Genomic DNA, 72,089 nt, shown 5'->3' with positions numbered 1-72,089 from the left:
ATTCTTGGATTTTTAGAACCCATATTAATCAAATTTAGGGAGATTTGGTCTATTATATCTTCAAATAAGATATTTCCCCTTTTTTCTCTCTTCTAATTCTGGGATTCTATAATGCATATATTAGTCTCCTTGGTGGTGTCTCACAAGTGAATTTGGTCTTATTCACCTATCCTCATTCTTGTTTCTTTCTGCTCATCAGACTTGATAATTTCAATTTTTCTTTCTTAAAGTTTGATGATTCTATATTCTTTATGTTCACATCTGCTATTGAACTCCTCTAGAGAATTTTTTAAACTAGTCATTGCACTTTTCAGTTCCCAGGTTTTTGTTTGATTTCTTTTTATAATTTCTCTGCTGATATTCTCAGTTTGTTCATATATCATCTTTTTAATTCCATTTCTCTTTTTTCCATGTTTTCCTCTAATAATGAATATGGTTTAGACATTTGTTTAAACTTTTTGTGTAGTAAGTCCAATGAGTATTTTTTCTTAAGGATGGTTTCTGAAAATTAATTTTCTGGCTTTGAATGGGCCATGCATTAGGTTTCCTTGTATGCCTTCTTAAATGTTTGCTTAAAATTGGGCAATTGAAGAGACATCCACCCCTCCATGTCTCTGCTGACTCTCTGTGATGGATCAATTTTTCCCTGACATGCTGGACTTTCTGTGAGTTTATGGACTGCCTATGTTGAAAGTTGAAGTTTTCTTTTTTATGACTTAAAAAATTATAAAGCAGAATTGCAGAGAAAGAGAGAAAGACAGAGAGAGAGAGATAGAAAGAGAGAGAGAGAGAGAATCTTCCATCCAGTGGTTCATTATGCACATGGTCACAGCAGCTGGGGCTGGGCCAGGGCAAAGCCAGGAGCCAGGAGCTTCTTCCAGGTCTCCCACATGGGTGACAGGAGTCCAAATACTTGGGCCATCTTCCACTGCTTTTCCCAGGCCATTAGCATGGAGTTGGATCAAAGTGGATCAGCCCATACACAAACCAGTGTACAGCCCATATAGGATGCTGGCATCTTAGGTGGAGGCTTTACCCACTACACCACAACACTGGCCCCATCTTGTTGTTATTGTTTTATTGATTTGACAGTGCTTTTTCTTGACTATTATATGTTCACTTGGTTGCTGTATATTTTTATTTCTTCCTGGCTCTTCTGTAATTTTAGTTTGACAAATTTTTATTTTTGTTATGTTTCCATGGGAAAATGAAGGCTTGGAGCTTCCTTTTCTATCATATTGTTCATTTTGAAAGAATATATACTGAAAGAGAGAGGGAAAATTTTTGTTATAATATTTGAATTTTTAATATTTTGCTTTGCTATTAACAATCTGTGATCACTCTTTCATTTGGGTAATATGTTAGGGGTCTCATAGCCAGCCCTATGTTAAAGGTTCATTGTAAAGACTCAGAGAGATCAGAAGCAGTTTTTCTGATGTATATAATTTATTAAAACAATCACCAAAGAGAAAGATAAAGTATTTGGAGACTGAATATAACCAGAGGAATATAATCAGAGGAGGGCACATTTTATTCTGATTCTTATTCCAACAAAAAAATGCGGTAATATATGTCTGATATTTGAGTCCAGGGTATCCCATTAAAGATTCAAGCTCAAGGATTTTAATAGAGGCTAGACATGGAGACACTTTAGGCCAACTACAATTACCAAAATTTCAGACTCCTGAAAGTAAACCAAGTGGTTAGTGCTCCAGGCAGGCAAAACAACATTATCAATATAGAGAATTTTCTGGCAGCCAAATTACCAGATGATAGCCAAAGGAAAGCCCTATAAGTAAGCTCTTTAAAAGACCAACCCCGCTATTTTAATACATACTTGTACAATTAACAGCCCCCCTCTTCAGGCATTTGTACTGTACGTTCTTAACTTCAGAACTATTGTCAGCAAGATTCCATATGGTAGGAATGGGCCAATCTGCAGTTTCACATCAGTCATGCTCTCTAATCATCTTGAATTTATCCAGTTAAAACATTCTTACTAATATTACAGTCTTTCATAAATTCTTCTGGTTTTGCTGAGATTTTTTTTGCCCTATTCCATATTTCCTTCTGGTACCACTCTTTTAATGATTACTGTTATTAATATAAAAATACAGAGTCAATATAGCAGCATGTAAAATTAGTCCACATTTTCAATTTCCCCTGGTCCATGCAAGAAGCTATTTTTTGAATACAAATGGGACCTAGTACTACTCTTGTCTACAACCTCGTGGCATAATGCCTCGGTCAATATGAAATTACTTGGATTATGGGTTAGCAACTTGTAAATCAGTTTTAGTTGTGCCTTTGGGTAATCAAAAAAAATGATCATGGATAAGAAAAGGTAAGAAGTCAAATATTACCCTGAATTAAGCTTCTTACTTTATTTTATTTTATCCTTTCAGGCATCCCTAATAGAAAGATTCAGTAAAATTGCAAATGACCCCAATTACGTAAAAATCAAGAGGAATGTTGTTTTAAGGAACTGATTTTTAGCTACACTGCTACTGAGGAAAACTGCATGTCTAAATGTATCTCTTTATCCTATCAGTTACTGAAATGTTTCACACAAAGCATAATTGGATGAAATAAATTGTGACCTTTAGGATATAGATATAGTCACCATGTTGTACAAGAGATCTCTGCAATTTATTCCTCCTATCTAACTGACATCTTGTATCCTTTGACTATCTCTACATTTCTTTTTTTTTCTATCTCTACATTTCACCCACAGCTCCAAATACCTACCACTCTACCATATCTCTAAGATTCTAACATTTTTGGATTTCATAGGTAAGTGAGATAATGTTGTATATGTCTTTCTGTCCCTGACTTATTTTACATAAAATCATGTCCTCTAGGTTCATCTAAGTCATAAGAAATGACAGGATTTCTTTTTTCTAAGGCTAAATAATGGTTCTTTGTGTATATGCTTTCTTTATCCATTCACAAGTTGATTCCATATTTTGGCCATTGTGAATAACAATTCAATGAACATAGAGATGCACATAGCTTTTTAACATACTCAAGTCAGTATTGTAGTCCTGAAAATTGTTAAGAGTAGATTTTAAGGGTTCTCTCTACAAAAAAATTATTAAGAATTTATGTGTGATGTAATACATGTGTTAATTAGCTCACTTCAGCCATTCAAGAATATATGCATATTTCAAAATATATTTTAGAAGATAAATATATGCAGACTTTATTTTTCAATTTAAAAATAGTTAACTAAAACAAGGAAAACAAGGAAGAAAAGAAGTAAAATAGGAAAACAGCAAAAGGAAACATAATCATATAAATAATTACATTCAGTACAATCAACTAAATCCTCCAAAAAAAAAAAAAACAGGGATTTTTCAACTAAATATTGAAAAAAGCTGTATTTTGTGATTGTATTAACATTACATATGCAGCAAAGGCTACTTTATAGAGACAGAAAGCAGTCTGATTGGAGCTGGAGTGGGTAGTAATGATGGAGAGTAAATGGGCAAAGGGGAAACATTCAAAATGATGCAAATGTTCTAAAAGTTGTATGTGGGCATTTGGACACAACTCACAAAATCACTTAAGAATTATTGAGTTGTACATTTAAAGTTTTATGAATTTAAATTATAGCCAATAGAACTATACAAAAGGTATATTTCATTAATATTCTACATATACTAATCAAAGAATATCTCTAAAACTTAAGAGGACAATTTTAACATTGTTTCGCATTATACTTTCTTTTAATTGGCAAGCTCATCATCCAGGGGTAGGGAACGTCTGACCTGCGGGCCATATAAAGCCTGCAAATCATTTGGTCTGACCCTGCCAAGGCAACCCTAGGCAGTACTTAAAATTCAATTAATCTATAGCAAGCTAATGTTTAAGTTGATAATTTTTCATGATGTTATAAATATCCAAATGGCCCTTGGCAGAAAAAAAAAAGGTTCCCCATCCCTGATATTACATAGTATTTTCATGCAATTCATTATATTACCAATTACTAAATTATTATTTAATTGAAAGCTCACTTCAGTTATACATGCAACATGATATTGCCAATAAAATACATGAATACGCACGCACACACACACACACACAAATGCACTGTAGTGGATGTACTCCTTGTAAGGCCACCACAAAACACACCAAACTCCAGAATTAAAGGAAAGTTTTCATTGTTGGCTGGGGGAAACCCGAGAGGCTGGAGAGAGAGGGTGAAAAGGGAGAGGGGTCGAGAGAGAGGGGTCAAGAGAGTACATGTGTGGGAAACAGGTCCTGTTATACCCTTGCAGGGTGTAGGGAAGTTTGAGTGACAAATTCCATTAGGATGGGAGTGTAGCTGACACTTGTGGTTGGGCCATTTGGTCACCTCTAGTGAGCCAGGCTGGGCTTAGGACTGAAGCTTACTGTGCAAGATGGCGACAGGGGCCAGAGCCTGATATGGCACCCGGGGCTTAAGGTGGCACCACAGATAAGATGGCACCATTGTACTAACACTCCTGCAGTTACTATAATACAATTGTTTCAATATAGAACTCTGTTCATTTGTACATAAATGATTGTGCTATGGGATGAATGTTTCCACAAAACTTCATAAGATGAAACTTGATAACGAATGAGATAATCTTAACAGGTGAAGCCTTTAAGTTGCTATTAAGTCCTCACCACAAAAATGCATTATCTTGGAACCAGAATCAAAAACAGCCAGTGCCTTGATCTTAGACTTTCAGATCTCAGAACTGTGAGAAATAAATATATGCTTTTTATGGATTACCAAATGTTGGATATTTTGCAGTAACGAGATTATAGGTTAAAATTAGGCCAGGGCCGGACATCACTGAAAATCAGTACTCAAGAGTTGATGCGAGGGAACAGATTTGTTGAAGAAGCTAGCATTCGACAGACTTCTTTAGTCCCAAATATGCTCTTCTCCAAATAGAAACCACAAAAGGATTTTTGAAAGTAGCAGAGAGGGATGCTAAAGGGCAGTCAGGAACAAGGGGAAGAAAGGATAGGGACAGCTGCACGCTGGCCCCTGGCCAGGAGATAAGGGGCTGATTGAAATCACAGTGTGCTTTCATCCTGCAGTCATAAATCCAGTCCTCTGGTCATGCTCATCACGGAGAGCCAGATTACTTGGCTGCTTCAGCTAGCTATCTCAAGCCCAGTTTCTGGAATTCTCAAGCAAGTATTATTCATCTGCTGAACTGAACAGACACAGGTTAATCACAAGTTCAGTACTTAGCTTTTGTTCATCAGAACATAAGAAGGAAAAGACGGACTCAGTATGGTTATAGGAATGCAAATGGTATAAGATAAGTTCCCATGTACGAACTCTAATAAAAACATCACTTGAATATAAATATATAAATATTTTCCAAACAGTGTTAGAAAAAGATTGTGAAACAATTTCCCCCAACTGTGCCAGAAGGCTATGTTTCAAAATTGTATTTTCATCGTAAATCAATTATCCAGGCATAATTGTATTAGTTACCAACAAGTCTAGTAGATAACTAGTTAATTAACTTAAATTGTATAGTTTCATCACTTGTGAAACCATCAAAACATTCCATTCATTTCTGATATAAGCTTATATAAGCTTAGTTTAGTAAATAATCACAAGTTTTGAGAGCTAAGTTAAAATCCATGTTTCTATAACCCACTTCGAATTATAACCGTAGAGTATTGAACTATGTTAATCTCATTTATAAGCAGTTTATTTAATCATTACAACTTATACCTATAAAGGTACAAGATGGTCTTGAAAAATTCATTAATACTGCTGCTGTGCTACTGTCACTACCGTTACATTACCACTGTTGATATTACTGTGTAATGTTTGTTTTGCTCTTATTTACATAGCACCCATTGGGCTAGGTGGCTTATGTTACTTTATTTAATCCCTATAAGAATTCATTTATATAAAAATTTATTTTGTCTCCTGCGCCATGGCTTAACAGGCTAATCCTCCACCTAGCGGCGCCGGCACACCAGGTTCTAGTCCTGGTCGGGGCGCCGGATTCTGTCCCGGTTGCCCCAATTCCAGGCCAGCTCTCTGCTGTGGCCCCAGGAGTGCAGTGGAGGATGGCCCAAGTGCTTGGGCCCTGCACCCCATGGGAGACCAGGAGAAGCACCTGGCTCCTGCCATCGGATCAGCACGGTGCACCGGAGCAGTGCACCGGCCACAGTGGCCATTGGAGGTTGAACCAACGGTAAAGGAAGACCTTTCTCTTTGTCTCTCTCTCTCTCTCTCACTGTCCACTCTGCCTGTCAAAAATAAAAAAAAAAAATCTTATTTTGTCATTTCATAAATAAACTGAAGCTTAAAGTGAAAACACCACTTAGTCATATGCATAAAAGCCAGATTTGATCTGTCTCAATACAGGATACACAGTTTTAAGCACTTTGATACACTACCTCTCTATAATACTACATGAGGCCCAAGTACGCTAGACAGGGTCTAGAACAAAGGACAGAGTCATTATTAGAGGAGCTAAGAAAGGTGCAGTCTAAGCTACAATTAAGTTTTCTGATTGAGAGGCAAATAGAACCTGATAGAAGGGGCTTGATAATAATCTGGTGGGCTTTAGGCCTTGTAAGTTAAGAGGCCCAGACCTATCTATCTCTTCACATGGGGTATATCCTAAGGGAGGTGTGAACCTCCTAGGGGAAGGCACTCTGTTGACTTTCATGACTTGGCTGGGCTGGGAGGAGAGCTGGCCAGGTAAAGGCAGGGGGCATCTCTAACAAGAAATTTACAGTTCTGCCTGCAATGTTGCTGACCCTACTTGACCACACCCTCAGCTGCAGTGGTCACTTTGGAAGCTGGGCTGAGTGAAGGGCTTTTCAGCTTAGAGCCAATCAGATCTGTGGCTCTGACCTGGGCATCCTTTGACTCCAGGGCAGGTCCATTTCCAGTGATCCAACTCTTGGCAGAGCTGCCAGGGCTCTTCACAAGCTGACTTCTGCTGAAGCCCAGGCTTACCACATTGAAAGCCACTGCAGTGGACTGGCCTGTTGGGTCTCCTTGAGGGCAGATCACTGTACAGATCAGCCATTAATAGGCCTGCCACCCATTGCTTCTGATGCCTAGCTTTCTTTTCCTCCTGGTTTGTGTTAAAGCAGACCAGAGGATGCAAGTCAAGGGAGTCCCCGTGTCCCATCTCTAATCTTCGGTGGCCTGAACTACAAGTCTATAGTCACAGGCATGTTCTGTAGTAGTTTTTCTAAGGTAGACAATGCCCATGAGGAAAATTATAATCTTTAGACCTTATAAAAGAGATGGCTAACATTTTTCTGTAATAGCATAGCCAAAATAAGAACTTAAATAATAATCTCATAGCTAGATTCACTTCGCCATCAGCAAAGTATACAGTAAGTAGAAAAAACCTCCCTTTCAGACCAAAGGGCAAGCCCAGTGTTTTTATCTGAATTTAGGAAAAACATAAATAAATCACAAGATTCCATGAAACTTGTCAACTGGGGAGATGCTATCCTGATGGTTATCCTAGCAATATAGTTCCTTCTTTTTCTTTCTAGCTGTAGAGTCTGGGGTGATTTTAAAATTTCGGCTTCAGTTTCATTAGCAGTAAAATGTAGATTACAATATTGACCCCAAATACTTCTGAAGATTAAGTGATAGGATGCAGCAAAAAGAGATAACAACTTGCTTGACACACAATAAGTATTCAGTTGATGTTAGCTCTGCCAGTTCTTCACACTCTTTATTTAAATTCTCCACCCTTATTTTGACTTGGTGTATGTAGTAACATATGAGGGACTTTCAAAAAGTTCATAGAACAATGTGTATTATAGAAAAATTGTGCATGGATGTGAAATTTTTGTATCTACATAAATATTTCTTTTAGTTACATTTTTCCACACACTTGAAGTGTCCTTGTAGTCTAATCATTGTGTGTTGTTTGTTGGTTAACATTTAAATACTATACACTGGTTTTTAGTTATTAAATATAACATATGAACATTGAGGAAAAACTTGAAAACTACAAAAAACAAGAAACTAGAATTCAACTGGAACTGCACTATTAGGAGATAATCAATATAGATATTTTAGAGTACTTGTCTATGAATATCATACTTACTTTATTCTGAACGCACCTACTGCAAATTCTCCAAAGTAATTTTCAGGGGAAAATCACAGAAGGATTATGAAGTTATTTGGGGAAAAAATAGATGCAATGCTAATGACAAAATCCATGAAAAAATTTATGTAAATTCTCTACCATATTTTGACTTGATGTATGACTTATGTATGAGGGATGTTGAGAAAGTTCATATACGGCATGTATTATAGAAAAGCTATGCATGAACTTGAAATTTTTGGACTCAACCATGTTTAATCTCTTAATTCTGTTTTCCATACCCTTTTTTAAAAAAGATTTATTTTATTTACTTGAAAGACAGAGTTACACAGAGAGGTAGAGACAGAGAGAGAGGGATGTCTTCCATCAGCTAATTCACTCCCCCAAATGGCCGCAAAGGCCGGAGCTGCACCAATCCAAAGCCAGGAGCCAGGAGCTTCTTCTGGGTCTCCCATGGGTGCAGGGGCCCAAGGACTTGGGCCATCTTCTACTGCTTTGCCAGGTCACAGCAGAGAGCTGGATCGGAAGTGGAGTAGCTGAACTCAAACTGGCGCCCAAATGATTTGCCAATGCTGCAAGCTAGGGCTTTAATCTGCTGGACCATTGCACTGGTCCCCACACACTTCTGAAATATCCTTGTATTCTCGCTATCGTGTGTGGTTTCTTGCTTTAATTAAAATTAAAACTCACTGCATTTTTTAAAGAAATTTTAATATATTCACTTATTTGAAAGTCAATTACAGAGAGAGAGGCAGAGACAGAAACAGAGATTTTCCATCCACTGGTTCACTCACTAGTTGATTGCAAGGGCCAGGGCTGGGCCATGCCAAAAGCAGGAGCTTGGATCTCAATCTCCGTCTTCCACACGAATTCAGGGGCCCAAGCACTTGGGCCATCTTCCACTTCTTTCCCCAGACCATTAGAAGAGAGCTGGATGAGAAGTGGAGCAGCTGGGACTAGAACCAGCACCCAAATGAGATGCTGGCATTACAGGTGACAGCTTAACCTGCTCTGTCACAATGCCAGCCCCCAAATTTGCTGCTTTATGAAAGACACTGTCAAGAGAATGAAAATATACAGACTGGAGAAAATACTTGCAAGAGACAACTGATAAAGGACTGTTTTCCAAAATGTATAAAGAACTCTTTAAAAATCTACTATAAGCAGGGGCGGAGCCAAGATGGTGGATAGTGAGGACGTGCGCCTTAGTTTGGGAAAATAAAATTTCATAAAAGTGGAATTACTGTAGCCTCAGGAAAAGACTCAAGAAAAAAACTGCAGAGGAAACGCTTCCGGATCTTGTGGATGTGACACAGAGGACTTACAGGGAGCCCATCGCGTGGAAAACCAACCGAGAGGAGCCGAGCGGCGGGAGACGAGCCAGAGCCACAGAATCTTGCCAGCGAGCCAGAGCCACAGAATCTTGCCAGCGCAAGAACGGAGGAGGGTAAGACAAAGACCTCAGAAACCCGAGACATTGGGGGGGGGGGGGAACAGAGGCCTCTCCCTTCACTCACCAAGCAAAACAAAGAGCACCGTGATTTTACATATGTAAAGCGCAGCCAAACTCAGTAACTTTAGTGAAACTGGAGAACACATTGAGGGCTGCATAAACTCTGTGTGTGGTCCCAGGGGTAGATCAAACGAATACTCACAGAGGCCAGATTTCAACTACCCTCAACTCCACTCCCAACTGAGTCAAAAAAAAAAAAAAAAAAGAGAAAGCGAGCCAGCAAGGAGCAAGTGAGTGAGCAATCTGGGACGCTCTTTGCACAGCCTTAAACCTGAAGAATCAAGCAGAGCTCTCTGGCCACACCCATCACAGCCCCTAAGGCTCCAACAAAGCAGACAGCCCACTTAGAGGCATAGTATAACGAGAAAAAAAACACCACAGCAAAAAAAAAAAAATCTACTATAAGCAAACAACTCCAATTTTTAAAAATGAGCCTAACACCTTAAAAGACAATCACTGAGGCTGGCACTGTGTTGTTGCAGGTAAAGCCTCAAACTGTGGATCCGGCATCCTGTATGGGTGCCGGTTCAAGTCCCTGATGCTCCACTTCCAATCCAGCTCCCTGCTAATGCACCTGGGAAAATAGCAGAGGATGGCCCAAGTGCTTGGGCCCCTGTTCCCACGTGGGAGACCCGGAAAAAGCTCCTGGCTTCTGGCTTCAGATTAGCAAGCTCCAGCCATTGCAGCTATCTGGGGAGTGAACCAACAGTTGGAAGATTCTCTCTCTCTCTCTCTCAGTCTCTGTCTCTCTGATTCTGATTTTCAAATAAATAAAAAAATAAATCATTTTTAAAGAAAGAGACATCATCAAAGAAGATATATAGATGCAAAATAAGCATATCAAAATTTGCTCCATATCATATATCATCAGGGAAATTCAAATTAAAACACAGTGAGATACCACTATAAATCTATTACAGTAGTTAAATCCCAAACCCCAAATGTTGACTAAGATATAGAGCGACAAGAACACTCATTCATTGCTGATTGGAATGTAAAATGGCACAGCTACTTTGGAAAATAGTTGGGCATTTCATACAATGCTTGGTATACTCTTACCACATAAACCAGCATTCATGTTCGTTGTTATAGGACTCTTTGTAGTTGAATGTCTATCTCCATACAAAAATCTGCACTTAGATGGTTATGACAGTTTTATTCCTAACTGCCAAAACTTGGAAGCAAGAAAGGTGTCCTTCAGGAAGTTAATGGATAAATGCATTGTGATAGATCCAGGCAGCAGAATATTATTCAGCACTAAGTGGAAACAAGATAAGAAACCCTGAAGGACGTAGCAGACACCTTAAATTCACACTACAAAGGGAAGCAAAGCCAATCTGAAAAGGCTACATGCTGTAGAGTTCCAATTATACGCCTTCTGGAAAAGACAAAACTATGGAGACAATAAAATGGTTTGACGGGAAGGAGAAACGCATGGACAGAGCACAGAGATTCTTAGGACAGCTAAACTAATAAGTATGATGCCATAAAATATACTTCATTACACACTGGTTCAGCCAAGAGCTAACTATATAAACTATGAACTCTGGATAATACGTATGTATCATTTTAGGCTCATCCATTGTAATACACCACTCAGAAGTATATACAAAATCTCTTTACTTTTTGTTCAGTTTTGGTGTAAACCTAGAATTGCTCTAAAATTGTGTATTAAAAATAAAAATGTGTGAGGCCAGTGTTGTGGCATAACTGCCAAAGCTGCTAACACTGACACCAGCATCCCATATGGAAGCCAGTTCGTGTCCCAGCTGCTCCACTTCCTATCCATCTCCCTGCTATTGGCTTGGGAAAAGCAGCAGAAAATGGCCCAAGTTCTTGGGCCCCTGCCACTAACATGGGAGAACTGGAAGAAGCTCCTGGCTCCTGGCTTTGGCCTGGCCCTGCCCCAGCAATTCAGGCCATCTGGGAAGTGAACAATCAGATGGGAGATCTCTCTCTATTTCTCTCTCTCTCTCTCTGTAACTCTGACTTTCAAATAAACAAATAGATCTTTAATAAATAAGTGAAGAGAGCCAATACTTTTGAAAAACGTTGATTAATGAGGGATGACTAATTCTATGAAATTATAAAAATATAAACTCTCTTTGATCATTTATTTTTTTGCCACATTCCACATTCAACACATCAGGAATCATATCAATTCTCCATTGAAAATGTATTTAGAGGCAGGCGCGGCGGCTCACTAGGCTAATCCTCCGCCTGCGGTGCCAGTACCCCAGGTTCTAGTCCCGGTCGGGGTGCCGGATTCTGTCCCTGTTGCCCCTCTTCCAGGCCAGCTCTCTGTTGTGGCCTGGGAGGGCAGTGGAGAATGGCCCAGGTGCTTGGGTCCTGCACCCACATGGGAGACCAGGAGGAAGCACCTGGCTCCTGGCTTCGGATTGGTGCAGCACCGGCCATAGCAGCCATCTGGGGGGTGAACCAACAGAAGGAAGACCTTTCTCTCTGTCTCTCTCTCATGGTCTAACTCTGCCTGTCACAAAAAAAATGTATTTATACTGAATCTGTTTTTACATGTCAAACTCTCCCCTTTAATACAAAATATCATAATCTCTTACCTGAATTACTGTGATAGTTTCTTAGACTCTTGATTCAACTTCTGAAAATATCCCTTCTGTAATCAGGAGTCATAGGAATTTTCCTATAACAGACATCACAACTTGAAATTGCCCATCCTCAAAACCTTCAGTGGCTTCCAGCTGCTCTCAGAAAAAAAATTCAAGGTTCCTTACTATCTGATCATAGTGGTTGTGGTTCAAATGTTGCCACCAAAATGTATGTTGGAATTTAACACTCATTATAATATACTAATCCAAGACCCAGAGGAAGCTCTTGGATCCTGGCTTCACATTGGTGCAGCTCCGGCCATTTCTGCCATCTGGAGAGTGAATCAGTGGATGGAAAACCTCTCTCTCACTCTACCTCTCTCTGTAACTTTGTCTTTCAAATAAATAAAATAAATCTTTAAAAAATTAATCCAAGTGTAGTATGTTAGTGTGGAACATTTAGCAGATGAATTGAGTGACTTGGGTTGAAGAGAACTAATCCAAGTGTAACTTTATAAAATAGGAAGGAGAGACTCAAGTTAGCAAGCTTGTTCTATCTTGCCTTGTGAAGAATTGTATTTAGTTGAGACTCTGCAGTTAATCCCCCAAAGGCAGGAAGGATCTTGAATACTTCAATCTTAAGAATCATGAACTGATTTATAGATTCAATGCGATACCAATCAAAATACCAAAGACATTCTTCTCCGATCTGGAAAAAATGATGCTTAAATTCATATGGAGACACAGGAGACCTCGAATAGCCAAAGCAATCTTGTACAACAAAAACAAAGCTGGAGCCATCACAATACCAGATTTCAGGACATACTACAGGGCAGTTGTAATCAAATCAGCCTGGTACTGGTACAGAAGCAGATGGGTAGACCAATGGAACAGAATAGAAACACCAGATATCAATCCAAACATCTACAGCCAACTTATATTTGATCAAGGATCTAAAACCAATTTCTGGAACAAAGAGTGTCCATTCAATAAATGGTGCTGGGAAAACTGGATTTCCATGTGCAGAAGCATGAAGCAAGACCCCTACCTTACACTTTACACAAAAATCCACTCAACATGGATTAAAAATCTAAATCGATGACCCAACACCATCAAATTATTAGAGAACATTGGAGAAACCCTGCAAGATATAGGTACAGGCAAAGACTTCTTGGAAAAGACCCCGGAGACACGGGCAGTCAAAGCCAAAATTAACAATTGGGATTGCATCAAATTGAGAAGTTTCTGTACTTCAAAAGAAACAGTCAGGAAAGTGAAGAGGAAACTGACAGAATGGGAAAAAATATTTGCAAACTATGCTACAGATAAAGGATTAATAACCAGAATCTACAAAGAGATCAAGAAACTCCACAACAACAAAACAAACAACCCACTTAAGAGATGGGCCAATATCCTCAATAGAAACTTTTCAAAAGAGGAAATCCAAATGGCCAACAGACACATGAAAAAATGTTCAAGATCACTAGCAATCAGGGAAATGCAAATCAAAACCACAATGAGGTTTCACCTCACCCCGGTGAGAATGGCTCACATTCAGAAATCTACCAACAATAGATGCTGGCGAGGATGTGGGGAAAGGGACACTAGCCCACTATTGGTGGGAATGCAAACTGGTAAAGCCACTATGGAAGTCAGCCTGGAGATTCCTCAGAAACCTGAATATAACCCTACCATTCAACCCAGCCATCCCACTCCTTGGAATTTACCCAAAGGAAATTAAACTGGCAAACAAAAAAGCGGTCTGCACATTAATGTTTATTGCAGCTCAATTCACAATAGCTAAGACCTGGAACCAACCCATCAACAGTAGACTGGATAAAGAAATTATGGGACATGTACTCTATAGAATACTAAACAGCAGTAAAAAACAATGAAATCTGGTCATTTACAACAAAATGGAGGAATCTGGAAAACATCATGCTGAGTGAATTAAGCCAGTCCCAAATGGACAAATACCATATGTTCTCCCTGATCGGTGACAACTAACTGAGCACCAAAAAGGAAACCTGTTGAAGTGAAATGGACACTATGAGAAACAGTGACTTGATCAGCCCTTGTCCTGACTGTTGATGAACAAATTAATACTTTATCTCTTTTAGTATTTTTTGTTCTAGTTAATATTATTTGTTGAACTCTTTAATTAACACAGAATTATTCTTAGGTGTTTAAATTTAGCTGAAAAGTGATCCCTGTTAAATATGAGAGTGGGAATATGAGAGGGAGGCAATGTACAATTTGGCACATGCTCAATCTGACTTGCCCCAAATGGTAGAGTTAGAAATACCTTTCAAATAAAAACTAAATAAATTAATCAATTTTTTAAAAATCCTATCAATATTCAGATGTTATATTACATTATTTGCTACTCATCTAATTCCAAGTATTTTTTTCCTAATTGAACCTAAAGAAAACTCATTATGTAATGTGACCTTGACAACTCAAAACCCTGGGCAATGAAAATCTTAAAATGTCATATTTCTAAATAAATTTTATCATTGACATCAAGAGGCATATACTTGAAAGACTATTTAGCCCCCTTCATGATCTACAAATTGTGTGGCAATTTGTTAGAAAAGCAATAGAATTTTTTTAATAAAAATATTTATTTATTTATTTGAAAATCAGAGTTACACATAGAGAGGGAGAGACAGAGAGAGAGAGAGAGAGGTCTTCCATCCACTGGTTCACTCCTCAGATGGTCGCAATGGCCGGAGCTGCACCGATCCGAAGCTAGGAGCCAGGAGCTTCTTCTGGTCTCGCATACAGATGCAGGGGCCCAAGGACTTGGGCCATCTTCTACTTCTTTCCCTGGCCATAGCAAAGAGCTGGATTGGAAGTGGCACAGCCGGGATCTGAACTGGTACCTATATGGGATACCAGCCTTGCAGGTGGTGGCCCTACGCACTACACCACAGTACAGGCCTCTTAGTTTTTACTTTCTTTATTTTTTTATTAAACTTTTATTTAATGAATATAAATTTCCAAAGTACAGCTTATGGGTTACAATGGCTTCCCCCTCCCAAAACTTCCCTCCCACCCACAACCCTCCCCTTTCCCACTCCCTTTCCCCTTCCAATCACATCATGATTCATTTTCAATTCTCTTTATATTCAGAAGATCAGTTTAGTATATATTAGGTAACGATTTCAACAGTTTGCCCCCATATAGCAAAACAAAGTGAAAAAAAATACTGTTGGAGTACTAGTTATCGCATTAAATAAGAGTGTACAGCACATTAAAGACAGAGATCCTACATAATATTTTTTTAAAAATTAATTAATTTTCTATGCCATTTCCAATTTAACACCAGTTTTTTTTTTCATTTCCAATTATCTTTATATACAGAAGATCGATTCAGTATATAATTAGTAAAGATCTCATCAGTTTGTACCCACGCAGAAACACAAAGTGTAAAAATACTGTTTCAGTACTAGTTATAGCATCACTGCACATTAGACAACACATTAAGGACAGATCCCACATGGGATGTAAGTACACAGTGACTCCTGTTGCTGACTTAACAATTTGACACTCCTGTTCATGGCGTCAGTAATCTCCCTAGGCTCTAGTCATGAGTTGCCAGGGCTATGGAAGCCTTTAGAGTTCGCTGACTTTGATCTTATTCCGATAGGGTCATAGTCAAAGTGGAAGTTCTCTCCTCCCTTCAGAGAAAGGTACCTCCTTCTTTGATGGCCCCGTTCTTTCCACTGGGATCTCACTCACAGAGATCTTTCATTTAGGTCTTTTTTTTTCTTTTCCATGGTATCTTGGCTTTCCATGCCTACAATACTCTCATGGGCTCTTCAGCCAGATCCAAATGCCTTAAGGGTTGATTCTGAGGCCAGAGTGTTGTTTAGGACGTCTGCCATTCTATGAGTCTGCTGTGTATCCCACTTCCCATGTTGGATCTTTCTCTCCCTTTTTGATTCTATCAGTTAGTATTAGCAGACACTTGTCTTGTTTGTGTGATCCCTTTGATTCTTAGACCTATCAGAGCCATCGATTGTGAACTGAAATTGATCACTTGGACTAGTGAGATGGCATTGGCACATGCCACCTTGATGGGATTGTGTTGGAATCCCCTGGCACATTTCTAACTCCACCGTTTGGGGAAAGTCCGATTGAGCATGTCCCAAATTGTACATCTCCTCCCTCTCTTTTTCCTCTCTTAAATTTAACAGGGATCACTTTTCAGTTAAAATTTAAACACCTAAGGATAATTGTGCATTAATTACAGAGTTCAACCACTAGCACTAGGACAACAACAACACCACCAACAACAAAATATACTAAAAAGGATAAAGTATTACATTGTACATCTAGAGTCAGGAGAAGAGCTGATCAGGTCATTGTTTCTTATAGTGCCCATTTCACTTCAACAGGTTTCCCCTTTGGTGCTCAGTTGTCGCCGATCAGGGAAAACAAATGATATTTGTCTCTTTGGGACTGGCTTAATTCACTCAGCATTTACTTTCAATTAATGAAGTTTAACTTAGCTATTTGATGTCTGAATGTTTCGAGAGACAATGGAAAGAGCATGGGCTACAAGGTCATATATAACTCAAATTTGCTTTTGGATTGAACATTTTACAAATTACTTTCTTTTCAAAAAAAAGAAGGTTACAAATTCTTTTAATTCTGATACTCAGTTTCTTTACCAAAAACGTGGAGAAATTATACTTAAATCTCATATTGTGAAAATAAAATGAAAGTGGGTGCAACAACACTCAGGAAGCCAATATTTAATATTTTATCATTCCCAGACATTTTGAAGTTGAGAGTGTTGATTGCTACTTCTTTAGATTCTATTTAGATAGTTGTTTCTCATTTGCTCAACTTTACATAGTGCCTCCAAGAGAAGATTCTTGCTGGAAGTTTAGTCTCTGCCAATGTGAAAGCAAAGCCTCTATTACTTTAGACTTCACTTGATTATGATTCTGATTTGAAAGTGCTTTAATGGAAAGTAATTGGTTTTCATGTATATTTTTATGTCAGAAAGCTAGTAAATAATTTTTAAAATCTATAAAAATATTTAGCTTTCTCTTGTGAAGAGAGAAGTAGTGTCAGAGTAAAGTAACTCTAATATTTCCTGTACCTTTCCATTGTTATCCAGGACATAAAAAGAAAGAAGCAAAAGTTAGTTCATTGTAGGTCACCAAGAAAGCAAACATATCTATAAAATGGATGTCTGTTTACTTTAAACACTCTTTGTTCTGAATTATGAAATTATGAAATCCTGTCAATAATTTAAAAGAATGGAGATATTATCAATTTAATTTAATTTTTATTATCTATAAAATTAAAATCTCATTCCATTTTAACTATATACTACTTAATATTCTGATAATTCAGTAGGTCAAATTATTATCACTTATTATGTGTCATTTTAATTTGGTTTCTTTTATACTGCAAAACTTCATGAGACTCAATTTTGTTATTTTCATAATCTAATTTTAGTATTTTATGACAGAGAAAAACCTGTCTCTTCAGAAACTAATTAACGTTTCTATTCCTGAAGTCATGTGTACATATCTTATTCAATAAAAGTGAGATGATTAATTAGACTGAACTGTTAATGGTTTCTCTAGATAGAGAAATGTTACGTTTTACTTGCTATTCTGTCTTGAAAGGAAGAATGAGGATGCTACATATATCTCATTTTGCATTAAAATATCTCTTGTGATTTTCAATTTTCTATAACATTTGATTTGTATATGTTATCCATATACATCTATGTCTTTGAAGGTTTTCTTGTGGCTTTTGTTCTCTCTTCAGTGAATACAGTAATTCCATGTTTGGAGACACAATAGTAGAAGAAATATTTCAATAATGCACAAATAAAAAATTAACATTCAGCATCTTTTTTTCCCCCCACTGGCAAGTATATATCATGGAGTCATGCTGCAGAAAATCGCAGTTCTTTGTTTGCTGGATAAACTGTAGTCTCAAAAAATTTTGTTTCTTTTCTTAATAAGGAAAGTAGACCACAGTGTGTGTATAACTTAATACCTTTCAAAATTATTGTAATAGACTAACTGTAGGCAATCTTCTGGATTATTAAATCCAGTTTTAAATAACAATATTTATTTGATGCATTGTATCTTATAGTTTGGCTTTAAAAGAGTTTATTATGAATCTTTAATTGTAGCTCTTTTGATCATTGTATATAGCACTGTGATAAAAATTTGAGAAATAGGGGTGGGTGTAGTGGCACAGCAGGTTAGATCTCCAATTGCAACACCTACAACTTGTATTGGAGAACCTGTTCCAGTCCCAGCTACTCCAATTCCAATCCAGCTTCCAGCTAATGTATCCTGAGAAACAGGAGATGATGGCTCAAGTGCCTGGGGCCCTGCCATCCATGTGGGAGACATATAGGGAGTTCTCCTACTCTCTTTCCAGCCTCCCCCAGGCTCCCATCACTCTGCCTTTCAAGTCGATGTAAATAAGTAAACATCTTTAAAAAGTGGTTTGGTTAGGGGACAGCACTGTGGCGCAGCAAGTTAATGCCCTGGCCTGAAGTGCTGGCATCCCATTTGGGCACTGGTTCGAGACCCGGATGTTCCACTTCCAATCCAGCTCTCTGCTATGGCCTGGGAAAGCAGTAGTGGATGGCTCAAGTCCTTGGGCCCTTGCACCCGTGTGGGAGACCTGAAGGAAGCTCCTGGCTCCTGGTTTCAGATCGGCGCAGCTCTGGTGGCCGTTACGGCCAACTGGGGAGTGAACCATCAGATGGAAAACCTTTTTCTCTCTCTCTCTCTCTGACTCTCCTCTCTGTATGTAACTCTGACTTTTGAATAAATAAATAAATCTTTTAAAAAAAGTGGTTTGGTTTCTTTTAAGGCTGAACTTCAATAAGACTGGAGGTCAACTAAATGTGTGCTTTAAAAAATATTTGTTTATTTCCAGATTCCTCCATCTTGTTGCAAATGACTGGGTTTCATTGTTCCTTACTGCTGTATAGTATTCTATGGAGTACATGTCCCATAATTTCTTTATCCAGTCTACTGTTGATGGGCATTTGGGTTGGTTCCAGGTCTTAGCTATTGTGAATTGAGCTGCAATAAACATTAATGTGCAGACCGCTTTTTTGTTTGCCAGTTTAATTTCCTTTGGGTAAATTCCAAGGAGTGGGATGGCTGGGTTGAATGGTAGGGTTATGTTCAGGTTTCTGAGGAATCTCCAGGCTGACTTCCATAGTGGCTTTACCAGTTTGCATTCCCACCAATAGTGGGCTAGTGTCCCTTTCCCCACATCCTCTCCAGCATCTATTGTTGGTAGATTTCTGAATGTGAGCCATTCTCACCGGGGTGAGGTGAAACCTCATTGTGGTTTTGATTTGCATTTCTCTGATGGCTAGTGATCTTGAACATTTTTTTATGTGTCTGTTGGCCATTTGGATTTCCTCTTTCGAAAAATGTCTATTGAGGTCCTTGGCCCATCTCTTAAATGGGTTGTTGGTTCTGTTGTTGTGGATTTTCTTGATTTCTTTGTAGATTCTGGTTATCAACCCTTTATCTGTAGTATAGTTTGCAAATATTTTTTCCCATTCTGTCGGTTGCCTCTTCACTTTCCTGACTGTTTCTTTTGAAGTACAGAAACTTCTCAATTTGATGCAATCCCAAATGTTAATTTTGGTTTTGACTGCCTGTGCTCCTGGGGTCTTTTCCAAGAAGAAGTCTTTGCCCGTACCTATATGTTGCAGGGTTTCTCCAATGCTCTCTAATAATTTGATGGTTTCGGGTCGTAGATTTAAGTCTTTAATCCATGTTGAGTGAATTTTTGTGTAAGGTGATAGGTATGGGTCTTGCTTCAAGCTTCTGCACGTGAAAATCCAATGTTTATTTCAAAGGTGGAGAGAGAGAGAGGGAGAGAGGGAGGAAGAGAGAGAAGGAGAGGGGGAGGGAGGGAGAGAACAAGAGAGCAAGTGCTATTTATGCACTACTTCACTCCCCCATTGCCCCTGACAAGTGGGGCTGGATCAAGCTCAAGTCAGGAGCCAGGAACTCCATCTTGGTTTCTAACATGGGTGGCAGGAACTCATGTAATATGGCCATCATCTTTGGCTTCCTGTGATGTGCATTAGCAGGAAGCTGGATTGGAAAGAGTTGGAACTCAGTCCCAGACACTGTGATACGGGTGTGGGCATCCCAAGCATCTGCTTAAGCTGCTGCACCACAACACCTTCCCATAAATATGTATTTAATATTACTAGACCTTTCCAACTTACTTTCTGAAATGAGTCTGGAGATACACTTTCCAACCAATACTACATGAAAGAATATGTTCTCAAAATATTAATCATTGCCAGGTCTTACTTTTCTTTAAAATGTCTTATAATTTTTGTGGAAAAAAAACAGTATATTAATGCTTTATATAATTGTTTAATCTCAGTAACAGTATGCTCTATTACAAGTGGCAAATATCAAGTTCAAATGGCCTGAAGAAAATAATGAGAATTGACTTTATAATTTAAAAGTCCAGGGGGCAGATACTGAAGCAAGAGCGCATTTGGGCCGGCGCCGCGGCTCACTAGGCTAATCCTCCGCCTTGCGGCGCTGGCACACCGGGTTCTAGTCCCGGTCGGGGCACCGATCCTGTCCCGGTTGCCCCTCTTCCAGGCCAGCTCTCTGCTGTGGCCAGGGAGTGCAGTGGAGGATGGCCCAAGTCCTTGGGTCCTGCACCCCATGGGAGACCAGGATAAGTACCTGGCTCCTGCCATCGGATCGGCGCAGTGCGCCGGCCGCAGCGCGCCTACCGCGGCGGCCATTGGAGGGTGAACCAACGGCAAGTGGAAGACCTTTCTCTCTGTCTCTCCCTCTCACTGTCCACTCTGCCTGTCAAAAAAAAAAAAAAAAAAAGAGCCCATTTGGAGGATGTAATAATATGACAAGAATTTGGCTTCTTTCCTGTTTTATGAGTTGATTTCCATCTCATGCATGTTTTAAAATTATACTTTACAGAGTGCATTAACTCGCAAAGATAATTAATTGTATGTTAACATATTTTATATTCAGACTTTCAATACTTCAGATCATTCTATATTTTACTATCCTTAGCTTCCACTGCCTGTCATTTTAGAGCCTGACTGTGTCATTGTTGATCTGCTGGTTTTGTTGCATTCTTATTTTAGTTCCAATATGTTTCCAAGAACCATGTTTCTAGACTATGTGATGGGCACCATCCTTTCTGAAGTCTTGTATATCTGAGGATGCCCTCTTGTTTGGTATGGCTACCTGACTCATCAGAACTGTTATATTGTTACATCACTCCCTAGCATTTCTCATTTCACAGCAAAGAGCTGAACTGCTATTCAATTTCTTTGTAGGTGACAAAAATTTATGGCATAAATGTGTGTGATACGCTTCTTTTATCGTTAAAGGTTCAGCATGTTTACCCCTGTCCTTGCTGTTGATATTGCTTAATAGAGAGCTCTTCCTAATAATTTTCTCTGGAAAGAGATTATCGCTCAGTGAAACAAATACCTTTTCAACTAAAGATGTTATCATACTATGCCTTTTTGATTAACTCTTCTTCCTTTTGTTCTGATCTTTTCTTATGTCATATCACATATTTGTAAGAAAGCTAGCTTGCTTCTGACCCCCCTTATCTCTTATCTTCTCCAGCATTATTTTCATTATCTCTGTCATAATTTTCATTTCTTGATCCTTTTTTTCCTCTGAATTTAGAGAGTGTTCCTACATATCCTCTAAAATATTAACTCAATCTGTATGATGATTTGTGGACGTTCATTCTGCTGTTACATGTTTTTCTTTTATTCCTTCGTTATCATGCCCTATTGCTTTTATCTCAACTTTTACAATTTTTGTGCTCTACTTGCAAAGTCTATTTTCCTTTATATTATTTGAAAAGTGATCATATTTTTCCTGAAATTTTCTTTTGGATTCTACATAAAAGTGATTTAAGTTATGCATTTATTCATAATATTAAATATCTTTTCTTATCTCATGTTGGCATTTTGTTTTCTTATGCATATACAGGATCGTTCTAGGTTGAAATTTTGTAATAGAAAGTGTGGGTAACCCTCAAGTGGGTTCCCTCTCTTACTGTTATAAGCAAACCTTATTTGTGTATCTACTGCTGTGAATCAAGTTTACAGGTAGAATTCTCAAATTCCTAGTATAAATGTACAACACACTTCTCTTATATTTGAACTCTGAAAATGTTTAACTCAAAAAATGTAATGGTAGCAAAGAGATTCTTTTTCCCCCTTTGTACAAGAGTATTAATGTTATTGTATCAAGAATTACCACTAATTTGGCACCTAATTTACTGCTATATATAGGTTCTGGGTCCCTAATTTAAGGAATAGAGAGGTTATCACTAAGTAGCTTACTAATTACATTCAACTTGTTTCATTGCCAGAAAAAGATTATCCTTGGTCTATATTGTATTACCTGCATTTGCTCTCTCACTCTCGCTCACTCTCTCACTTAAAATGTTTTTTGCTACTTATCTTTTTCGTTGGGAAAAATATATATTTTTTTGAATTTTCCAAAATTCTCAGTTTTTTATTTTGTAAGTTTTTAGCTTCCCTGGGTCTTCATAGCAATTTTATTTGAAAAAAAAAAAAGACACTGAAGAGAAGATTATTCTTTTGTCTCATGAAACTTGTATGCCATTCAGATAATGTCAAACAAAATTAATTATAGTCATGAAAAAATTTTTTGAAATACACCTTTCTGGTAAATTAAATTAACAAACATTCCCTATAAATGGTTGTTGGCATTCAATTTGGGGGGTAAAAAGGTGAGAATTTAAACTCAGTACACATAACTCATTGGAAACTGCATATAGGAAACAATCTATCTGTAAAAATCAAATTGTGTTCATAGCAAGCATCTTGGAATAGTATCAAAAGCATGGTGAAAATTAAATTATTTATATTTAAGCATATGACAATATTTTGAAAAATATGTGGTGCTTGCATTGAATAATTTAAATGTCTGCAGCATTTAAAAGTATAATTGTTCCATTTTGTATTTAATTGGCATATTAAGTTATTTTGATTCTGAACTCCTGTACCAGATGTTCGTTACAAAAGTGTAATATATTTTGATGAATATATTGTCAAAACCCTTCAACAATTCATGTGTATTAGCTGCATAGGACTATGCTGACATTTCCCCAGGGTACATTGGTGAGGTTAAGCAGGATAAATGTCACAGTTAGTAATGCTGTTAAGACAAAGCTCTTGTAGTGAAACTACATATTAGTTCCTTGCTTTATGGCCCTTAACAGTAACTTTAGAAATTGGTTTCTGTTTTAAATGATGCATTGTATCTATAAGAATAAAATAAAGGGGCAAAACTGTGACTCTTACATGAACTCAACCACTGTGGAATATAAATATTTGAAAGGAATAGTAATAATAGATACAAAGTCAAATGATAAATATTTACACTATGCTTTTAGGAAAGAGAAAAAAGCATATATCATGGACATCGGATGTTGTCTAGTCTAGGCAAAGTAAATATTAGAAGGAAGATAATTTGGACATTTGAAATGTTCATTTCCTAAATTTTTTTCTGATAGTCTACCTTTTAGTACATGCGAAAGGCTCTTATACTATAGCATGCAGTATCCTTGCCCTTTGCCAAATCTAAATGTGAAAAAAATGTGTCAATATTGTATTGTTTTATTAAGTGAATTAACACTTTAAAAACACAAGTGTTAAGAATAATTTTTTGCTTATTACTAGAACCATAGTCTAGAACTGAGGTCAATATATCAGAGTCACATTAGAACATACGAATAGGTTAACTCTATTGATAAAAAAAATGAAATCAATTTAGAATAATTCAATTCAGCTATTTTATTTTGAATTTGTAAACCATAAGAATAAATGTAATATGTACAATTTTGAAACAATTTCAAGTTATGTGATATTTTGATTAGCTATATTTTTCTTTTTTAAAAGATTTTTATTTATTTATTTGACAGAGTTACAGACAGTGAGAGAGAGAGACAGAGAGAAAGGTCTTCCTTCCATTGGTTCACTCCCCAAATGCCCTCCACGGCCGGCAGGAGCTACGCCTATCTGAAACCAGGAGCCAGGAGCTTCTTTCCTGGTCTCCCATGCAGGTGCAGGGCCCAAGCACTTGGGCCATCCTCCACTGCCCTACTGGGCCTCAACAGAGAGCTGAACTGGAAGAGGAGCATCCAGGGCTAGAACCCAGCACCCATATGGGATGCTGGGGCGGCAGGCAGAGGATTAACCTAGTGCGCCATCGCGCAGGCCCTGCTTAGCTATATTTTTCATCCTGGTCTACTTAATAATAAAAAGGCAAAGAAACATGTTTTTCTATATACGTGGCCCTCAGCACATACAGAAATGTCCGAGGTCTTTAAATATTTCATGGACAATGCATATTATGAAAAGTTCTATGCGGAATTTCAACATTTTTATACCAAAATAGAAGTATCTCTTAGTTCTATTGTTATAAGAACTTTTAGAAGTACTCTCATATACACACATTTTCTTTTAAAATAACACCTAGAAGTAAAAACTCTTTGGATTAACTCAAAAACACTAGTGAAGAACTAAGCAACCTTTTTCCTTGGGAGTACAGCTAAAATTTGAAGTTAAAGATGCCCATGTAAGTTTACCAAGATTAAAGGAAAGGACAAAAGGACAAAGAGTTGGGTAAAGATAGTCAATTGTGACTTTGTCCTACCAAGTCAGCCACCTGTGCGGATGAGATTTTCAGCATTCATCCCACATTCTGTGATACCTGCGTTTACTGGCCAGGCTACATAACTGCATTTTTCATACTTACTTGTAACTAGATTCTGTAAGTATTTTGGGCTTTACCAGCCAGAGGTATGTGAACTAGAAGGTAAAAATCCAGTGGAGGTATGCAGCTTTTATTGTTCTGGTTTTCTTGACAGTTACCCTTATGAAGACAATGAGCTTTCTTCACAAGTCTTGGAGGCAATCCCAGAGTCCTTTCACAAATTTTGGGATATATAGAACAAACAGAGAATAGACACACACACACACACACACGCATACACACACACATATACATCTAGCAATTTTACTCATGCCTTTTAAGGCAGTAGTCCAGGTGACTGATTTCTGATCACTGAATCAAGGCTCAGGTAACCAATAGTCGCACTAACTGCTTTGTGATTTGCGACTTCTTGAACCAGGCAGAAATGGCAGCATTCTTGATGGATGTACTCCATGGTGACATGGTGACATTCTCTAAATCACAGAGAGCTGGCTTACAGCATGCTCCCAAACCCATATATATATGTTTATGCTCCCAAACCCTACATATATATCTGTTTAAAATGGCAGGGATTGGCAGCAGATGGTAGTCCAAGTAGCTGAGTCCCTGCCACTCATTTGGGAGATCTAGAATGAGTTCCAGGTCCTGGCTCCTGGCCAGACCTAGCTATCCTAGGCATTTGGAAAACGAATTGCTGAATAGAAGGTATTTCCTCTCTCTCTCTCTCTCTCTCTCTCTCTCTCTCTCTCTCTCTCTCTCTTTCTCCCTCCCTCCCTTTCAGCCGGCACACTGCACTGATCCGAAGCCAGGAGCCAGGTGTTTCTTCGGCTATCCTCCACTGCACTCCCGGGCCATAGCAGAGAGCTGCCCTGGAAGAAGGGCAACCGGGACAGAATCCGGCGCCCCGACCAGGACTAGAACCCAGTGTGCCGGTGTTGCAGGCGGAGGATTAGCCTATTGAGCTGCAGCCTATAATTATTTTTTTCTGGTTGGAATTGTTTCTCCGATCTACAGCTGAATCCTGGTATATCTTTCAACTCCATCAACTTTACTTTAAAATGTACCATTGTCACTGACTCATGAGTTCTTAGTTCTTTGAGAAAATGTGCCATTCTTTCTGCCATTTATAGGAAACAAATGTGGATGAGGAGCAACTTAAAAAATTTTAAGAGGATATGCTCATAACATAACCATTTTATTAAGTAGCAATTTCGTTTGTTGTTAATCACTAACATCTTTAAATATCTTCATATTGTAGAAATAACTTACCATTTGAATCTAGTAGAGTCCATGTAAAGTAGTTCTACTCTTCATCTTCTTTTGATGCATCTTTTTCAATCTTTAAGAACAGTTTTACAGTCTCAGCATTCTTATTTCATGGTTATAATACATAAATCCGTTTTTTGTCATTTACAATATTTGAACACGTCTTTTTTATAATTCTGGAAAATGGTCCTCCTCTCTTTTAATATCATCTAATATGGCAGTCCTTCCATTTGCTTGATAATTCTTCCCTAATTATTCTTCTCAAGGCTCAGAAGTCATGGTTTTATCTTCTATTTTAAATATGGAATGAGCAGTGTCTGTTCAAGGTTGAACACATATTTTCAGTGTTAAGCCAGATAGCCTTCCTAATGATATATTCTGTAAACGTTTTTAATGATGACAATATATTGAGACTGATGTCTTTAAGAGAATTGTATATCATGGGTACTAGATCCCTAATTTCTCAAAAGCTCCTGATCACATAGGGAGAGTTAGTATTTTTTCTCTGTGTAATTCATTGCTTGATAAATTTTCACTCATTTCCAATCGGAAGGACTTTCAAGAACAAACCTTGGGTAAAGACAAAGTAAAATAATAAGAAACCTAAAGTCAAATAAAATTTTCCATGAATTACTGTGGAACTCCAGGTGATTTGATGTTCTTTAGTAAATGAAAGCTGCAAGCTAAAAATATTTTTCCAAGAGAAACTATTTGTGTAATTGGTCTCTGACCTCCTTTTTACTACAATATATAAAGTGAAGCAATGTGAATGGAAGTTAAATTAAACTCAAAGATCAAACTTCTCAGTGATTAACAAAGAAAATATTGCCTTTCTGGCCACAAGTTAATGAAAACATTTAGGTACTATTATCCTATACAAGTATTGTTATAGATTTCAATAGCAAATATTTCTGAAGCATATTCACTGTGTATGTGTTTCTGTGTTTGTGTGTGTGAAAGAGATTCATAGAGAGAGAGAGAGGTGAAGTATAAGCTTTACTATAGTGTAATGTAATAACTGAAGGTTAAGGAAAGGAGTAAAATTGTTAACATATCTGTGACAGGGAGAGAAATTAACACATAGATAAAGGTGATTTCACTTTGAGTTATATAATACTGAAGATAATTATCATTCATTAGCAGCAAATTCAGAGGAGTGTGTTTGCTTGGTATTAGTAGGGAGATGAAAGAGAGAAAATCTCAGACACTCACAAGCCAGGTGCTAGCTACTCTACCATTGGATCTATATGTTTTAGCCTCCAGTCACCTCTCACCTTTCACGTCTCTACATGTTGGTCATCTTGCCTTTCTTGTCATTATATTGGCTAGAAAACCACTTTTGATAAATTCAGTTCCACCTGTACTTTTGCATTGGGAAGGGCTACATAATTATATTAAGAGATGTGTACATAGGATATGGTGAAAAATTATGACTATTTTTCCAAATATCACATGCTGTCCTGTTTCATAACTTTAAGTAATATACTGATGATCTTAAAATGTATTTACTTTGTACAGACTCATAAATCCAATTGCTTGCTTGATGTATTCACATGAATGAATATCTATCAAAGTCAGCATGTCCAAAACTGAAAAAAAAAATCATATGACAGTGTTTTGCCATCTAACTCCTCCATGCGGTGAGTAAAACACCCTGAAGTTATTGTGCCTTCTTTTTGTCAAAAACCCATGTTTAAATCAATCAGCCAATCATATCGACACAGCCTTCAACTATGTCATGAAACAATCGCTTTTTACCACCCCTACTGCTACCATACTTGTCCACACTTTGTCATTTATCACCTGAATTATTGTAGCAGCCTCATAAAGGATGAGCCTGCTTTGGTCCTTGACATTTAGAGTAGGTTCTGTGTTAATCATCAGAGTTGCCTTTTCAAACAGAAAACAAGTTCAGAAGTCTGAGAACATTCACTAAAATATCATGCCTTTGAGGAATAGAATTATTACTAGATATATTTTTAAAATTGTGATTTTTCCTTGTCTCTTTTTTCTAACTTTCTTCCAATAAGTGTATATTACTTTTACTTAAAAAGGCAAAAATAATTAAATAAAACCTGTATGGACTATTGTTTAACTTGAGAATCCATGTAATTACATGGTTGGGGTTAATAGTAGATTATAGAGTCAGAATACTTAGTTTTAAAGCCTAGGTATGTCATTTACTAGCTATGTGACCTTGAACAAATTACTTAATACAGTCTACTTCAGCTTTCTTACTCATATAAAGTTTATACTCATAATCCTGGCCTCCTAGAGTCTCATTATATACGGATTAAATGATATAATATTGATGAAGTAGGTAAAAGAGTGACCAGCATATGGTAAATGCTGTTTATATTCAATGAGAAATTAAGATCCTATCATATGAGCAAAAAGTTTTGTATGTTTTGTTTTTGTGAATTAAGACAGTACCTGGCATGTTTAATGAATTTCTGTTGAATTACTGAACTAAACACTATTCATCCTAGGTTAGCCAGACTTATTTCTAGAAATTGCAGTCCCTAAATCTAGATAAATGGAAGTTCATTTTAGAATTTAAATTTTGCTTAAATAATTCAACACATAATCTTCCTAGAAATTTACAGACTATGCAGGAAAAGCAATGAAAGAAGTATACATAAATATTTTGATCAATATGTTTTAGGATGTTATGGTAAATTACTCATAAAAAAGGTTTTTTTATTCTTTTCTAAGAAAATGGTTTCTTATTTTATTTATTTGCTGTATAAAAGAGAGCAGGGAAAATGAGCATTGTGCTTTATAAGTGTATCGTGTAAATTCTTGGTTGTGTATTCTGGCCTGATTTGCTTCACATTATACCATTTTCCCCCCAGAATCAACGAATGTGTGCTAATAGAGTTAAGGGCAGAGGATAAAATGAGATGGGAAGCATGAAAAGAGCTCTTAGTATATAAATCTAAGTTAATTACATTTCTAATTTAAGATTTTTCAGAAGCTTCAAAAATGATCTCTTTTAAATGAAAGTGACACAATGGATAAAACATTTGGCTGAGGAAAAGTGTTGAAACTGAGTAGAATATGAAATAGACTTCACTTATATTCTGCTTAAAAGCAGTTTATTAAACAAATATCAGTTTCAGTAATTATGTAGTCTCCAGTTTCCTTGTCTTACCACTCTTTAATGAACAATCATTTGTATTTCAGATAATGTTTCTATTAAAAGCTTATAAAATTGAGATTGGAGGGTGAATTTTATAAAACAATCTGACATTTAAAACATATTTCATAAAGAAAACTTGGAAAAATGTAATATCATATGGAAGAAAATATATGTGTATGTGTATATTTCTTTTTATCCTTTAATTCAAAAATCTAGATATAAACTTCAGAAACATTTGTGTTTACAGCCCTATTCTTTTTTTTATAAAACCTGATAATATGGGCCGGTGCCGCGGCTCACTAGGCTAATCCTCCGCCTTGCGGCGCCGGCACACCGGGTTCTAGTCCCAGTCGGGGCACCGATCCTGTCCCGGTTGCCCCTCTTCCAGGCCAGCTCTCTGCTGTGGCCAGGGAGTGCAGTGGAGGATGGCCCAACTGCTTGGGCCCTGCACCCCATGGGAGACCAGGAGAAGCATCTGGCTCCTGCCATCGGATCAGCGTGGTGCGCCGGCCACAGCGCACCTACCGCGGCGGCCATTGGAGGGTGAACCAACGGCAAAAAGGAAGACCTTTCTCTCTGTCTCTCTCTCACTGTCCACTCTGCCTGTCAAAAATAAAAAAAATAAAATAAATTAAAAAAAAACCTGATAATAACAAGCAAAAGAACATAGTATTAATAACAAGAACCTAGAAATCCAGGCTACCAAAGTTAGTATCCCAGCACTGTCAATGACCAGCATGACTCTGGGCAAGATACTTCGTCTCTGAGTGTTCCCATCTGTAAAATGGGGCTACAAATGTGCATACCTAGTTATGAGGTTATGAAGATTTAATGAAATACTGCATGTAAAGCACTTAGGATAGAGTCTGAAACTTTTTTTTAAGATTTATTTATTTGAAAGGCACAGCTACAAAGAGAGAGAGAGAGAAACAGAGACATAGAGAGAGATCTTCCATTTCCACCCACCAGTTTAACTTCCCAAATGACCACTATGGCAAGGGCTGGCTCAGGCCTAAACCAGGAGCCTGGAACTCCATCCTAGTCCCCCATGTGAGGTGAGGGGGCCCAATTATTTGGGCCATTTTACTGGCAGTCACATGGGATGCTCATGTTGTAGGCTACAGCTTTACCCTACTGGGCAAAGACACCACCCCAGAGCCTGAAACAAATCCAAATACTCAAGTAACATTTGCTATTATAACTATACCCAGCAAAACAGATTTCAGTTATAAAGGCATTGGAAACATTTTTATAGCTTGCTTTTTGTGCTTTAATTTAAAACTTTTTTTTCTGATTTTAATTTAAAGAAAGATGATATATTTGGTTTTAAGTAGTATTTCCCCCCCCAAAAAAAAAGTTTTATTTAAGGAATACAAACTTCATGCATTTCATAAGTACAACTTTAGGAATATAGTGATTCTTTTCACCATACCCGCACTCCCACCCCATTCTCAGTACCATTAAGATCCAGTTTCAATTAACTTTATACACAGAAGACTAACTCTATACTAAGTAAAAAAGTTCAACAATTTGCACACACACACACACACAAACTGTTCCTCAATATTTGAGACAAGGGCTGTTCAAAGTCACTGCATCTCAAAGTTAATTTCAGTTCTTTTTTTTTTAGAAACTTAATTAACTTTAAAGAAGCACCCAAGAATGATACATCTTTTGTGGGCACTTAGACATAACTATAATTATGAGACATAAGAATATCCTTTACTTAACACATTAAAAGAAAGTGAGTGCTTGAGAATGAGTTTTATCATTAATTAAGGAAGCACCTAAGAAAATAAGCAATGGAGTTGGGCACTTAGACATAACTAAAACTTATGAGACATAAGAATATCCTCCACTTAATACACTAAAACAAAATAAATCTTTGAGAACAAGTTTTACTGCTAACTCTCACAATACAGCTCTTTGGAGACAGAAGTCCTACATGGGAAGTTAGTGCACAGTGACTCCTATTGTAACAATTAACAATCTTATATATGATGTCAGTGATCACCCGCAGCTCTTGACATGAGCTGCCTAGGCTATGGAAGCCTTTTGAATCCACAAACTCCATCAGTATTTAGACAAGGCCATAAGCAAAGTGGAAGTTCTCTCCTCCCTTCAGAGAAAATACCTTGTTCTTTGATGACCACTTCTTTCCACTGGGGTCTTATCCACAGAGGTCCTTAATGCAGGACAGTTTTTGCCACAATGTCTGGGCTTTCCATGCCTTAAATGCTCTCTTAGGCTTTTCAGCCAGACCAGAATGCCTTAAGGGCTGATTCTGAGGTCAGAGTGCTACTTAAAGTGATAGTCATTCTGTGAGCCTGCTATGTGGATTGCTTCCCATGTTGAAGTATTCACTCCTTTTTAATTCTATTATTATTACCAGACACTTAATCCCATCTATATGATCACTTTAACACTTAATCCTATAAATGTGATCACTTTAACACTTAAGATGGTATTTTTACCACGCATCTGAAGGGAATTTGGGGTCCCATGGTAAGTTTTTAAACTGTACCCTTAGAAATAAGTCCACGGCCTGCACTGCGGTTCACTAGGCTAATCCTCTGCCTGCGGCGCTGGCACCCTGGGTTCTAGTCCCAGTTGGGGCGCCAGATTCTGTCCCAGTTGCTCCTCTTCCAGTCCAGCTCTCTGCTGTGGCCCGGGAGTGCAGTGGAGGATGGTCCAGGTCCTTGGGCCCTGCACCCATATGGGAGATCAGGAGGAAGCACCTGGCTCCTGGCTTCAGATAGCCTCAGAGCACAGGCCGCAGCACGCCGGCTGTAGCGGCCACTTGGGGGTGTGAGCCAACAGAGAAAGGAAGACCTTTCTCTCTGTCTCTCTCTCTCTCTCTCACTGTCTAACTCTGCCTGTCAAAAAAAAGAAAAAGAAATAAGTCCATAGGAATGTATGCAGAACTATACAGCTTTACAGTTACCAACTTGATACACTTCTTTTTTTTTTTTTTTTTTTTTTTTTTTTTTTTTTTTTGGACAGGCAGAGTTAGAGAGAGAGAGAGAGACAGAGAGAAAGATCTTCCTTCCATTGGTTCACCCCCTAAATGGCTGCTACGGCCGGTGCGCTGCACCAATCTGAAGCCAGGAGCCAGGTACTTCCTCCTGGACTCAGTTCATCCCCATTGTGGGCTATTTAGGCTGTTTACAGTTTTACACTATTATACAAACATGCTGCATTAAACATACTTGGCAAATTTGACAAGCATTCATTAGGCTTTCTTAAGAAAAATTCCAGAAATATGAAAATACCTGTTAAAAGAGAAATTAGAAGCAATAGATGTTAAGCAAAATTATGATGACTTTGGTTACATTAAAAACAATAAAGCCACCATCTGCAACGCCAGCATCCCATATGGGCGCTGGTTTGAGTCCTGGCTGCTCCGCTTCCAATCCAGCTCTGTGCTATGGCCTGGGAAAGCAGTGGAGGATGGCCCAAGTCATTGGGCCCCTGCACCCATGTGAGAAACCCGGAAGAAGCTCTTGGCTCCTGGCTTTGGATCAGCACAGCTCCGGCTGTTGCGGCCAGTTGGGGAGTGAACCAGCTGAAGGAAGACCTCTCTCTGTGTAACTCTGACTTGCAAATAAATAAATCAATCTAAAAAAAAAAAACACTAATTGTGAATGTATGGTAAAACATGGTCTGTATGTGTGCATGTGTGTGTGCATCACTCCTACTTTGGTAAGATATATATATATATATAATGGAATAACTATAGCAAACCTTTACAATGCCTTGGCCTATAGAAGAGACCAGAAATGATACTGGTTGGTCTTGAGCCTTGCCTTTAATAGAACTAGCAAGTGTATTTCACACCTGTAGAAGCCAATTGCCATGTAAGACGTATGACTTCACTGAGATCACCATGCTATGAAGAAACCCAGATCATATGGTGAGGCTATGAAGATGAAATGCTGTTATGAAGAAACAGTAAGCAATAGCAAGGTGGCAGATATACATGAAAAAAATTCCTGGGAATTGTATCCTTCAGCTTCAGCATTTCCACTAACAGTCCCTGTATTTGAGATGGACTATTCAACTGTACCCTTCCCAAATTCTTGAACTACAAAGTCAACTTTGAGACCACTAAGTTTGGGTGTCTTTGTTACATGACAGTAGAAAATCAAAACAAGAAAAAATTTTTTTGCTTGGTATTTGTGTTAAAAATCTAAAAAGCAAAAATAGAATGGATATATGAAAATAAAGAAGCAGAAATGTGTTTCTTAAAGCTGAGTAATACATTCACAGAAGCTCATTATTTTCTCTAGTATAAGTTGAATATTCTTATTATAAAAATGCAATAATAAAAAATGTTTCAACAAGCATAATGGACAACAATAACATATGATAGATTGAGAGAAAATATTTCCCATGTATGTAACTATCTAGGCTTTACACAGAGTTCTAATAGGGCAACCACTAATCATGTATGACTATTTAATTTTAGACAGTTTAGAGTTTGGCCATTTTAGTCTGCTCTGCTTTCTTCAGTTTGCAGAAGCGATCTGGGCATCTGCTGTGGCTTCTCCCAATCTGTACTGCATCACTCTAGGGAGCAGGTGTGTCAAACTTACCTTAAAACATCCAAAAATTGCCTAGTTTTGCAAATGTGGCGTTTTCTTAATCAAACATTCACTTGTTGAATAAAAATCATTAACATATTTCCAAAGCACCTATAAAGTTATATAACTCAGTTTCCAGTTTCTGTGTGTGCATGTTTTGGTTGTTGCTTTTTCTGGAAGAACAAGGGCTAAGAACTTCCTAGTCTACTACCTTTCTGATACCCTCAAGAGCTGTAATAAATTTGAATGCTATTCCTAGGAGATTCTAACAAATAAACAAGTACATCCATTATAAAGAATCACTATATTCAATGACTATCATCAATTTCAGATAAGAGGAAAATATTATCACTGTTGCTTGACATATACTAACATTTTAGAACACATCATATATAAGAATAGATGTCAAGATTAGAATGTACAAGAAGAATGTATTAATATGTTATGTAGTGATTTATACATAAGTCACACTTCTGCTTCTGAGTAATTTGTTAAAAAACATAATCACAGCAGGGCATTGTAGCTTTTTTATTTAATAATTTAATCAATGAATGAACTAAAATGTTTACTAAATGTTATAGACTAAGAAAGTCAACAAGTTGTAATTTTTTAATGATTTATTGATTTATTTGAAAGACGGAGATACAGAGAGAGAAAGGGAGAGAGAGATCTTCCATCTATTGGTTCACTCCCCAAATGGTCGCAATGGCCAGGGCTGGGATGATCTGAAGCCAGGAACTGGGAGCTTCTTCTGGGTCTTCCATGAGGGTGTGAGGGCCTAAGGACTTGGGCCATCTTCTGCTGCTTTCCCAGGCTCATAAGTAGGGAGCTGCATCAGAAGTAGAGCAGCCACTTGACTTGAACCAGCACCCATATGGGATGCCAGCACTGCAGTTGGAGGCTTAACCTTCTATGCCACAGTGCCAGCCCCAGCAAGTTGTAATTATTAGAGATTATGTCTGTATGCACATACATACAGATGCTAGATATTTAAAGAAAGAGACATGTACAATTAATAATAATAAGCCAGCGCCGCGGCTCAACAGGCTAATCCTCCACCTTGCGGCACGGGACACCGGGTTCTAGTCCCGGGGCGCTGGATTCGCTCCCGGTTGCTCCTCTTCCAGTCCAGCTCTCTGTTGTGGCCCAGGAGTGCAGTGGAGGATGGCCCAAGTCCTTGGGCCCTGCACCCGCAAGGGAGACCAGGAGAAGCACCTGGCTCCTGGCTTCAGATCAGTGCAGTGCGCAGGCTGCAGCGCGCCGGCCACGGCAGCCATTGGAGGGTGAACCAACGGCAAAGGAAGACCTTTCTCTCTGTCTCTCTCACTGTCCACTCTGCCTGTCAAAAATAATAATAATAATAATAATAAAAGTCTGGAATAACATGAATAACATGTGACAAAAAAGTGTGAAATAATATGTGACAAATGAATAACAACAGTTTTCCTAAGTGGAAAACCAAGGTTTGATAGTTTCCGCTGCAATAGAATTGTCACTGTTTCAGTGATAAAAACATGTCCATTAATTCTGCCTGTAATTTAAATATTGCAAGTAAAATGCCTTTCAGCTCAGTTGTTACAATCATTATAAATTATTATAAATTTTAAATCACATTTTCATCGTATTTGTCTGATGTAATAAGAAAAGACATTAATTATATCATGTGTTCTGAAGGACATTAACAGCTTAATGTCTTACTTAATATCCTGTCTTCATAACACAAAGCCAGTAAACATAGAAATTTGTGTTCAATGTGTGTAATGCTTCTTGGGTTAGTGATGAAGCAATATTTAAAAACAGGTTATCACTCAGTCTGAACACAGAATGGTAGTTATTAGAGGTTGAGAATACTTGGGGGGACAGAGGGAGTTCAGATTTAAAAAAAATGGGAAAGTTGGGTGTAGCTCATTAATTAGGACAAATCTACTAAAGTGAGATAATAATAGGGGAGCAGGCAGGGATATAATGGGACTTTTGTATAACTACCTCACAACTTTTGTTTTATAAATTTAAAACTATTTTGAAATAAAATGTTTAAAATGATTCAATTATAGGAAGTATATCACACTTTTTAAAAATAAAATAATTTTCAAGAAAATGTATTTTTGTCATATATAGTTCTGGTTATGAAAAATAGAGGTATTTTATTTAGTCTATACTGTACTCAAACTAAAAAGCTCATCTGTAAATACTGTACCACAATTCATCTATGACTATTTGTAAATCCATGACAACTATGGAAAACTCAATTGCTAAAAATTAATTCAGCTTATTTTAAATTAGTTACTTAAAGGCTTTGCAGGCTTGAACTGTCTTACTTCTCTCATAAAAAGTTATATTTCTGGAGAATGAGGACACAAGCTATGCCAGTGATTTCCAAAGTTTAGGTTATAGGAGTTCAGGTTTGATAAATATCTTAGAAGTCTAACCTTATATGCAGTGCTTTGGTCTTAGCAGTTTGTTTGATGAGCTAAAAAAATACATATTTATAGTCAACATTTCAGAGAAAAATACATAAAAAATTAACATAATATTCTCTTCCCAGTGTAGGGGAGAAAAAATAAATTTTTTTTTCTGGAACTTGGTTGGAATGGGCACCTTTTATAAAAGAGAGATTAACAAGAAAAAAACAACCAGAAGTCTGTTAACATGCATATTTCATATACATGTGGGAAATATGCATGGAATGAGAATTTCTCAAAGAGGTGGCTTTGAGTATAAGTGTTTAGTCTAGTGGTTAAGAAACTCATGTCCCATGTTGGAGGGCCTGGGTCCAATTCTTGGCTCAGGTTCCTGGTTTCAGCTTCCTGCCTATGCAGACCATGGGATGTAGTGGTGATGGCTCAAATAATTGGGTTCCTGCCACTCACATGGGAGACCTGGATGGAATTCCTGGCTCCCGGCCATCAAGAGCATTTGCAGAGTGAACCCGTGGATGAGAAATCTCTCTCTCTCTCTCTCTCTCTCATAAGTAAAACTTATTTTTTTTAAAAGAGGTGACTTTGAATTTCAGCTTGCATAGTATCTACAACAAAGAACAGTAAACTTTTATAGAAGCCACAAGACAAAGGAAGAGAACTTTTGAGTCTGTAGTGCCGACAACTTGAGGGAAGTCAAATAAATGGCAGGGAAGGCAATTGTTAAAGCTTGCTCTATGCTTCTCAGGTACCATCTCCAGGTCCATAAGCCTCTAAAGTTGTGTTCAGTTGTTAACCTCTGTTCTAACTAGTAGAAAGACTGGGGGATGGGGTAACAGTTGCTGTTGTTAATTTACATCCTGGGGCTGGCATTGTAGCACAGCATAAGCTTCTACTTGCAATACCAACATCCCATGTGGGTGCCACTTCAAGTCCTGGCTGCTCTGCTTCTAATACAGTTCCCTGCTAATGTGCCTGGGAGGGCAGCAGAGGATGGCACAAGTAGTTGGGCCCCTGCCACCCATGTGGAAGACCTGGATGGAATTCCTGGCTCCTAGCTTCTGCCAGGACCAGCCCTGGACATCGGGGCCATTTGGGGAGTGAAACAGCAAATGGAAGATTTCTTTCTCTCACACTCTTTCCTTCAAATAAATAAATATTTTCTTAAAAAAAGTAAATTTTTGTCCTGCTTTTAGGCAAATAGAGGGAGTTCAGAGATCTTTCCTACTTCTGCTTCTTCCCAAATGCCTTAAATTCCGCAATCTTTATGCCGAAGAGGCATAGTTAGGGGTGGCACATTCCTGTGGCTCACACAGGTTTACCATTCTCCTTACACAGCTGACTGTGAAGCCATTCTTTCATCACTGACAAGTTATCAAAGAGTTCAGCTCAAAACTATACTGGAGAATACATTTATAAGTTAACAGGGTCATGACATATTCAGCCATTCAATTTGACATAAGTAAAGACAGATCTCAACTTTAGAGGCCAAGGATCACATTTCTCCAAACTTCTACTAAACACACCACAGTCCTTCATGAAAAATGAGGCCACTACAAGGGAAACAGCCTAGTAAATGTTTTTTTATATGTGCTTTGTCCTCACTTCAATATCCCAAACACAAAACCTGCTGTCTGCTTTGTTGTTCTACCCTATATCTTCATCACACTTAATTAGAAACTGTTTTCCAGTGTTAATATATAACATAAAAGAAGGCACAAAATATACTTAAGGACATTTAGTAAAATCTTGCCTGTAGCCTAGAATAGTAGGTACTTGTGAGAAAACTCTAGTTTATAGTTCTATTAATCAAAATGAGCTATATTACATATGTAAGTAGAAGCGATAAAAATACATTATATAGGTCTGTGTTTCCTTTGCCAAACTATCTTATCTCACTCCCAACACAGTAGAACTCACGAGTCTGTGCAGTTTCCTTTCTCACACTTATAAGATATATTTTCTGTTGTCATATTCTTTCCTTCTAAATACAGCTCAGCTGTCTTTGTGAAAGTACGAATGAGAGTGATGTAAGTATGTTTCAGTAACTTTATTAATGCAATGGGTTAGTATTAGTGGTTTTTTTGTTTGTTTGTTTCTTTGTTTTTGCAAAAGTTCATTCTGTTCCACGAAACTCCCTAGCCCCAACTCATGGATGCTACTACTTAACTATTCTGCCTATTGTCACAGAAATTTAATTTATTTAGAGCATTTAAAATCACCTTTTCACTATAACTTTATTTAAAATAATATTATATATTTCTTTTCATTTTCTTTGGAAAGTGAGTAACAATGGCCAGAAATCTAGAAAATACCAATCTAGGTTTTTAGTACATTCTAGCCTTATGGTCTCTCCCTGCAAATATGCCTAACCATGTCAATTAAGCAAAATACAAGTTACATTTTATTTAATTTTGCAATAAAAACAATTTTTTACAAAAAAATCTCTCTTTCACACACATACAGACATACACAGATCCTTAATGACAGAGGAAAAATTAATAATTGGAACATTATGCAAAATTTTAGTATTTTCTTTGTTTATTGCAAAACAGTGTTTAATTTTCTTAAAATTTCATGAGTATTATGAAGGTACTTCCTAGAGCCAATAGGGGAATAAAAACAATTTGGGGGAAAGATGTCTGAGAATTTTACAGCTACCATTTACTGACATCTCATACTGTACCAGGCACAATATTAAGTGCTTTATATGTATCAACTCATGTAGTTCCCACAAGAAACCTATTATAATAATATTATCATCCCCAATTTATACAGCAGAAAACTGAGATCAGAGTGCTTACTAACTTTTCCATGATAATATAGATACTGCAGAGTGAAATTTAATATTTGAAGCAGGATCTCTCCTGAAAACACATGCTCTTTCCTATCATTCTTCATTTGCTTTACCCTATTACTTACAAAAAGAAATGAAATCTGAAAGGCAGTTTCTGGAAGTAATGAGAGAATTAACTGCACATAGGTGAACTGAAGATTGTATACATTTCAAGTGGCCCAAGTCCCATTATTTCTTTAGATCTACTTTTTAATTTTTTATCTTTCCACTTTCACAGCACTAACACATCACAAAACAAGAAGTCATATAAATATCCTTTATCACTGTGCCATGCATATGCCAATCAACTTATTTGAAATTCCTTTCTGTTATAAAATCTTATGACATTTCAAGTCATTTATTTAAAAATCACTGAAGATTTTTTTGATTGAAATATAATTATGGATGTGGATATGTTCAAATTACAGATTTTTTTTTCTATTCACTATCTGTATCATTCTTCACATTTCTACCACTGTCTCAAATATGGAATCCATTTCTAAACCACACATTTCCCTTCATAAGCATATCAAATGGAAATGAAACAGACTTCTATTTCACTCCTGTCATGATAAGGAAATTTACTTTTCTGAATTCTCTTTGTCACTGAAATTCACAAATATCTTGTAAATGTTCTTATGGCATGAGACAGTTTTTAAAAAATCATTCATGTAGATGTCTTTTTTTTAAATTTCCGCTCAATTTATAACACTCCTACAAAATCACAATCTATAAAAAATAAAATAATGTTTCATTCTTCATATTTCTTCATCTTATCATTATAATTAACTTTTGTTTCATTATTCCATACAGCACATTGTAATTTTATGTTCTATCTTTATTTCATTAATTACCATTCAGTTTATTAAATATTTTGAGATAATTTAAAATATGTATAACATGGAGCCTAAAAGTTATGAAAGTTACTAGATACCAAGATTATGCAATGTGAAAATATTATCAACACAAAAATGACATACTTCAAAAGCAAACTGTTATTACAAAACTGTTACTATAACTCAGACCATTCTTTTCAAAGAATAAAATCTTGAATGACATAATTCTTCCTTTAGAGTAAGAAGACTGTGCCAAAGCTTCAGAGAATATTATTAAAATCATGAAAAAATTGCACTGTGGGATGAGCTAAGTGCTAGAGAAGAAATGTCTACCAAAACACCTCACACTAGAAACAAAAAAAGTTCTCATGTATGTATTCTGAATTATTACGTTTAGAAACTAGGAAAAAAAAGTGAAATACAGCTAAAGCAAGTGGAGGAAATAAAGAATAAGAATCAATTAAATTGAAACAGGAAAACAACAAAAACTCATTGAAACAAAAAGCTCATTCTTTGAAAAAGAATTATTAAATTGATATGCTTGTATCAAAACTGAAAAAGAATGAAAAGACACAAATTACAAATGTCATGAAGAAAATAATGATGCCAATGCAGATACATAGAAATTAAAAAGATACAGAGGGGATACTACAAATAATTTTATTTTTGTAAATTTTAAAACGTAAAAGAAATTCATGTCAAAACTCAACCAAGTTGACATAGACTATCTGAAGAAAATTAAATTCATAACAAGGAAAACATGAACTTTTGAGACACCTATTGGGCCTCACTATTTTCATTTGAGAAAAAATTTTTAAAGATTTATTTATTTATTTTAAAGTCTGAGTTACACAGAGAGAGAAGGTGAGGCAGAGAGAGAGAGAGAGAGAGAGAGAGAGAGAGTCTTCCATCCACTGGTTCACTCCCCAGTTGGCAACGATAGCCGAAACTGGGCCAATCCGAAGACAGGAGCCAGGAGCTTCTTCCAGGTCTCCCATGTGGGTGCAGGGGCCCAAGGACTTGGGCCATCTTCTACTGCTTTCCCAGGCCATAGCAGAGAGCTGGATCAGAAGTGGCGCTGCCGGAACTCGAACCAGCGCCCATATGGGATGCTGGCACTGCCACAGCGCTGGCTCCGAGAAATTTCTTAAGTTTTGCTTTTGTTTTTACTCAGGTATGGTGAGGCCCACAAAGCAGGTGACTGCCATTGTAAAGATAACTGATTACAGTTCCCCAAGGGGAGGAAGCAAGCACGTGAAAAAGCACCTTGGTTAAGGGTTTTCACTAGAAGGAATGCGTAAGGCAGAGAAAGTAGTGTAATGAGTCAGATGGATTAATAAGCAGCCAGGGTGGTCCCAGCGGGAACTGAAGGTGGAAAAGGTCCCCCAAAAAATTATCTTTAGCAAGGGGAAAAGTGCCTGCCTGTGAACTCCTCGAAAACTTCCAATCTTATCATGAGACTAGCAAAGGAGCTCCCAGTTTATTGTAAAGTAAATTAGGTACCCTACCCTTCTGATGGCTCTTTATCAGGAGCAAGCCAGGCAGGGTGAAAAATTGCAAATCAGGTCTTTTGATGGGTTTTTGTCCCCACCTTGTAACTGGTAAGTTTTTTTCTTCCCCAAAATTGTGCTTAAAAGCCCCAGTACCACCAGCCCCTACAGGCCATAGCAGGGAGCTGGAATGGAAGAGGAGCAGCTAGGACTAGAACCGGTGCCCATATGGGGTGCCAGTATTTCAGGCCAGGGCTTTAACCTGCTGCACCACAGCGCCAGCCCCGGACCAAATGGGTTTTGTCCTAGGTGTGCAAGACTGACTCAGCATTTGAAAACAAATCCATTAATTATTGATATCAACAGAATAAAGCAGAAGAATCATACAAGCAAGCAATTCATGAAGAAATGCACTAAAATAATACAAAAATTATTCTTGATAAAATTCTCAACAAATAATAATAGAGAGGGACTTTCTGAGCTTGACAAGAGGTATTTGCAAAAAAAGCCTACAGCTAACAACAAATTTAAAAGTGAAAGACTGAATGTTTTCCCTTGAAGTTTGGAAGAAGCAAGGATGTCTGCTCTAATCTTCTCTACTTAACATGGTATTACACGTTCCAATCAGCACCTTAAGGGAAAAAAAGTGGGATGCATAACATTGGGAAGGAAAAAAAAATCAGTCTCTTTGCTGATAACATGATTTTCTACTTATAAAATCTAAAGAATCTACCAAAAATTTCCAGAATTGGTAAGTGAACTGATCAAGGTAACAGGCTATAATACGCTCAAGACATATTAACTGTTGGGGCTGGCACTGTGGTTTAGCAGGTAAAACAGCCACCTGCAGTGATGGGGCATCCCATATGGTCCTGGCTGCTCCGCTTCCAATTCGGCTCTCTGCTATGGCCTGGGATAGCAGTAGAAGATGGCCAAGTCCTTGGCCTCCTGCACCTGCATAAGAGACCAGGAAGAAGCTCCTGGCTCTTTGCTTTGGATTGATGCAGCTCCAGCATTGTGGCCAGTTGGGGAGTGAACTAGCGGATAGAAGACCTCTCTCTCTCTCTCTCTCTCTCTCTCTCTCTCTCGCTTTGCCTCTGCTTCTCTCTCTGTGTAACTCTGACTTTCAAATAAACAAATAAATATTTTAAAAAAAGAAATGTCAACTGCACTTATACAAACTAATCATGAATATTGTGAATTCTAAATTAAAACCATAATAGCATTTACTATGTTCCAAAAAAGATATATGCAAGTATAAATGTAGATGTAAACAAAAAAGGTAAAGAACCTGTATTCTAAAACATTTTTAAAGCACCAATAAAAAGTGAAATATTGGCTGGCGCCGTGGCTCACTTGGCTAATCCTCCACCTGCGGCGCCGGCACACCGTGTTCTAGTCCTGGTTGCTCCTCTTCCAGTCCAGCTCTCTGCTGTGGCCCGGGAGGGCAGCGGAGGATGGCCCAAGTGCTTGGGTCCCTGCACCCGCATGGGAGACCAGGAGAAAGCACCCGGCTCCTGGCTTCGGATTGACACAGCGGCCGATTAGGGGAGTGAACCAACGGAAGGAAGACCTTTCTGTCTCTCTGTCTCTCACTGTCTATAATGCTCTCTCTGTCTCTCTCTCTCTCACTGCCTAACTCTGCCTGTCAAAAAAAATTTTTTTTTAAAAAGTGAAATAATAAATAAATGGGGAGATACTGTGTTTTTGGGATCTTTTAATTTGATTATTATTTATAGCCTTTGCCTATATTCTTGATGTTCTATGGTGTTTTTACTTTCTATTTGACTATAATGTAAATTAAAAATGTTACCTCAAAAGTAAAAGTCAGTACACAAATGAATGAAAAAAAATCTATAATGGTTAGTATAATTTGGAACTAGAAAAATTGGAGAAATCACTCAGTCTTATTGAGGTCCATTTTATAGCTACACCAGTAAAGACCCTATGACAGTGGCAAAGGAACAGACACATTGGTCAGAGGAACAGAAAAGAAAATCCAGAAAAATATGCCTCACTGAGTTTTGTTAAGAGTACAAAAGTAATTTTGTGAAACAAAAATGGCCTTTTCAATAAATAGCACTGAAGCAATTAAAAACCCACAGGCAGAAAAAGGTACCTTGACACAAATACAACACTTTACTAGAAAATAATTTTAAAATAGATCATGGACCTAAATATAAAACATAGAACTATAGAACTTTAGAAAAAATATGAAACAAAATTTAGTAACCATGGAAGGAATTGACACTCATCAAAACTAAAACCTCTTGATCTGTTAATAACCCTGTTAAGATTGTGGAAAAACAAGTCATAGACTGAATCAAAACATTTGAAAATAAGTATCTGATAAAAGACATACCCAAAACATATAAAAAGCCACAGACTCTTGAGACTGAACAACAAGTTAACAAAAAAAATTAGAAAATGTACAAAATAAATGAAAAACATTTCACTCAAGAGGAAATACAGATGGTAAATATGCACATGGAAAAATCTTAAACTTTAGCCATCAGACAAATGCCACTTAAAATTATAATGACATAACTTTATACACATATGAGACACAAAGAAATAAAAATAGTGACACTACTAAATACTGAGGAGGTAGAAAAACTGGATCACTCTTACAGTGCTTGTTAGGATATAGAATCTTGCAGCCTATCCAGAGAATTGTTTGGTAGTTTCTGCTAAAGGCAAACATAAGTTCCCTACCATCCAGCAATTCCATTCTTCGTCCTTTAACTTGTAGCAATAAAAACTAAAATTCTCAAAGAGTAGGGAAGTATAACAAATACCCAGAAAGAAGGTTAATTGAAATTTTGTGAAATGTCTTATTTTACTGTCAAATTAGAATTAGTAATTCAGCCGTTCCTCGCTACCCAACATGCTCCGCGACGCTGACCTGTCGCAAAGGCCGCATTTCGGCAGCGAATGAGCGACTTGCTTTCCGTGCGGAGCGGCGGCGACAGCGGCCGGGTCTTCCTCCTCTTGCCGCGGGGCCAGATCCCCCGACGGTGTCCAGCTGCGTTTAAGTCTGGCCGGTGACACCTGTCTCCGCAATGCCCCCCCAAGAAACAGGCTCAGGACGGGGGCAGCAAAAAGGCGGAGCAGAAAAAGAAGGAAAAGATTATCGAAGACAAAACTTTTGGTCTAAAGAATAAGAAAGGAGCAAAGCAACAGAAGTTTATTAAAGCTGTCACTCATCAGGTTAAATTTGGTCAACAAAATCCACGTCAGGTAGCACAAAGTGAAGCTGAGAAGAAATTGAAGAAAGATGACAAGAAGAAAGAATTACAGGAACTAAATGAGCTCTTCAAGCCTGTAGTTGCTGCTCAAAAAATTAGTAAAGGTGCAGATCCCAAGTCCGTGGTATGTGCATTCTTCAAGCAAGGACAATGTACTAAAGGAGATAAGTGTAAATTCTCTCATGACTTGACTTTGGAGAGAAAATGTGAAAAGCGAAGTGTTTACATTGATGCAAGAGATGAAGAACTTGAAAAAGATACTATGGATAATTGGGATGAGAAAAAGCTGGAAGAAGTAGTGAACAAGAAGCACGGTGAGGCGGAAAAGAAAAAACCAAAAACTCAAATAGTATGCAAGCATTTCCTTGAAGCCATTGAAAACAACAAGTATGGCTGGTTTTGGGTTTGCCCTGGAGGGGGCGATAATTGCATGTATCGCCATGCACTTCCTCCTGGATTTGTGTTGAAAAAAGACAAAAAGAAAGAAGAGAAAGAGGATGAAATTTCATTAGAAGATCTAATTGAAAGAGAGCGTTCTGCGGCGCCGGCACACCGGGTTCTAGTCCCGGTCGGGGCACCGATCCTGTCCCGGTTGCCCCTCTTCCAGGCCAGCTCTCTGCTGTGGCCAGGGAGTGCAGTGGAGGATAGCCCAAGTGTTTGGGCTCTGCACCCCATGGGAGACCAGGATAAGCACCTGGCTCCTGCCATCGGAACAGCGCGGTGCGCCGGCCGCAGCGCGCTACCGCGGCGGCCATTGGAGGGTGAACCAACGGCAAAAGGAAGACCTTTCTCTCTGTCTCTCTCTCACTGTCCACTCTGCCTGTCAAAAAAAAAAAAAAAAAAAAAAAAAAAAAAGAAAGAGAGCGTTCTGCCCTAGGCCGAAATGTTACCAAAATCACTCTAGAATCTTTTCTTGCATGGAAAAAAAGGAAAAGACAAGAAAAGATTGATAGACTTGAACAAGATATGGAAAGAAGAAAAGCTGACTTCAAAGCAGGCAAAGCACTAGTGATCAGTGGTCGTGAGATGTTTGAATTTCGTCCTGAATTGGTCAATGATGATAATGAAGAAGCAGATGATACCCGTTACACCCAAGGAACAGGTGGTGATGAGGTTGATGATTCAATGAGCGTCAATGACATAGATTTAAGCCTGTACGTCCCAAGAGATGTAGATGAGACAGGTATTACTGTAGCCAGTCTTGAAAGATTCAGCACATATACTTCAGATAAAGACGAAAACAAATTAAGCGAAGCTTCTGGAGGTAGGGCTGAAAATGGTGAAAGAAGTGATCTGGAAGAAGACAATGAAGGGGAAGGGCAGGAAAATGGAGCCATCGATGCCGTTCCTGTTGATGAAAATCTTTTTACTGGGGAAGATTTGGATGAACTAGAAGAAGAATTAAACACACTTGATTTAGAAGAATGACACCAAGCAAGTCAATGACAAAATTAAGTCAGCTCAACGTGAGTTGAAATTGACTACATTAATTTTTTTCCGCCTAGAATCAACAGGATGTTTGTTTCTCATGCTGATTCTGGAGGGTTTGTTTTCCTCCAAAAAAGGAATATTCTCCCTACATCTTCTCTTCTGACTTTGACTACATCTCATAGTAAGTTCAGAGTAGTTCATGATAAATTGAAAATATAATGGTCATTGCAGAAAATGATTGATTGTTGTAACTGTCCACTCAAGTAGGAATTGTAACTGCTTTTTCAGCTTTTGGTTCTCATTGGGCATGTGTTATTACCCTGAACAGCATAAATTTACTTTAAAATACCCTTCATTTGATGCAGTTTTTAGTGAGTGATTTCATTTCCTTTGTATTTATATGTTTAAAAGACTGCCTGAATATGAGAACTGTACTTCATAAAGGAAACTGCATATGCAGATTCAGTATTGTATATCTTTGGACAAGTAGATGGTCATTTAAAATGGGACTTTAATCTGACAGGATCAGTTATAATGCCCTGTGTTAAACTGTTTAAAAGTTTTCCCTCTTCTTTTTTGCCAATAAAGTTGTAAATAAAGACCGTCATACATTAAAAAAAAAAAGAATTAGTAATTCATTTCTTTAATGTATCTCTTTTTTTTTTTACTTTTAAGGCAGAGAAACAGAAATAGAGAAAGAGACACACAGAAAAGGAGGAGAGGATTGTCATTCCTAGGGGAAAAAAAGCCTTGATAATTCATTTGAGGTAAAAAGTGAAATTTGAGAGCTTGACTAAGTAGGGGAGGTAAGGTAACACAAACAATAGGTACATTCTAAACCCAGGAAGAAGAACTATGAATAGAACCAGAAAAAGTGGAGAGATTTACAAATAAGCATGACAATCAGGTCAAAAGACTTGTAGAAGGTTCCTCAACTTCTGTCTTCCAACATTCATTCTACATGCAAAATTCTTTGGAAGAATGTGGGTTTGTACTTGTATGTGGGCAGGGGAAGTGGAAAACAAGATAAATGAATTTCAAAATGGTAAACGATGAGATAAAAACGCACCAAGACTACAAAAAGATAAGTGGGCATCATTTGTATACAAATGGATTTGGGATTGGGGTTGACCATATGAAATTAAGGTCTCCAGAAAGAAGAAATACCATAGTCTGATATTGTACTTCCACATTGTAGAAAAGATTCAAGACAATATTTTCAAAATTGTAATGATTACACCTGCTGATACATTGGATATGTGTATTCTAGAAAATTATGGCAGAGTACAGATCAAGAGGAGCTTCCAATCATGTCTTGATATTTTATTATTTTAATTTACCTATAAAAAAATTCACTTTTAGAAAAAGATTATTTATTCATTTGAAAGGCAGAGTTACAAAGAGAAGGACAGAAAGAGAGAGAGAGAGAGAGAAATATCCTGTGCCTGCTGGATCACTCCCCAAATGGCCGCAAGGGCCTGGACTGAGCCAGGTCAAAGCCGGGAGCCCTGGATTTCATCTGGGTCCCCCACATGGGTGGCAGGCACGCAAACACTTAGGCCATCTTCTGCTGCTGTCTCAGGCACATTAGCATGGTGCTGGATGGGAAGTGGAGCAGCTAGAATGTGAACAAGTCCTCATATGGGATGCTGGCACCACAGGCATTAGCTTTTTTCTTTTTTAAAGATTTATTTATTATTTGAAAGTCGGAGTTACACAGAGAGAGGAAAGGCAGAGAGAGAGAGAGAGAGAAAGAGATCTTCCATTCGATGGTTCACTCCCCAGTTGGCTGCAACTGCCGGAGCTGCACCGAGCCGAAGCCAGGAACCAGGAGCTTCTTCCTGGTCTCCCACGTGGGTGCAGGGGCCCAAGGACTTGGGCCATCTTCTACTGCTTTCCCAGGCCACAGCAGAGCTGGATTGGAAGTGGAGCAGCCAGGACTAGAACCGGTGCCCATATGGGATGCCAGCGCTTCAGGCCAGGGCATTAACCTGCTGCGCCACAGCACCGGCCCCTATTTAGTCTTTTATCACTATAAAATTATCTCTCATTTTCTTTAGTCATATTTATCTAAGATATAATTTATCTTTTGATATGCAACAGCTTTCTTTTGGTTAGTACTATGTTAGTACAGCTCTTTCAACTTTTAAGTGTTTCTATATTTTTATATGTCTCTTGTAAGTGGCAAGTAGTTGTCTTTTTTTCCAGTATCATTTAGCTATTGTCAAACTAATGTTTGTGGTACACAGCAGCAAAATTGCAGGGGCATAAAATGTACATTTATTTGCATATTTTCAGGTTAGCTATTAGTTAAATTAAACTGGTTGCACAGCTATGTGGCTTTTAATTATTTTGACAGAAATTTTGCATGTATCAGAGTGTTAGCAGGGGTTGAGCCATACAGGTTGGTCTTGGTTGCTGCTTTTGTAGGATGACTCGAATTCCTGTTTCTCATATCTTCTGGGACTACTGAGTTAACACAAGTTCATTCATTTCATAGCAATATTAGAAGTTAAAGAACACAAGCAAATGTATATTTTTTAGAGAAATTGTCTCTGAACTTGCATATTATTGCATCTTTGCAGTATAGTTGTATCTAAAGTGCTGTAGGCTTCTGCGGGAGAACCTATTGGTGTGAGGAGTCAGATGGGTTAACAGGCAGTTAGGTTGGTCCTGGTGGAGGCCTCTAAGAGGGTGCAAAATGCTTGTTTCCCCAAAAGTTATCTTTGGTAAGATCAAAGTACTGAATCCCACTGCATGCCTCTCCCCCACATCTTTCTTTAGCAAAAACAAAAGTGCCCATCCCCTCCCCTTCTGAGTTTCTGGTTTTATCATGAGAATAGAAAAGAGTTACCTACTCCACCCTTCTTTTGTTTTATCAGGAAAAGCTAAACAGGGCATCCCACTTCCACCTGCCTCTCCAGTCTGCCTCTCTTCTAGCCCCTCCAGGCTTCTTTGGCAGGAGGTTTCTGACTTAAATAAATCTTGCTTTTCTCTCTGCCTTTTTTCATGGAACTTCTTCTTTCACATGAATCAAAGAACCCAGGTCGTCTTTTCTCCGCTGCCATTTCACCTGTAACATTTTGTCAAGTGTCAAATGAACATGGATACAAAGAGGAACACATAATTGGAAGTATTAAGAAGAACCTTTGATAGTTCATAAAATTAGCCACAAATATTAGTGAGAAAATATTCTAAGATGCTTTCCCTACACATCCTCCATATACAGTGGTGGAACAAAGAAGAAGCCATCAAAAGGGGGGGGGGGATTAAAACTCTGCAGCTTTTTCATAGCAATATAAAATTTGGTGGGCAAATTTTTTCAAGTGTTTTTCTTCTGGGAATAGACAGTATCCTCGATTGAACATTGATGCCTGAGCAAATTTTACAGTCTATTGTCTACCATTTGTTGACCCAGAAGTAATTTTATAAATTAAACAGTCTTAGAACCATTTAACCAGGATGGTAACACGTTTTGCCATAGAGCACCCCAAAAAAATCTGTAGGTTTTTTATATATTTATTTCAGGTCATTCCATGTACAGATGCCACTTTCATGATTATTTGGATACATACTTTCCTATATTTGTAGTTACTGCTACATTACACACTTCACATTTCTGTTTATCCACGATTTAGTCTTACTGGAAGATGATTTTGCATCTTAAAGTATGTACTACATGGGAACTTATTTTTTCCAGATGTCTTAAAAGTGTGGCATAGCTGTAAATTTTGTTTAGTGTAGACCTTATGTGTATGTATACTGGCCTGGAATTAGCCTATACCTCAAAACTAAAGTACTTCACAGAATGTAAATAGTGAAAATGAAAGCAATTTTATTCACATTCTTTATAGATCAGCTTTCAAACTGAACCCATCTCTGTTTTTACTATTATATACAACTAAAAGAAGTCAGCTTGATTTTAAATATGTTCCCTGGAATACTTCTTGCCTAAGTCCTGAAATTGATAAGGTATGTTACCAGTCCTCTAAATTATCACAAGCAACCATTTTCTTGGATGTTTCTACATTACACACAGACCAATGGTTTTTTGCCTCCTACAATATTTTCATGTTGATTTTACCAATCTTCACAAAAGTTTCCTCACACCCCACTACCCAATTTAAAAATCAGTGAGAAAGAGTGTTAATTGTTAAATCAACAACAGGAGTCACTGTGCATCTGCTCCCCATCTAGGACCTCTGACCTTAATGTGTTGTACTATATGAATTAATGGTAAAACTACTACCCAAACAGTACTCTATACTTTGTGTGTCTGTGTGGGTGCAGTCTGTTGAAATCTTTACTTAGTATACACTAAGTTCATCTTCTATATATAAAGATAACTGAAAATGAATCTTGAAGAATGGGATGGGAGAGGGAATGAGAGATGGGATGGTTGCAGGTGGGAGGGAGGTTATGGGGGGAAAAGCCACTATAATCCAAAAGTTGTACTTTGGAAATTTATATTTATTAAATAAAAGTTGAAAAAACATCAGTGAGAGCAAGGCTGGAATTTATAGTTACTCCCTGGAGACTGACTAAAAGCCCAAAATTATGGGAAAATACAATATTTGGTGCCATTATCAGGATTTGTGGTTATGACATACCATGAGGAGCACGACACAATGCCTTTTGACTGTTTGGGGCTTACTAACTGGCTCCCCATTTGGGAAGGCTCCATGGGTTGCAGGCATTTATCTGTGCTGTTATGCACTGCAGCATGTTGGCTGTGTTGTGTGTTGCTCAAACTCCCTCTCCCTAAATGGAGAAGGTCCCAGAAAGTCCAAGTGCTCCCTGATAAGCATCAATTGTGTTAGTAGAGTAAAACTATAGACAAAAACTATCTCTACCCCCAAGTAGAGCAGCTGTTCAGAGAATAGTCCAAAGGCCATACCTGGGCCCAGATGGCTTGATGCTGAGAGGCAAATGGGGATAACCTCCTTCAGGAGGCTGTCAAGTATACTCTGGGCCAGTACATCACTTTGCAGGGTATGAGAGGGACATTTGCACTCAGACTACACACACAAGCGATGAGTCAGCATTTACAGCAAACACTAGACTTCCCAGCCTGACAAAGGGGGTGCTGTCTGCTTGGGGAAATGATGGCACCTTGCTGACAATGGTGTGGCTGCAATCTACAATCCCTCTTTTATTATCTTCCCTTGTTTCCAATTCTCTTCATCTCAGACCATAGAGAGATAGTAGAGAAGGCAGTAACTGCCTGCGAATAATGTATAGAACTACAAGTAGAGGTCACCACACACAAGAGAGATCACTTAGGATCACCAGGAGCTTCTCAGTTAAACATTCAAAGAGAGAGAAATAAATTTAATCAAATAGAAATACATTATATTCTACAATTTTTTTTTTGACAGGCAGAGTGGACAGTGAGAGAGAGACAGAGAGAAAGGTCTTCCTTTGCCGTTGGTTCACCCTCCAATGGCCGCTGCGGTAGCGTGCTGCGGCCGGCACACCACGCTGATCCGATGGCAGGAGCCAGGTGCTTCTCCTGGTTTCCCATGGGGTGCAGGGCCCAAGGACTTGGGCCACCCTCCACTGCACTCCCTGGCCACAGCAGAGAGCTGGCCTGGAAGAGGGGCAACCAGGACAGGATCGGTGCCCCGACCGGGACTAGAACCCGGTGTGCCGGCGCCGCAAGACAGAGGATTAGCCTAGTGAGCCGCGGCGCCGGCTCTATATTCTACAATTGTTTAGCTTAAAAGAAAAAAATGAAGTGGGGAAAGGTATTGAATATCTTATGGTCAGGACGGTCCCAAGGAGAGGTTATTTCCTAGAGACACCAGGTTTCTTCCTACTCTTTTCAGCTTATCATGTAGAGATGGAAGCTAAGAACTCAGACTAAGAGACTAATAGAAAAGGAAAGAAAGAAAGAAAAGAAAGAGAAGGAAAGAAAGAAAAGAAAGAGAAGGAAAGAAAGAAAAGAAAGAAAAGAAAGAAAAGAAAGAAAAGGAAGGAAGGAAGGAAGGAAGGAAGGAAGGAAGGAAGGAAGGAAAAGAAAATGCTGCCTTAAGTAGCTATGAGTATAAAACAAAAACAAAAGAAAAGAACTTAAACTTTAAGCACTGCATAAACATCAAGTTAAACAAACATAATGCTAGCTGTAGTTTATTTACTAGCTTAAAACTAAGCCCCAGACACTTGACACAAGGGATAAAAATAAAATCTAATTAAATTATATATACAGAATTTTTAAATATATACTTAGCAGATGAATCATGTATGTGTATCTGTAAAACAAAGTTAAAACAAATTCTTGTAATTTGAACCAGATGGAAATTCAAAATTTATATACAAAAGAATCTATATAAAAAAGATATAATAAAACACTTTAATTGGCTATTGTACCTCCACAACATAGACTCCAAGTTTAACATTAGCTAAAATGTACCAATTGACAAAATTTCATAGGGTTAAGCCATATGGATGCTAAAATTGTAGTTATATATGGGAACTCATCTAAATTTAAACACTCTTGCCCTATAGACTTAAAAAAGATAACTAAATATAGAATATTAAAAGAAGAAAAATGGGAATGCCTCACCTGTAACTATAACCGTGCTTGAATTTCACAAATTGATAGTCCTCATTGCTATAAATAGTCAATATTAAGCATAGGTGCTTTAACATAATATTTAATAAATTAAAATTCATGTAAGTTCCTAGCACTTAAAATTTGACTTAACAAAATGGGCCACCATGAACCTTCACTGGGAATAGCTGATATGGCCCAATGTAAGTTAAGACAGGAGCTCAATGATTAAAAGTTATTCTATAAAATCTGATCACTAACAGAGTGACTATCCCACTCCTTCTCCATTTGCTTTCCAATATTACTTGTTTTTAAATTGAAAAAATTTTAATGGAACCTCATGTTGGATTAGTGCAATTTTAATGCTGTGCTCTAATCTATCAATGTCCCTGTGCCAAATATCCAATATTATTGAGACATCCGATTCTGCTCAACAACTAGTAAATATATTTCTCTTACAAATTTGCCTAACATATTCTATTCACTCAACCTGCACCTTTGAAATGACATATCTTTTCCAGGTTATCCCATAGGGGTAATTTCACAGTTCTATCATCACCCACAATCTTTCAAGAGAGGATCTTGGCAATATCTACTTTTCTCCAGCAATACAAGTATGATATTCCATTGATAACAACATCTTCCAGGGAGATCCCTTTGACACATCCCCTAAGGACATATAAATCCAATGTCTCCTATACTTTTGCAGTTTAGTGGCAATAGATTATTTATTTACAAGTTTTGCTTCCAAATGAAAATTATCAGGCATCAGGCACTGATTTTATAATCTCTTCTCATGCCTCATGAAGTCTCTGGACCATTTTTGATGACCATCAGTTGTCCCAGGGCTTCTGATGAAAAATGTTATCCCTTCATATCCTCTTCTGTACACCATTAAAATAACAAATGAATTTCTACTGTGCTTTCCTGAAAACATAGACTCTCAAAGACCCAGAGAGTGTGACCCTTGATATTCAGCTACTCAATGTACTGTGGATCATGGAAACAGCACTCCACAAGACTGGCACAGCTACCAAGACCTTCTTAAGACAGGGTACAGCCACACCTGGGCCCTCTGTTATATTCCACCTGCAGGAACAGGTGATTTCCCATGTCCTCAGAACTTTGCCAGATGTGAGGGTACTAGAGGAGTTCATCAGTACTCCAGATGCCTTGATTATCTGCAAAGCCTTTTGGGATTAACTGAGTGAAAAACAATGGGAATTCATAGACTATGTGAATGGCAATACTAAATGTCATGTGTGATAGGGATGCATGAAATATCTGTTTTCCACCCCTTACCCATGATGTTCTTAATAAAGAACAGGACACAATGGGGCTAGTGCTGTTGTGTAGTAAGTTAAGCCTCCACCTGTGGCATCACGATCCCATATAAGCATTGGTTCATGTCCCAGCTGCTCCTCTTCCAATCCAGCTCTCTACTAATGGCCTGGGAAGGCAATGGAAGAAGGCCCAAGTGCTTAGGCCCCTGCACCCATTTGGGAGGCCCGAAAGAAGCTCCTGGCTCCTGGCTTCGGATCAGCCCAGCTCTGGCTGTATTGGTCATTTGGCGAGTGAAACAGTAGATGCAAAACCTGTCTATCTGTCTTTCCCTCTCTCTCTAACTACGCCTCTCAAATAAATAAATAAACCTTAAAAAAAGAAAACCAGGACACAAGAAACAACACAATAATCATCTGTACTTCAGGCAGTCATTCTCACACTGAATGACCAGCAATGGTCCCATCTTGTTTACTACAAACTATCAAGTCATTACCTAAAATTATCACACTCAAGATCAAAATCTCTAAAAGTTTTTTGGTTCACTGATGTTCAAAATATAAATCTAAATCCCATGTCTCCATACACACTAAGAGTACAATACAAGGCATTACTAGTAAATTCCCTATTCCCTTCAGTGTTACATATATTACTGGTAGCATCCAAGATACTCATTTCATTTCTCAGAAAATGCAGTGCTGGGCTCTTGAAAGAAAACATTCAATAGAGCTTTGATATGCCTCATAGGTCCCTGATAATCAGATTTTTTAAAAAAGATTTATTTACACGTATTTGAAGGAGTTACAGAGAGGAGACAGAAAGAGAGACAAAGATCTTCCATCTGCTGGTCCACTCCCCAAATGGACTCAATGCCCAGGGCAGGGTCAACCCAAAGCCAGGAGTCAGGAACTTCTTCTAGGTCTCCCACATGGATGCAGGGACCCTAGTCTTGTGCCATCTTCTGCTCCTTTTCCCAGACCATTAGAAGGGAGCTGGTTCAAAAATGGAGCAACTGGGACTCAAACCAGCACTCATATAGAGTGTTGGCTCTGCAGGTGGTAGCTTTACATGCTATGCCACAATGCCAGCCCCCACCAGTTTAACTAAGAGACACAATGATCTCTTGAAACAATTCCCTACCAAATTCCATCCAGCAACTCAACCCCTAAAGTTCTCTATCTTGCCTGAGACCTTAACTCACTATTAAAATAACTTTTAATATTACCTACCTCTCTAAGAGTTGTATGTCATATTGAGGACTCATGATTTCCTAGGACTCATTAGCCATATATTGTTCCAAAGGCAAGGCAACGGCTCATCTGATAAGGAACTCCTTTAAAATTCAACTTTCACAAAATTAAAATCAAGCAAACAAATTAAAAAAACCTACCAGGTATAGCTGCAGACCACTTATTTGCTGTGGATTAATTTCCTGGATACATTTAATAAAGGCTGTATTTCCTGTGTTTATAAGTCTATATGCCAGCTGAAGTCTCCAGTATGTTAACTTGATAGTCATCTAATTATTGGTCTGAGGTTTACTTAAATGCCTTCATCAGATAGTCTTCCTCTCTATGATAAGAAGCTCTGTGTGTGTGTGTTCTGGCATGCCTTCACCACACAGGGGATTCATGACTCTACGCCTCACTCCTTGTCACTATATGCAAATCATCAAGGTCAACTAGAGCTGAGAACTGGGTTCACCTTGGGCCTTTACATGTCTTGCAAAATTTTCTCTGCATAAATGGGGCCTTATAGATCCTCAGAGTTTTTTAAAACTCCCTATGGACATTTCAATCCCTGAAGTTTTTCTTTAAGATTCTAGACAGGTGTTATTTGTTCAAATAGGTGCAGCATCTTCAGGCAGTGTTCATGTTAAATAATTGACATTGCTTTTGAAGAATTCCCTGAGCATAGGGCTCTTTTCATAGCGTGAGAAACATAGCATGCAAATGGGGTATTTTCAAAGATCTGTGAGAAATGTAAGACCATTGAGGGATCTGAGGAGAGGGATATGGGAGTAGATCAAGACACAACTCCCACACCATAATATTCTTACTGAACCCCCCCCCATACGTATATGTCAAAATTCTCACCCTTAATGCCATGGTATTAGGAGGTGGGGCCCTTGGTATGTTGTTAGGTCATGAGAATGGAACCCCCAGGAATGGATATGTTCATTTATACAGGAGATCAAAGAGAGCTCCTTTACTCCTGTCATAGGAAAGCATAATGAGCCATAACGTGGGTTCTCACCAGACACTGGATCTGCCAACACCTTTATCTTTGACTTCTGAGCTTTCAGTTCTGTGAGGAATAAATTTCTACTGTTTATTAGGCACCCAGTCTAGAGTATGTTGGTACAGTAGCACAAACAGATTAAGATAGATATCCTTTCGAACAACACTTACGAAACTTGGAATATACAAAAGTACCTCAATATAAAAAATAACATGTATGGAAAATGTGCAGGTAGCATCATATATTCAGTGATGAGAAACTCATTTTAGGAGTAAGACAAGGATACATGATTTTGTTAATTCTATTCCACATGATATTAAGAGTTCTAGCAGGAACAATTAGGAAGGAAAAAAGGTAACTCAATTAGAAAGGAAAAAGTGAAATTGTTTGTGTTTGCAGGTGACATGTTCTTGTAGGTACAAAGCCTTAACAATCACATACACACAAAACTTGTTATAATTAGTAGCTTCAGCAAAGTTGCAGGATACAAAATCAATACAAAATAATGTTACATTCCTTTACACTAACAAGAAAAATTCTGAAATGGAAGTAAGTAAAATAATTCAATTTAGAATGCCTTCAGAAAGAGTAAAATATGTAGGAATAGACTTAACTTTGGTGGTACAAAAATTATACACTGAAAGCTGCCAAAGCATTCCTGAAAATAATTAATGAAGACACTCTGAATTTAGGAAGTGCATCATTTAATATTAATAATTAAATAGACACCCTGAATTTAGGAAGTACATCATTTAATATTGTTAAGATGCCAATACTACCCAAACAATTAACAAGTTCCATGCTATCCCTACCAACATTGCAAAAAAGATTTTGCAGAAATAGAAAAATTCTGCCCAAAATTCAAATAGACTCTCAAGGTGACACAAGAAGAACAAAATTAGAATTATCATACTTCCTGATTATAAAATGTATTACAACATTATACTAAACAAAATAATATTGATACTGACATAAAAGGAGATGTATACACCAAAGCAATGTGTAGGATAAGGCAACCGTAATTAAAGTCCCACATATATGATGAAATGCTTTGCAACAAGGATACTAAACTCATTCAAGGAGGGTAATGAGACTGTTTTCATGAAATAGCTTTGGGAAGTATACAGTAAGTAGAAAAAAAAAAACCTCCCTTTGAGACCAAAGGGAAAGAAAGTTTTAAAGTGAGAATATAATTTTCCTCATGGGCATTGTCTACCTTAGAAAAACTACTACAGAACATGCCTGTGACTATAGACTTGTAGTTCAGGCCACCGAAGATTAGAGATGGGACACGGGCACTCCCTTGACTTGCATCCTCTGGTCTGCTTTAACACAAACCAGGAGGAAAAGAAAGCTAGGCATCAGAAGCAATGGGTGGCAGGCCTATTAATGGCTGATCTGTACGGTGATCTGCCCTCAAGGAGACCCAACAGGCCAGTCCACTGCAGTGGCTTTCAATGTGGTAAGTCTGGGCTTCAGCAGAAGTCAGCTTGTGAAGAGCCCTGGCAGCTCTGCCAAGAGTTGGGTCACTGGAAATGGACCTGCCCTGGAGTCGAAGGATGCCCAGGTCAGAGCCACAGATCTTATTGGCTCCAAGCTGAAAAGCCCTTCACTCAGCCCAACTTCCAAAGTGACCACTGCAGCTGAGGGGATGGTCAAGTAGGGTCAGCAACATTGCAGGCAGAACTGTAAATTTCTTGTTAGAGATGCCCCCTGCCTTTACCTGGCCAGCTCTCCTCCCAGGCCAGCCAAGTAATGAAAGTCAACAGAGTGCCTTCCCCTAGGAGGTTCACACCTCCCTTAGGATGTACCCCTCTTGGGAAGAGATAGATAGGTCTGGGCCTCTTAACTTACAGGGCCTAAAGCCCACCAGATTATTATCAAGCCCCTTCTATCAGGTTCTATTTGCCTCTCAATCAGAAAACTTAATTGTAGCTTAGACAGCACCTTTCTTAGCTCCTCTAATAATGACTCTGTCCTTTGTTCTAGACCCTGTCTAGCGCACTTGGGCCTCATTCCTTTGTAATCATAACCTCTACTCTACCTCCAATGGCTCTACTCCCAACCTGTGTGTACTGATGGTCCTCTTCCCCACTTAATGCTGTATAATTGTTCAGACCTGGTAAATGCCACTCTTAGGATCATTGGTTACTATCCTCACCCTGTCTTTTATGACCTTGTCTAAATATGATCAGAGTCGGGGAACTTGGAAGGCTTCCATAGCCTTGGCAACTCATGACGACAGCCTAGGGTGGTTACTGGTGCCATAAACTAGAGTGTCAATTTGTTGGGTCAACAACAGGAGCCACTGTGCGCTTGCTCCTGATGTGGGATCTCTGTCCTTAATGTACTGTACATTTTGATTTAATGCTATAACTAGTACTCAAACAGTATGTTTCACTTTGTGTTTCTATGTGGGTGCAAACTGTTGAAATCTTTACTTAATGTATACTAAATTGATCTTCTGTATATAAAGAGAATTGAAAATGAATCTTAATGTGAATGGAAGGGGAGAGGGAGCGGGAGAGGGGAGGGTTGCGGGTGGGAGGGAAATTATGGGAAGGGGAAGCCATTGTAATCCATAAGCTGTATCCTGGAAATTTATATTCATTAAATAAAAGTTTAAAAAAAAAAAAAAGAAACTTTATTTCATGCAAAAGGTAATAATTTGAATATATGTACTGTAAAAAATTACCTGAAATGGATTAAATATCTGAATGTAATAGCTAAAACTATAGAATACTTAGAAGAAAAAAGCAGAAGGAAAGCTTTATGATGTTGGATTTTGTAATGATTTATTGGACATGGCACCAAACACTCAGGTAAGAAAGGAAAAAAATGAGTAAAGTGCTCTTTATGAAATTAAAACATTTTCTGGATCTAATGACACTATCAATGGAATGTGTGCTGGCACTGCAGGCAGTGGCTTAACCCATTATGCCACAAACCCAGCCCCAGAATTGACTTACAAGGATGTATTTTTATACTTACGAGTATCTATTCTTCACCCGTATAGTGTGGATATCTGAACAGTCACACCATTTCATATTCCTGTATATAAGGCTCACTTCTAAACATAATTGTCATGCACCCACGATGAGGGTCTTCAGAAGCTTCGTGGAGAAGGCATGTTTGGAAAAAAGCTAGGCATGGATTTCAAAATGTCTTGCACCAAAATAAACATATTTTTTTAAATTCTACTTTTTCATAAAAAAAGACAATCCAAGGAAATGTAGAAAATATATGCAAATCATATATCTGATAAGGAATTGATATTCAGAAGATATAAAGTAGTCCCACAATGCATCAACAACAATAAATTAAAGAACTTGATTAAGAAATGGACAAAAGGGGCCCAGAATTGTGGTACAGGGGGTAACGCTGCCATTTGTGACACCGGCATCCCATATCAAAGTGCTGGGTTTGAGCCCCAGCTGCTCTGCTTTTGATCCAGGTACCTGGCAATCTCCCTGGGAAAACAGTGCTTAGACCCTGCCACCCATGTAGGAGACCAGGATCGAGTTCCTGGCTCCTGGCTTCGACCTGGGAAGTTCTGGCTCTTCCAGCCATTTAAGGAGTGAACCAGCCTATGGAAGATCTCTCTCTGTTTCTCCCTCTCTGTCAAACAAACAAATAAATATATATTTATATATTTTTTCAAAAGTGGATAAAGGACTTAAATATCATTTTAACAAAAATACATATATTGCAATAAGCACATAAAACATAGTTGTCATTAATCATTAGGCAAATATAAATTGAAACATTAATGAGATAATATCAGTTTGAACGTGATACAAACACACACACACAGAGAGAGAGAGAGAAAAAAAAACAGGGGGGCTGGCGTTGTGGCACAGCAGGTTAAGCCACTTCCTCAGTGCCAGCATCCCATATGGGCATTGGGTCAAGCCCTGGCTACTCTACTTCTGATCTGGCTCCTGGCTTCTGGATTCGACTTGACCCAGCTCTGGCCATTGTGGCCATCTGGGGAGTGAAAGAGCAGTTGGAAAATCTCTCTGTCTCTGTCTCCATTCTCTCTCTTTGTCTCTGTCTCTCTTTCTCTGTAACTCTGCCTTTCAAATAAATAAATGAATCTTTTAAAAAACCAAAAAGATATAACATTTTAGTGAAGATGTGGAGAATTGAAATCTTTATTGATGGGATGTGAAAAATGCAACCACTGTGGCATATGATGTGTTCCTTCCTCAGGAAGTTATACGGAATTACCATACGATTCAGCAATTTCACTCCCACTTTTATGCTCCAAAGTATTGAAAGCAAGGACTTGAGCAGCTATTTCTATACCCATCATTATAGCAGTGCTCTTCACAATAACTAAAAGCTGTAAACAGCCCTGGTTTACATTTGCAGATGGATGGATAAACAAAATGTTATGCATACCTATAATGGAATATTATTCAGCCATAAAAGTAATGAAATCCTGATATATGATACAGCACGGTTGGATCTTACAGAGGTTATGATAAATGAAATGATTAAACATAAAAGGAAAAATATGGTGATTCCTCTTGTACAAAATACATAGAATAATCAAATCCATAGGGACAGAATATTGAATGGTGGTTGTCAGGAGCTGCAGGGAGGCGAAATGGTATTTACTATTTAAACTTTTAATGAGTTTTACTTTGTAAAGACAAAAAAGTTTTGGAGGTGAACGGAGCCTGTATTTGCGTAATACTTTGAGTGTGCCATTAAATTGCACACTTGGAAATGTTGGGAAAATGTTATATTTATGTTATACAATATTTTACCCTAATAAAATAAAACTCAATTTCAATAAGTTTCAATGTAGATTTTATATTTGCCTTGTGTTTTATGTATATATCAACATTTTACATTTTCATGCATCATGATTACTTTTCTTGTCTACAATTATTCATAGCATGATTTTTCTGTTATTAATTTTAACTTTTAGTCAATTTGGATTATTTAAATAACGTGTCTTTGTATGGCAACTTTACTGATTCCATCTTGGGGAATAGTTTATTTTCTTTTAGTATGGTTGATACTTTGAGTAGGGAATAGAGTATTACCTTCTTTTCATTGAATGCAAGAGTTTTTGTATATAAGGGAAAAGAAAAAGAATAAATTTTAAAAAGATAAATTACATCACGTTATATGTACATACTTTATATATACCTCTTACATACACTAATAATGATACATGTGCACAGTGAGGAATTGGAAAATGCTAGAATACACAGTATAGGTAAATATAATAACAATTTATTTCTGGTGACATTTCCACTTTTCTGCATGCCAATCCCATCTCAGTAAATTTTAAATTTGTTGTAATTATATTTTTTGTATGTTTCAAAATTTTTGAATATTAAAATACACACACTTAGGTAAACAAAAAGATAAATATTTTTTGTTTGATTTCCATGTGGAAAAGCTGCACATCTGGAAAACACAAGAGATAGATGTTCTAAATATGTAAAATGATTTGGTAAATAGTTAAACAATTGTGCCAGAAGGAAAATGAGGTAAGGAGTGAGAAGACTGGATTCTAACCTAGATAAGAATTTACTAAGTCCATTTTCTTTATAATCAATACAATATAGATAATAATCATCACTCTAGAATTATAATGACCAAATAAAACAGTGGATGTGATAATCCTTTGAAAACTATAAAGTTAAATTCAAATATTTTATTGAATTCAGCATTTCGAGGAACAAAACCTATAAAAAACAAACTTCATTTAACCTTTTGCCCCCATAATGTTCATTTTTGGAAGGGTGACATTTTTATGGGAATTCTAATTTAATAAATGAATTATAATCATCTGTCTATTCTCTGCTGTAGAAATTTCTTATCAAAAGTAAACAGTCTTTCATAAGCAGCAATATGTACATTACAAGGCCATGATTGTAAACATCTATTAGGAGCTAGTGATAAAAAAGATGACATTTAACACTTACTATTGCTTGTTCCCATGTTAAAATTGGAAGAATTGCTTTCCAATTGTCATGATTTAAGTTGTAATTTCTTCGGAAGTTAGAACTTAATTGTGTATTATACTACTATGTCATGAAAGTTCAAGTTGCTTATAGAACATGAAAATATGTGCACATTATTAAGGAAAGGATAATAAACAGATAAAAAGTAGAAAATTATTATTAAAGAGAGGCTAAGCAAGTGCGAAGCGAAATCAATCAAATATGTGAGATGCTCTACATGGACTGTGTCTTACATACATGAGAAATTCAAATTAGAAATGAAAGTGAAGTGGGGAAGTGGGGTATTAATTTTTATTTCAGGCCTTTGTCATGTACAAAGAGAAGTGTTCTTATGCTGACACAAATAAGGAAAATTTTATTCAGAAGGTGAGAAAGCAAACACACATACACACAGCACACACACGCACACACACACACAAGCACGGGTTTCCCCACACAGAGAGTTACCAAAGGGAGCCCAAAGGGAGAATGGGTTAAAGGAAGGGAGACATAGAGAACATCCCCCAGAACCTCCTCTAGTCTGGTCTATGGCAAAGCAGAAAGAGAAAGAGCGAATGAGAGAGAGAGAGAGAGAGAGGGAGAGGGAGAGAGAGAGCTTTCCAACACCTGCTTTTATGAGGTGTATGGGGGAAGTGCCTCCACAGTCAGGAAGCCACCTAAAAGTTTTATGGTACCTCCATATGGTGCTTAATATACATATCTTGGTGGTGGTTTTTTCTTTCTCCAAGATCCTGATGAAGCAGAGGATTCCTAGGAAAGGGGGCATTTTGAATGATATGTAGAAGAGTAGAATTACCAATGGAGTTGGGGCTTGTGACTTGCAGATCCTAAAGTAGCTGCCTGCCTAATCCATATCAAATATATTTAACAATTTTTAGAGAATTGTGAATTTATTCATTTATACCTCCATCTAAATGGTCTCCATGAGAATTTTCTATACAATATGAAGAGAAATAACATTTGGGAAAATATATTTCCCCAAGATTACATAGTTCTTCTTTAAAAATACAAAACAGCCAAAGAGAAGAAAGTAAAAAAAAAAACAATATTGACCAATGCTGTTCAGAAATCAGAACCTAAATTTAGACCTCAGCTTAAGCGTTGTGGTCGAAGAGGAACTATCCTTGACCTTCAGAAATCTCTCAGAATATATGAGGATCTTGAACAAGGCAAGATATCAACTTCAGAAATTTCATGGTGAAATGCAGACATTGCTTGAGGAAATGTCACATCAATACATCATTAACTTGGGTTAATAGTCATTAATGAAGTTTTATTACCTAGAAGAAAACAGTGCCTTGATAATTACCTCTCCAAAATACAATATTCTGAATTTGCCTGATTTATTTTGAGGAGCAATTTGTGCCCTAGAGCATTGCTGAATACCCCAGAGCAATTATGCAATAATTAATGGAGCTAAACAGCTAGGTGTGGCTTATGAAAGAAACAGTTAAAGAGCCCAGGCAAAATCACTGTCTTCTCAAATTCTATGATATGGATATGATGCAAAGCTATGACAACCTGAAGAGTAGTATCAGAGACCTTGCACTATGGCATTGGGGAGACAGTATAAAGAAGCTGTATCAGGAGCTCATCTGAGCTGGAGACTGTGACAACATGGAGCTGCCAGGTATCCAGGTAGTCAATAAAGCAGCAAAGCAAGAAGGACAGTAGCAAGGCTTTCATCCCTGCAATAGCACAAGTAAGAGGCTGAAAACAGATAATGTGCCAACTTTGCCTACTTAGTTTTCCCACGTGGAATAACCTACCGCTTCAGGGCCAGGTCCTCTTACTTTTGAGGGTCATGTTATCTTACTATTGAGGGATCCCCAGATAAAAAGCTTTTGTATTTTGATGGACCCTGGGCCAGCGAAAGGCCTGATTAGATTGGAAAATTACTGAATACTGAGTCAAAGTAACATATCTGTAAGGTTTCTCCCTCATCCCTGTAATAATGAGGCCTTGACTGGCAATATCTGAAGATCTTAGCAAAACACCACGGATAAAGAAAGCCAAGGGCAAGCAAGTTTGGCATAGGAATGCAAATATATGTCAGAGTATGTCCCCTGCAAAAGGGGTTTGATCCTTGACTAAAACTCGCTTCAGATTGCACTGATTGTGCACCAAGTCTGTCATACACAGGAGAGCTTTCCCTGGTGAAGTTTGTCGGTTAAAAACTGCATTTACCTATTGTTGGGCCTTAAAAAAAGTCACACAAATATTTAATCAAAAGGTGGAATCTTCAAAATTTACTAAAAGAATTCAGAGAATCACTAAATAATTTAAGTAACAAATAAAAATAATACACTGTAGAGTGGAAGTATCTAATAGCCAGAGTATTATGATACAGTCCCTAAAATGTTCAGTTTCCATCAACAAGAAAAAATACAAGACATGTAAAGGAACAAAAATGTTATGACCTACTAAAATGGGGTGATGGGGCCTAGTGCTATAGCGTAGTAGGTTAAGCCTCCGCCTGTGATGCCAGCATCCCATATAAACATTGGTTCAAGTCCCAGCTGCTCCACTTCCAATCTAGATCTCTGCCATGGCCTGGAACAGCAGTAGAAGATGGCCCAAGCCCTTGCGTCCCTGCACTCACGTGGGAGACCCAGAAGAAGCTCCTGGCTCCTGGCTTCGGATCGGCCCAGCTCTAGCCATTGTGGCTATTTTGGGAATGGACCAGTAGATTGAAGAACTCTCTCTCTGTCTCTCCCTCTCTCTGTCGGTAACTCTGCCTCTCAGATGCATAAATAAAACTTTAAAGAAAATTTAAAAAGGGTGAAGGATGTAATCAGAAAGAACTGCATATAAATTATGATAGACAAATGTCAGATTTAATACAAAGCCTGGGGCCAGTGCCATGGCTCACTTGGTAAATCCTCCCCCTGTGGCACCGGCATCCCATATGGGCACCGGGTTCTAGTCCCAATTGCTCCTCTTCCTGTCCAGCTCTCTGCTGTGGCCCAGGAGTGCAGTGGAGGATGGCCCAAGCATGGGAGACCAGGAGGAAGTATCTGGTTCTTGGCTTCGGATCGGCACAGTGCACCGGCCATAGCAGCCATTGGGAGGGGGGGGGTGTGAACCAACGGAAGGAAGACCTTTCTCTCTATCTCTCTCTCTCTCACTGTCAGTAACTCTACGTGTCAAAAAAATTTTTTTAATAAAAAGCCTTTGCAGTCAAAGTTAAAACTATGTTCAGAAAATCAAAGGGAGCCATGATTGTTGAAGTGGAGGTTTGATGAAAATATCAACTATGTAGCAAACGGAGACTATCAGGAAACATACAGATATTATTTTTTTAGAATTTTCCAGTGGAAACTCTAGATTTGAAAACTACAACTGAAATGAAAATCCAGTATAGGGGTACAACAGTTGATTTGAACTGGCAAAATAAACAATTGACAACTTAAAAAAAGGTAAATTGACATTATGTAAAACAAATAAAAAATGAGAAACAATGAACAGAGCCTGAGAAATGTGGAGCACCATTAAGTGCACCAGTATACATATATGGGAAGAACAGAAGGAAATAAGAAAAAGAAGGAAAGATATGTGTAGAATATAGCAAATTGGAAAAACCTCAAAGAAATGGATAAATTCAAGGAAACACATAACCAACCAACTTTAAATTGAAAAAGATACAGGAAATCTAAACAACCCCCTACCAAGAAATAAGACTGAAGTGGTAATTAAAAGTCGCCCATCAAAGAAAATCTCAGGACCTCATGGCTGTACTACTGAGTTCTACACAACATTTAAAAAGAAGCTAACTCAAATACTTTTCAAACTATTCCAAAATATAGAAATGGATAGAACTCTGCCAAACCCTTGAAGTTAGCATCACTCTGATACCAAAACCAAAGATAAAATACAAAAAGAAAACTACAGACCAATATCCTTGATGAACATAAATGCAAAATTTCTCAACAAAGTATTAGCAAACTAAATTCAATTCTACATAAGAAAGAACATACATCACAATAAAATGGGATTTACCTCAGAGAAGGAAGGGTGGGTCAACATTCCAAAAATTGATAAGTGTCCTAAGTCACATCAATGGAATGAAGATTAAAAAAAAATCTATGATCATTTCAATAAATGTCAAGAAAGCATTTGAGAAGATTTGACATCCTTTCATGGTAAAAAAAAAAGCCTCTCAGTAAATTATGTGTAGAAGAAACATGACCCAAAATTACAAAAGCTATATATGATAAACCAATAACCAATATAGTTAATGGGGAAAAGCTGAAAGCAGTTTGGCTCAGATCTGGAACAATACTAGGATGTCCATTTTCACCAATCATACTATGTAGTATTGGAAGCACTATCAAGAGAAATTAGGGGAGAGAAAGAAATAAATGGAAGCAAAATGAAAAGGAGGAATTCAAAATATCCATGTTTGCAGATGACATGATGTTTCATATGAAAAACACTAAACACTCACTAAAAAGTTGTTAGAACTGATTAACCAATTCATTAAAATTGCAGGATACAAAATCAACATACAAAAAGCACAGCATTTTTATACACCAATAATTTCACTGAATGAGAAATTAGAAAAGAAATTCCATTTACAATAGCTACAAAAACAATAAAATATTTATGAATAAATTAGCCGGCGCCGTGGCTTAACAGGCTAATCCTCCGCCTTGCAGCGCCGGCACACCGGGTTCTAGTCCCGGTTGGGGCGCCGGATTCTATCCCGGTTGCCCCTCTTCCAGGCCAGCTCTCTGCTATGGCCCGGGAAGGCAGTGGAGGATGGCCCAAGTCCTTGGGCCCTGCACCCGCATGGGAGACCAGGAGAAGCACCTGGCTCCTGGCTTCGGATCAGCGAGATGCGCTGTCCGCAGTGGCCATTGGAGGGTGAACCAATGGCAAAAAGGAAGACCTTTCTCTCTGTCTCTCTCTCTCACTATCACTCTGCCTGTCAAAAAAAAATATATTTATGAATAAATTAAACAAAGAAGTGAGAGATGTTTGATAATTATAAAATATGGATAAAATTTTATAAAACATTGGTGAAAGAAATCATGGACACAGAAATGGATATTCCTTGTTCATGAATTAGAAGAATTAATGTTATTGAAATGTCTACTTTACATAAAGCAATCTACAAATTCAATGCAATTTCTATCAAAATACCAATGACATTCTTTATAGAATTTAAAAAAAATTCTAAACTTCACACAGAATCACAAAAGCCCCTGAATACCCAGTGACCCTGAAGGGGATATATAAAAGAATCAAGCTAGAGGCATCATAATACCTGAGTTCATAGCTTATTACAAAGCTATAGTAATCAAAACAGTATGGTGGTACCAGCATAGAAACCAGTACACAGATCAGTGGGACCAAATAGAGACCCAAGAAATTAATCTGTGTGTATACACCCAGTTGATTTGTTGATAAAGGTGCCAAGAACATACACTAGAAAAAAGATACTCTTTTTAGTAAATTGTGCTGGCAAAAGTGGACGTATGTATGTAAAAAAAAAAAAAAATTAGATCCCTACCTCTCACATTATACAAAAGTCAATGCAAGATAGATAAAAGATCTAAATATAAGACAAGAACCCATAGAATTGCTAGATGGAAACATAGGGAAACACTTCAAGACATTGGTGATAACTTCTTGGATAAGACCTAGAAAGCACAAGCCACAAAAGCAAAACTAGGCAAATGTGATTACATCAAACTCAGAATCTTTTGCGCAGTGAAGGAAACAGTAGAGTGAAGGCACTTCTGGCAGAATGGGAGAAAATATTTGCAAGCTCCTTATCCTACAAAGGTTCATATCCAGATTATATCAACAACTCAAAAAACTCAACAACAAAGTGAGCAACCAATACAGTTAAGAAATGGGCAGATTGGCCGGCACCGTGGCTCACTAGGCTAATCCTCCACCTGCTGTGCTGGTACACGGGGTTCTAGTCCCCGGTCGGGGCGCCGGATTCTGTCCTGGTTGCCCCTCTTCCAGGCCAGCTCTCTGCTGTGGCCCAGGAGTACAGTGGAGGATGGCCCAGGTCCTTAGGCCCTGCACCCCATGGGAGACCAGGAGAAGCACCTGGCTCCTGGCTTCGGATCAGCGCGGTGTGCCAGCCTTAGCTGCCATTTGGGGGGGAGGGGGTCAACTAATGGAAAAGGAAGACCTTTCTCTTTGTCTCTCTCTCTCTCTCACTGTCCACTCTGCCTGTCAAAAAAAATAAATTAATAAAAAAAAAAGAAATGGGCAGATGATCTGAATAGTGCATTCTCAAAGAAGAAATACAAATGACCAACAAATACATGAAAAAATACTCAGTATCAGTAATCATCAGGGAAATGAAAATCAAAACCACGATGTGATATCTACCTCACCCCTGTCAGAATGGTTGTTATCAAAAAGAGAGTAACAAATGCTGGTGAAGACATAGACAAAAGGGAACTCTTATATAGTATTTATGGGAATGAGAAATAGTGCAGTCACTGTGGAAAACAGTAAGGAAATTTCTTTAAAAACTAGAAATGGTACTGTCATGTGATCCAGCAATCTCACTACTGGGTGTATATATCCAAAAAACATGAATTCCTTTTATAAAGGAGCTACCTGCTCTGCCATATATATTGCAGCACTGTTTACAGCAGCCAAAGTATGGAATTCGCCAAGTATCCATCATCAGATGAATAAATGAAACTGTGCCTTGTGTGTGTGCATATACATATAAAATAGAATATTAATCAACTATAAAAAGAATCGATTCCTGTCATTTCCAACAAAATGGATGGAGCTGAAGGACATCGTATTGAATGAGATAAGCCTGACACAGAAAGACAAATGACACATGTTCTCTATTATATGTGAGAGCTAAAATTAAAAAAAGAAAAAAAAACCTCAGTCTGAAAAAAAAATTTATTAGTAGAGATTCAGAGGATTGGGAGGAATAAAAGTAGTTTGGGTTAAAAAAAATAACAGACACTGTGTATGGTTCATTAATTGTGACAAAGATACAAATATGAGATGTCAATGGGGAAATGGTGTGAAAGGTATATAGAAACTTTTTGTATTACTACCTCATAATTTTTGTTTTGTAAATTTAACTCTTCCGAAGTAAAATGTTAAAAAAAATTGTAGAATATTTTTTTCTGGCAAAGAACTTCCATCCACTGATTCACTCTCCAAATGCCCCAAGCATCCAGGATTTGGCCATACAGAAACCAGGGACCCAGAACTTAATCTGGGTCTCCCATATGAGTGGCAAGTACTCATGTGCTGGAATCATCTCAACTATCTCCTCCAAAGTTGCAAATTAGAAAGAAGCTGGATCAGAAATGGAACTGATACTTGAACCCGGGGAATGCAATATGGGAGGTGGGCATCTCTAGAGGCATCTTAACTGCTGTGCCAAATGTTCACCCACCAGCTTCCTTAAAAGATGTAAAATTGTATAGATTGATAAGTATAACTATCTTTGAGTTTGTAACACTTATAGAGGCAGCTATGTGTAATAATAATACCCTACGAATGGGGAAAAATAACAGAGCTATATACATGTTATGCTTATATGTCTCCAAGTCATTAAATTAGTAAAAATCTGAAGTTGATTCTGACACGTTAGGGTGTATATGCTAGATCCTAAACAACCAATAAGAAAACAAATCAAATATATAGTAAACCTGAGTGTCAGTTTGAGTTCTGGTCTCTCTAATTTCTATCCAGTTTTCTGCTAATGCATCCTGAAAGGCAGCAGATTATGACTCGAGTACTTGGACCCCTGTTACTCACATGGGAGACCTGGATAGTGTTCTGGAATACTGGCTTCAGGCTGGTCCAGTCTTGGTTATTGCAGGCATTTGGGGATTGAACCAGTGGATGGAAGATAATTCCGTCTCTCTCTCTCTTTCTGTCTCTCTCCTTTTCAAGAAGATGCAAGTAAATATTTATTTGATAAAGATTTATTTATTTATGTGAAAGGCAGAAATAATGTACTTTCCCAAGCACATTAGTAGGGAGCTGGATTGGAGGTGGAGCTGTCAGGACTTGAACCAGCTCCCATATGGCATGCCAGCACTGCAGACAGAGGCTTAATTTTCTATGCCACAGCACCGGTCCCTGTAAGTAAATATTTAAAAAGTGAGATTTGTATGGCATGTGAATTATTTTTCAAACCTGTTCAAAGAAAAAAACAAAGGGATAAAGAAACTTATATACAGATCAAAGGAAGTATGTAGTGGCTATATTACTTTCAAAGTAAACTTGAGAATAAGGAAAATTATCAGTAAAAAAAAGTACCTTATGAAATTATAAAATAATGAATTCTCTAAGGAATAATAGTTCCTAAAGTATATATACTTAACAGAATATAAAAATGTTTCTGGAAAAACCTAAGAGAAATTCAAGGAGAAATGGAAACATTCACTACTATATTTGGAGATTTCAATACCTCTCCTTCAGTAATTCATATATCAAGCAGGCAGAAATCATAAGATATAGTTGATCTTAAAAAACACTATTCAATAAACTTGCTCTCATTCACACACAGATATTACTCAAGATCACAAAACTACATTCACCAGGACATAATACATTCTGAGCCATAAAACACATTTAAAAAGAAAGGAAAACAGATGAAGGATATTCTAAGTCTACCATTCAATTTCACTAAAAAGAAACAACAGAAAAATCCTTAGAAAATGCAAATTTGGAGGTCAAAATATACACTAATAAATACATATGGGTCAAGAGATAAATTTCAAGAAAAAATTAAAATATATTTTGAACCAAATAAAAATGAGAATAAAACCTGTTAAATTTGTGGAGTATTTGTGGAGTATTTATTTGTGACCCATGTAGATAGATGGAGATTTACAGCTGTAAATGAAGATGTTGGGAAAAAGAAAAATCTAAGATCACTAATCTAAGCCACCACCTAAAAAAACGAGGGAGGGGGAAGGCAATTTATGCTTTTGTGAAGCAGAATACATAAATTGCAAAAATTAGAGCAGAAACCAAAGAAATCGAAAGGAGGAAATCTGTATGGAAAATAGGGACTGGTATTTGGCTTAGTGGATAAGATTCTGGTTAGGATGCCTGAGTCTATATTGGCGTGCCTGAGTTCTACACTCCACTCTGCTCCTGACTCCTGTTTCTTTCTAATGCAGACCCTGAGAGGCATCAGTGATAGCTTGGATGATTGTGTTCCTTCCATCCATGTGGAATATCCAGAATGATTTCCTGTCTCCTGGCTTTAGCCTCAGCTGTGGAGTAAGGACTGTCATTGTGGGAATTTGGAGAGTGAACCAAAAGATGGAAGAGAGATAGAGAGATCCAGTTCGTTGGTTTACTCCTGCAGTGTGAGGCTGGGGCTGAAGCCAGGATCTGGGAACAAAACCCAAATTTGCTATGTAGGTCTCAGGATACCAATTACTTGAGCCATAGTTACCACTTTCCAGAGTTTGCATTAGTGGGAAGCTGGAATCAGGAGCTAGAGCCAGGAATCAAATTTGGGATGTGGGCATCTTTAACTACTAGATTAAATGCTCATGCCAAAGAAGTTATTTATTTTTAATGAATTCCAGGTTATCGATTTTTTTTTAATCATAACCATACCCAAGGCCACCTAGGTTTTCTCAAGGTCATCTTCTAGAAATTTATAATTTTGTACTTTACAAATAGAACTAGGGAAATTTTTGAATTCATTTTTGTGAAGTGAATAAGGTCTGTATCTAGATGCATGTTTTTTTCACATGGATATCCAGTTTTCCGACATCATTTGTTGAACAAAGTGCCTTTTTTCTATTGCATTTGCTCCTTTGCCAAAGATCAATCGACTATATTTATGTGAGTCTACTAA

General features: G+C 37.8%; 1 protein-coding gene across 1 annotated transcript; it reads left to right on the top strand.

Moving 5' to 3' along the window:
- Positions 1–44,564: 44,564 nt before the first annotated feature.
- LOC133752680 (zinc finger CCCH domain-containing protein 15-like) lies at positions 44,565–46,797 on the top strand (the record flags this gene model as incomplete). Its single annotated transcript, XM_062183061.1, has 2 exons — positions 44,565–45,297; positions 45,627–46,797. Coding segments are annotated over 2 exons (1,299 nt in total), but the record flags the coding sequence as incomplete, so codon positions are not given.
- Between the last annotated feature and the right edge of the window lie 25,292 nt (positions 46,798–72,089).

This window comes from Lepus europaeus, chromosome X (assembly GCF_033115175.1).
Source record: "Lepus europaeus isolate LE1 chromosome X, mLepTim1.pri, whole genome shotgun sequence".
Classification (NCBI taxonomy): domain Eukaryota; kingdom Metazoa; phylum Chordata; class Mammalia; order Lagomorpha; family Leporidae; genus Lepus; species Lepus europaeus.
The sequence above is the reverse complement of the archived record's forward strand: the minus strand, read 5'-3'. Positions and strand labels throughout refer to the sequence as shown.